Below are 72,089 nucleotides of genomic sequence, written 5' to 3'. Positions count from 1 at the left end.
CTGTGTTTTTTTCCATATTCAAGATATTAGTCTTTTGTATATTATATATAATGTACTTCCTTATTTTCTTTCAGTTTGTTATTTGCCTTTTAATTTTACTAGTAGTGTTATTTACTTACAGAAGTTTTAGATTTTAATTGTCAATTAATATATCTTTTTATATCTTCTGGATTTTCCATCTTGTTCTAGTAGGTCTTTCTCACCCCAAATTCATAAACATATTCTCAATAGTTTTTCCAATATTTTCCCAATATTATTGTAGTTTGGATTTTTCATGTTTAGCTTTTTACTCTACTGGGAATATATTTTTATATGGTGATGTAGAGGATCTAAGTTTATTTTTTTCAGAAGGATAGGTAATTGTCCCCAAATCATTATTTCCCCATTGATTTGAAATGCCCACATTTATTGTTGATAAACTCCTATGTGTGTCTGTGTGTGTGTGTGTGCATGTGTGTAAACCAGAATTATTTTTGTGACAAGTGAAAAAAAAAACTCAAACTGGTTTAAGAAAAGAAGGGAAATGTATCTGCTCATATAATCGAGATGTCACTATTGTTGGGAGAGACTTTGATTAAAATTAACTAGAGCAAAAAAGGATGGGGGTGGGGCTAATTTGGCTGAGACCTGAGTGGGAAGATGGAGGCAGCCATGGGAAGAAGTAAGGGGAAGAATATTCACCCAAAAAGAGGAAACACTTGTAAAACCCTAAGAGTATAACAAGCTTGGCATGTTCAAGACACAAGAAAGCCGTGGTGGCTGAAGCAGGGTGACTGAGGGCCAGAGTGGTGGGAAACAACTGGAGAGTCAGGGAAGAGTCAATCCTGTAGGTTGTCGATGCCACAACAAGGACGGGGATTCTATTCTACTCCATTCGAGGAAACCATCGGAGAGTTTTAAAAGAGAGCTTTAGGATTTGATTTATACTTGTAAAGAGATCACCCTGGTCACTATTTGGAAAATGAATTATAGGGGAGGGAAGAGGAAAAGGTGCAAGTGGAGAGGCCAGTTAGCAAGTGCTGCCATAGAGAGATAAATGATGTTGAATTGGTCCAGGGTTATACCAGAGGAAAATGGCCAGGTTTGGGGGTACAGTTTATTGAGATAAGGACTTGCTAAGGTACAAAATATAGTTCTGTTTTTTGTCATGGATCTGAGATGCCTATTTGGTATCTAAGTGCAAGTGTCAAGTAGATAGTTGGGTATGCAAATCTCGAGCTCAGGTTATGGGGATATGGATTTGGGAGTTAACAAGGTTTAAATGATATTTGTAGTCAATGAGCTAGAATATATAAAGAGCTCTGTAGGAATCTAGAGAAACAACACCAAAAACCTGATAGAAAAATGGCCAAAGGACACAGCAGTTCATTTAAAAAGGCATCAAAAGCTCTTTAAACAAATCAAAAGAAGCTCAACTTTACTCAACATAGAATTCTGAAACTATACTGAGATGCTGTTTCTTACTCATTGATTGACAAAAATTCAAAAGTTGGCAACCTACTAGATTAATAAAGCTGTGAGGAAAATAGGCACTCTAGTCCATTGCTGTTGGAAGTGCAAAATAGAACACATACTATGGAGAGAAAATTTGGCACTATTTAACAAACTTATATATTCATATATATTTACCCTTTGACCCAGTAATCTCTTTTCTAGGAAATTACCCAGAGGATACATCTGCAAAAAATGAAACAACAAGGGCATAGGGTTATTAATTGTGGCATTATTTTTAATAGCAAAATGTTACAAGTAACCTAGATGTCACATACATGGGAAACTTGTTGAATTAAAGATGGTATAGATACACATTGACTATTATATAGCCATAAATGAGAATGAAGAGGAGTTCTATGTACTAATATGAAGTGAATGTCACAATATATCTTTAAGAGCTCAGGCCGGGCGCGGTGGCTCACGCCTGCAATCCTAGCACTCTGGGAGGCCGAGGCGGGTGAATCGTTTGAGCTCAGGAGTTCGAGACCAGCCTGAGCAAGAGCAAGACCCTGTCTCTACTAAAAATAGAAAGAAAATTAGCTAGACAACTAAAAATATAGAAAAAAATTAGGCGGGCATGGTGGAGCATGCCTGTAGTCCCAGCTACTCGGGAGGCTGAGGCAGTAGGATCGCTTGAGCCCAGGAGTTTGAGGTTGCTGTGAGCTAGGCTGACACCACGGCACTCACTGTAGCCCGGGCAACAGAGCAAGACTCTGTCTCAAAAAAAAAAAAAAAAAAAAAGAGTTCAAAAAAATATGCTACATTTTGTTAAGAAAAAATAAGGAAATAAGACTGTATATTCTGCATTTCCTGATTTTTATAACAATTTTGAGATGTGATTCATTTAATAGAAAATTTAGTCTTTTAAATATACACTTCAATAGTGTATTCACAAAGATAAGCAACCATCCCCACAATTTGATAATATTTTCATTACCGCAAAAAGAAACCCTGTACCAGGGGTGGGGAATCTGCAGCCCTAAGGCCATATGTGGCCTTCTAGGTCCTTAAATGCATTCTTTTGACTGAATCCAAATTTTACAGAACAAATCCTTTTATTTTTATGAATACATTTTTGTTTGTCTTTTATATTTTATTTTATTTTTAAAATGAACATGTTTAAAATACCAGAGAATAAAATAAGTTTCAACAAAATAATCCTCCCAGGCCGGGCATGGTGGCTCACGCCTGTAATCCTAGCACTCTGGGAGGCCGAGGTGGGCGGATCGTTTGAGCTCAGGAGTTTGAGACCAGCCTGAGCAAGAGCGAGACCCCATCTCTACTAAAAATAGAAAGAAATTATATGGACAGCTAAAAATATATATAGAAAAAATTAGCCGGGCATGGCGGTGCATGCCTGTAGTCCCAGCTACTCGGGAGGCTGAGACAGGAGGATCGCTTGAGCTCAGGAGTTTGAGGTTGCTGTGAGCTAGGCTGACGCCACGGCACTCACTCTAGCCTGGGCAATAGAGTGAGACTCTGTCTCAAAAAAAAAAAATAAAATAATCCTCCCAGATTGACCAGCACAGTTAGAACATTAGTAAGCCGTAAGGCCTACATTATGGCTGCTACACTCATGATTTAGTTCTGACTTCCTCCGCCTAGCGGGCGCCATTACCACACAAGGCTGGTTGGCAACAGTCTATGGGGGTTGAATATGCCAGTCTGTTATCAGCTTTTGATAACGGTGCACTGTGCTTCTGCTTGAAGTGGAATTTGTGACTAGTTGCACATCTCAGCACTATTTTTTAATTCTGTCTGCTTAACAGCCCAGTGTGTCAAAGAAGACCAAAAGAACGCTGAAGGAAGAAAACAGATTTTTTTAATGAGGATTGGGAGTTGCAATATTATCTTGTTTCTGCTAAAGATAAAATGACTTGCTTGCTTTGTGATACTGCAATATCAACATTAAAGAAATTCAAAGCTCATCAGTATTATAACGCCCATAAGGACCACAAATATTTTAAATTAGAGGGAGAGATGCAAAAGGTTGTATTGTAGAAATTAAAAGATGAAAAGCAAAGGCAAAGACAATTCTTTTGAACAGCAATAAGACCTGGAAACAATGCCACTGAAGCAACTTATAAAGTAGCTTATATACTTGGGGAAAAAAGGGAAGCCATTCAGTGATGTAGAAATTGTGAAAGAATGCATTGTCGAAGTTGTAGGATGCTTAGACCCCCAATGACATTTCAAAGTACAAACAACTTCCTCTTGGCCGGGCGAGGTGGCTCACGCCTGTAATCCTAGCACTCTGGGAGGCGGAGGCGGGTGGATCGCTCGAGGTCAGGAGTTCGAGACCAGCCTGAGCAAGAGCGAGACCCCGTCTCTACTATAAATAGAAAGAAATTATCTGGCCAACTAAAATATATATGGAAAAAATTAGCCGGGCATGGTGGCACATGCCTGTAGTCCCAGCTACCTGGGAGGCTGAGGCAGTAGGATCGCTTCAGCCCAGGAGTTTGAAGTTGCTGTGAGCTAGACTGACGCCACGGCACTCACTCTAGCCTGGGCAACAGAGCGAGACTCTGTCTCAAAAAAAAAAAAAAAAAAAAAACTTCCTCTTTTAAGGAGAACCATAACTGATTGGCAGCATGAATTAGCCTTCAACTTAACAGAACAACTTCATGCAATACTTCAAAAGGAAAATACTTATTATTCAATCACTTTGGATGAATCAACTGATACTACTGACTCAGCACAGGTTTTATACTTCATTTAGGTCATAACAGAAGATTTTCTTTGCTACAAAGAGTTACTTGTTTGGGCACTTTTACAAACAGAACACAGGGAATAGATATCTTCAACAACTTTCAAGGTAAATGTCGTTAAGTTGGACTGAATTTGATAAATTTAGTGAGTGTATGAACACACGGTGCACCTTTCATGACAGGAAAACATGAAAGGTTTATTGCACAGATAAAAAAAAGTACTAAGAGATCCAGATGCTCTCATTTCTTTTCATTGTATCTTGCATCCGCAAAATCTCTGTGTTAAAGCTACTATTTTAAGTGACACTTTGCAACAATTTTAAGTATTGTTAACTATATTCATGCAAATGCAACACAGCATCATTAGTTTCATAACATGCTAAAGTTGAACAATGAGGTATTCAGTGTGGATTTGCTGTATCATTCTAAAGTGCATTGGTTATCAAGCAGGGACAGGTGTTAACCAAAATTTTATCTCTGCTACAACAGATAGTTAAATTTTATAAAGAACAGAATCAGCAATGTGAATTATTGAAAGACGATTTCTATAGGAATGCAGCATTTCTGTGTGATACCATGTCAAATCAAAATGACTTGAATATTTCTTTGCAAGGTAAAACTAAGTCTATATATCATATGTGGCAAAAAAGCCAAGCATTTCATAAAAAGCTATCTTTTTTCAAAACACTTCTTCAAAAGGAAATTTCCGATGAACATTTTCCCCAGTTAGCAAAGGTCTTTGATGAGCAGGATGATATATGCAAATCATTTGAAGAATATGCAGCTGTTATAGACCTATTAATTGGAGAATACAATGAAAGATTCACTGACTTTGAAAATCATGACATCACACTCAAATTAGCATTTCAGCATCACCTAGTTGTTACTACCAATGCCCCTAAAGAACTACAGATGGAATTGATTGAGCTCTCAATAGATGACATTTTAAAGTCATTGTTTGATGCTAAGAAAGATCCAATTGAAATATGGAATAATGCAGTAGAGTACCCATGCCTTTGGCAACATGCCCGAAAAATCCTTTTTTGCTTTTTCAATCACTTATTGCTGTGAATCTACATTCTCCTGCCTAACCCAAATCAAGGTGCCCTTAAGGTCACTAATGACTGATATCCATCTAGAGGATCAACTGAAACTATGGACCTCCATGCTGCAACCAAATATTCAAATGCTTTCCAACAAAAAGCAGACAAAACAAAGTCATTAAAACGTTAGTTCACTTTAAAATTAACAAACAGTTTTCATTTTTTGAAATTATTAAGTACATAGTAGCTAGATTTTTATGAAATAATGTACATTTTAAAGTATAGCTAATTGTAGTTTCTTTTCTTTCTTTTAAGAATTTATTTATTTATTTATTTTTTTGAGACAGATTCTCACTCTGTTGCCCGGGCTAGAGTGCCATGGCGTCAGCCTAGCTCACAGCAACCTCAAACTCCTGGGCTCAAGCAATCCTCCTGCCTCAGCCTCCCGAGTAGCTGGGACTACAGGAATGCACCACCATGCTTGGCTAATTTTATATATATATATGTAGTTGTCCAGCTAATTTCTTTTTATTTTTTAGTAGAGACAGAGTCTCGCTCTTGCTCAGGCTGGTCTCAAACTCCTGAGCTGAAACGATCCGCCTGCCTCGGCCTCCCAGAGAGCTAGGGTTACAGGTGTGAGCCACCACGCCTGGCCGTAATTGTAGTTTCTTGAATGTGGCCTTATTTGATTACAGCTAAATTAATGCAGCCTTCCAACATGGAAAGTTTCCCCACCCCTGCCCTGAACCCATTACAGTCACTCCCCAGCCCCCTTTCCTGCCAGCCACTGGCAACTAGCTACTAACCTGTTTCCCACGTGTGTGGAATTTCCTATTCTGGATATCCCATATAAATGGAGTCATACAGTATGTGGTCTTTTGTGTCTGGCTCCTTGCAGTAAGAATTATGTTTTCAAGATTTATCATGTCATAGCATGTATCAGTATTTTGCTTCCCTTTGTAACCAAATAATGTTCCATTCTGTGGACGTACCACCTTTTGTTATCCATTCATCAGTTCAGGGATATTTGGGTTATTTTCATATAACACTACTGTGAACATTCATATAGAAGTTTTTAATTGGACATATGCTTTCATTTTGCTCAGGTATATAACTAGGAGTAGAATTGTTGGGTCATATGGTAATTCCATGTTTAGCATTTTGAAGAACTGCCAAACTGTTTTCCAAAGTGCCTGTACCATTTGATAATTCTATCAGCAATGCATGAGGGTTCCAAATTCTCAACACTTTTGCCAACACCTGTTCTTTATTGTCTATATTTTTAATTTTAGCTATCCTGGCTGGGCGTAGTGGCTCACACTTGTGATCCTAGCACTCTGGGAGGCTGAGGTGGGAGGATCACTTGAGCTCAGGAGGTTGAGACCAGCCTGAACAAAAGCGAGATACGGTGTCTACTAAAAATAGAAAAATTAGCCAGGCGTGGTGGTGTACACCTGTAGTCCCAGCTACTCTGGAGGCTGAGGCAGGACAATCACTTGAGCCCAAGAGTTTGAGGTTGCAGTAAACTATGATGATGCCACTGCATTCTACCCTGGGTGACAGAACAAGACTCTGTCTCAAAATAAATAAATAAATAAATAATTTTAGCTATCCTAGTAAGTGTTAAATGGTAACTCATTGTGGTTTTGAATTGCATTTCCCTGATGGCTAATGATGTTGAACATCTTTTCATGTGCTTATTGGCCACATGTATCTTCCTTGGAGAAATGTTTCTTTAAATGCTTTGCCCATTTTTTTTTTTTTCAGGCAGGATCTCGCTCTGTTGCTCAGGCTAGAGTGCAGTGGCATCATCATAGCTGACTGCAACCTCAAACTACTGAGCTCAAGAGATTCTGCTGCCTCAGCTTCCCAAGTAGCTGGACTACAGGCTAATTTTTCTATTTGTAAAGGCAGGGTCTCATTATGTTGCTCAGGCTGGTCTCGAACTCCTGGCCTCAAGCAATCTTCTGCCTTGGCCTACCAAATTGCTAGGATTATAGGCACGAGTCACCACACCTGGCCTACAAATAGTTTTTCATAGATGTCCTTTATCACATTGAAAAAGTTCCTTTCTATTCCTACTTTGTCAAATGCTTTTATCATGAAACGGTGTTGGATTTTGTCAAATGCTTTTTCTATACCTATTGAGATAATTTTGTGGTTTTTGTTCTTTATCTTATTGATATGGTGTATCATACTAATTGATATTCAGGTGTTGAACCAACATTGCATCCCTGGGATAAATTTCACTTGGTCATACTCTATGATTTCATTTCACATGTTGATGAATTTGGTTTGCTAGTACTTTGTGAAGGATTTTTGCACCTGTATTCATAAGAAATGTTGGTCTGTAGTTTTTTTTCTTGTGACATCTTTTTTGGTTTTAGCATTAGGATATTACTAGCCTCATAGAGAATGAGCTGAGGAAATGTTCCCTCCCATTCCTTTTTTGGAAATTTGTGAGTATTGGTTTTAATTCTTTAAACATTTAGAATTTACCAGTGAAACTATTTGGTTCTGGGTTTTTCTTTGTGGGTTGTTTTTTGATTACTAGTTCAATCTCATTATTTATTTGTCTATTCATATTTTCTTTTTCTTTTCTTTTCTTTTCTTTTTTTCTTTCTTTTTTTTTTTTTTTTTTTTTTTGAGACAAGGTAGCTCTCTGTTGCCCAGGCTAGAGTGCAGTAGTGTCATCGTAGCTCATTGCAACCTCAAACTCTTGGGCTCAAACAATTCTTCCACCTCAGCCTCCCAAAGTGCTAGGATTATAGGCAAGAGCCACCGTGCCCAACTTCTATTTCCTTAATGAATCAGTTTCAGTAGTTTGTATTTTCCTAGGAATTTGTTCATCTAATTTATTGGTGCACAGTTGTTCATATCTTTTTTTTTCTTTTCTTTTTTTTTTTTTTAGAGACAGAGTCTCACTCTGTCACCCAGGCTGGAGTGCAGTGGCACGATCATAGCTCACTGCAGCCTCAGGTTGTGCTTAAGTCCTGTTTCCTAGGCTACACACTGAGGACTTCCAATTCCCTTTTGAATACTGTTTACATGGACTATCTTTTCCATCCTTTTAGTGTCTTTGAATTAAAGTGTAGCTCTTGAGACAACATACAGCTGATATTTTATCCACTGCCAATCTTTGCCTTTTGATTGGAGTATTTAGTCCATTTACCTTTAATGTAGTTACTGAAAAAGTAAAATAGAAAACTAATACACTCATAAATACAGCTTTACAATTATTGCTTTATATAGTTGTCTTTAAATCAGACAGGAGAGAAAAAGAAATATACACAAAATAAAATTTATACTGCCTTATGTTTACCTAGTAGTTACATTTATCATTGCTCTTTATTTCTTTGTGTGTATTTGAATTTCTCCTTTTTGTCCTTTCATTTCAGCCTGAAGAACTTACTTTAGTATTCTTTATAGGGCAAATCTGCTAGCAATCAATTCTCTTTGTTTATCTGGGAATTTCTTAATTTGTCCTTCACTTTTGAAAGATAATTATGCTGGATATACAATTCTTGGTTGACAGTCTTTATCCTTTGGCACTTTGAATGTCATCACACTGCCTTCTAGTTGCTTTGGTTTTTGATGAAAACTCAGCTATTATTAAAGATTACCTGTACATGATGAGTCGCTTTTCTCTTGCTGCTTTCAAGAATTGCTTTTTGGCCTTGGATTTTGACAGTTTGACTGGAATGCAACAAGGTGTTTATTACTTGAGTTTATCATACTTGGTATTTGTTTAGCTTCCTAGATATGCAAATTAATGTTTTTCATCAAATTTGGGAAGTTTTCTGCCATTATTTCTTTATATATTCTTTCTGTTTCTTTCTCGTCCTCCTCTTTTTCTAGGATTCCCATTATTCATATGTTGGTATGCTTGATAGTGTACCACAGGTCTCTTAGGCTTTGTTCATTTTTCTTTATTCTTTTTTCTTTATGTTTCTGAGATTGAATAATCTCAAATGACCTATCTTCAAGTTTGCTGATTCTTTACTCTGCCAATTCAAATCTTTTGCTCAGCCTCTCTAGTGAATTTCTCATTTCAGCTATTGTACTTTTCCATTCCTGAATTTCTATTATGTCCCTTTTTGTTATTTGCATCTTCTTATTCTCTATTTTGAGAAATATGTTCTCAAACTTTATTTTTTTTAAGGGGTAGGGACTTGTGAGGAGGGGTGTTCAGTTGCCTTGTTCGTTTTTGTTAAGACAGAGTCTCACTCTGTCACCCAGGGTAGAGTGCAGAGGCATCAACATAGCTAATTGCAACCTCCAACTCCTGAGCTCAAGCGATCCTTCTGCCTCAGCCTCCCATGTAGCTGAGACTACAGGCATGCGCCACAACACCCGGCTGTGTTTTTCTTTTTTTATTTCTTTTTGGTAGAGAGAGGGTCTCACTCTTGCTCAGGCTGGTCTGGAACTCCTGAGCTCAAGCGATCCTCCCACCTCGGCCTCTCAGAGTGCTAAGATAACAGGTGTGAGCCACCGAGCCTGGCCCAAACTTTAATGTAGTTCTTTAGACATGGCTCCTATTACTTCTTTGAATATATATATAATGGTTGATTTAAAATATTTAATAAGTCCAATGTCTGAACTTCCTCAGGGACAGCTTCTATTGACTACTGTGTTTCCTGTCTATGGGCCGTACTTTGATGTTTCTTTATGTAGCTCATATTTTTTCTTGAAAACTGAACATTTAAAATAATATCATGAGGCAACTCTGGAAATCAGATTCCTCTATCCTCAGGATTTGTTGTTGCTTCAGTTTATTGTTTCTGCTCTTGCTGTTTGTTTAATGACTCTCCTGAACCAATTCTATAAAGTTTGTATTTCTTGTCTGTGCAGCTACTGAAGTCTCTACTCAACTAGCTTAATGATTAACTAATAATTGAACAGAGCCTTGAACCAATAGGTTTCACAGCTTTTGCCAAGGGGCTCTGTGTGTGTGTTGGGTCACACTTTCAAATGCTCCAGCAATTTATAACACTGCCTTACTCTTCACTTCCTGTTTATGCAAACCCTCAAGGTAAGCCAGAGGTGAGAGATCGAGGCCTTCTTAGATCCTTCTTGACCATGTGCACAGCCCTGCACATGCACATGTCCTTTTAGAGTCCCAAGAATAAATCAGGGATTATCAAAGCCCTCTGTAGACATCGAATTCCCCAGCTTTTCCTTTTAAGCTCTTTGGTCCGCTTTATTTAGTCTCAACTAGTATTACTGCCTCAGGAAGCTGCAAAATTAAACAATTGCAGCTGATTTTTTTTTTTTTTCAACAAGTGCCCTGGGGATAGGATTATTTGCATAGAATGAGCTCTGAGTCAGTTCAAATAAAGACAAGCCTAGGAGTGGAGATTTTTCAGGGAGCTGCCAAACAGATCAAATAGTGATAATTCTCTGCATTGGGAGTTTGGGGGTAGGGAGGTTCAAACCCATTCTGTCCTTTCCAGTGGTTGCTAGACTGCTGGTTTTCACAGCTACTATAGTTTCAAGGCTAGCAAAGCTGGAGGGAGAGGAATGGGACTAGAGTAAGATACAATGGCACAAAGCTTTATGTTCTTACCTATATTCAGCTTTTTTTTTAAAATAAATCCTCCTCAGATTTTTGCAAGCCTTTGGTTAATTTTCAGAGTTCTGAAAAAGTTGATTTTGACTATTTTTGCCAATGTTCTTGTGGCTTTTATGGAGAAGGAGACTTTCAAAGATCTTTACCATTGTGGAAATGCTTCTATGTTCCTTCATGTCTCCAAAAAAAAAAAAGAAAGAAACACAGGATAAACTAGAGACTAATAAAAATCACTGATTAAGGAGTAATTAGGAAGTGATATAGGCAGCAATTCTCAAACTATTTTGTGTATATTATAGGGAGGAGCAAGTGAGAAAATACATTGATTTTGTTGAGAACCAGGATTCTCACTGTGGGAGAAGGAAGATTCAAATATACAAGGACAAAGGTGGAGTGGTGTTTGTTGGATTTGAATTGGTGGTATTGATATTAAGTTATGATTTTTAAAAAACATATATAATTTTCCAAGAGTTCATGATTTTTGCTCTGTCCAGTGAGAGGGCCTGAAAGTAATGATAACCTTGTAGTAATGACTACACCTAGCACCTACTTCTTTGTTTCTAAATATCACACCCCTTTAAAGGAAATGTGGAATATTTGGGAAAATGGATGATTCCAGGGCAGGGGCAGGGAATGTGAAAAGTGAGCCTGGGTCATAATTTTGTGCCAGAAAACAAAGAGGTGTTCAAAGACTAATGGGAATTGTCAAAAAGATACAGAAGATAGCTTGAAGAGGCTTCAGTGGCCAAGTTAGTGATGATTTGAGCATAAAAATGAATAATTATGGTAATGGGTTCTTATAGTAAATTGAATTTAAAATTACCAATAATCCATAGTAATACCAAAATGAAAAACAGAGAAATGAAAAGCTCCTCTTTTCAGAAGAGCACCAGCTGATAATCACAGAAGGAGTGACAGAATAAAAGAAAACAACCGTTCTACAACCTCTGGTGTCATATTTGGTTCAGGCAAAGATCGTCAATGGATGCTAAAGTATTGGAAAAATATTTTGGGGCGATAGAGTTTTCACAAGATCCCCAAGTATCACTCCACAGATTATTTACTAATTGCAAAGGGGAAATGTAGCTTTACAATGGAGAGATCCAGTAGTCTTTACTTAAGTAAGTGATCAGACTTGTGGACCTTCAAGAGGGACAACTGACAGTCAGGGCCTCCTGACGAGACGCACTAAAAAGCCACAGTATCATTTGTGTGGCTTTCTCAACAAAAAATATTGAACCTGAATGTAATCATGAATAAACAACCAGATAAATCTAGACTAGGGTTTCTCAACCTCAGGACTACTGACATTTGGGGCTGAATAATTCTCAGTTATGGGGACTGTCTTGTGCCTTATAGGATGTTTATCATCATCCCTGGCCTCTACCCACCAGATGCCAGTAGTACCTTCCCAGTTGTGACAACCAAAAATGTCTTCAGACTTTGCCAAACGTCCCCTAGGGGGCAAACATCACCCCACTTAAGAATCACTGATCTACAATGCATTCTACAAGAATGGGCTCTTCAAAAAAGTCAATTTTTGCTGAAGCAATGGGCCTTTGCTTAAAAAAAAAAAAAAAAAGTCAATTTTGTGACGGAAAAAAGAGGTGGGTGTGTGAGATGTGTGTTCTGCAATAAAAAAAAAAAAATAGAGCTATAATGACCAAATGTAATAGTCTTGATTGGATCTTGGATTTAAAAGAAAAACTTCTATAAAAGTCATATATTGGAGATTTGGAGAAATTTGAACATGAACTGCATATTAGATGATATCAATTTATTATTAATTTTCTTAGATGTATTAATAATAGTATAGTTATTTAGGAAAACCTTTACTCCAGTTTTGGAATGTACATGCTAAAGTATTTAAGGGAAAGTATCATGTTGATTGAAACCTGCTTTCAAATGTTTCAGCAAAAAGTAAAGTGTGAAGGGCAAGGGAGAGAGGCGAGAGGAAGAGGAAGACAGAGAGTGTGTACACAAATGCTGGCAAAATGTTAGCAACTGATGAATTTCGTTGAAGAGTATATAGATGTTCATCGTTACTATTCTTCTCATTTTTTGGTAAGCTTGAAATTTTTCAAAATTAGAAGTTGAGAGGAAATATGCAAATTCATGAAGAAAAACAAATTAACTAAAGGGGCTGGAAATCACTTAGGGAGCAAATGCATAGAGGAGAGAAGGCTATTAAGGACAGATTCCTGGGAAAGCCAAGTAGATTGAGAAGAAAGAGAAAAGCCAGAGGAGTATGAAGCCGTGGAAGCTCAAGAAGAGTGTGTTTCACAAAGGACAAAGTTTTCAACGGCCTCAGATGCTGCTAAGAAGTTCAGTAAGATGCCAACAGAAAAATTAAATAAGGAAACATTGACTTTGTCAAGATGCAGGTCATTAGTGACCTTGATTTAGTAAGGACAAGTGCCCAATTGAAGTGGCTTGAGGAAAAGTTGGAGACGAGGAAGGGTGAGTACAAGAACAGACCATTGTAATGGTGAGGTTTATTAGGAAAGAGAACAGAGTTATAGGAGGACGTGGGCTTGAAGCAAGTTTTTGTTTTGTTTATGTTTTTGGAGGTAAGTGATATTGACATGTTTCTAGACCAGTGAGATGATCCAGTAGAGTATGAAAGAGGGGAGATTGCAGGAGTGAAGTCTTTGAGTAAGCGAGAGGGGATGAGATAGAGAACAAGTGGAAGGGTTGCATTGGTGGGAGGGGGGATCAGTAGATCTCCCCTGATTTCATCTTTTTCTTCTAGGGTTCACTAACAAAGACACCATTGGGTTGAGGGGGAGATGTTGGAGATTTGAGGGGAGGGTAATATGAAATAGTATCTCAGAAAGTAGAAAATGAATTTATTAGGAAAGTGGATAAAAAGAGGATAGTCTGGCGGTGCTGTAAGCTCATTTGAGACTTGTAGCTATAAATTGGAAGTGAATTCAATCTGTGTGGTGAGGTTGTTTTGTCTTACAACATTCACTTGTTTGGGCACAGGTGCAGAGTAACAGGATAGTTGGTATTAACCAGGTGTAATGAATGCACTTTTATCATTTATACTGGCTGCTCAGACTCAGAACTCCTTTCTTATGTATCGGAACCCATTTTCCATATTTCCTATATTTGGAACTGCTTTCCCCATCCTAGCAGGCTCGGTGAATGGCACACCCCTCCTCCTAACATAGATGCTGATACCTACCAGATACCTACTTTCCCAGTCTGCAGCTAGGACTGAGCACATGACCTAGGTGCATCTAATCAGATGCACTATCCTGAATTTTGCATTTGGAGCCAAGGCATAAACAGAGGCAGTGGAGCATCCTCACTAACAGTGGTAGAGATGGTTGCAGCAATGGCAACATTGCCAGTGGTAGCCTCCAGTTCCCAGTGCCATCAGCAGCGTAAGTGTAGCACCTACCCCTCTGCAATGGCAGCAGAGGTATTCTCACCAGACCAGTTCTATGACATAATTTTGGTTGCAGTTCAAACCTGGTTCTCCAGGTCTCCCAGCAATTCTTTGGGCCAACCATTGTCTATGCAATGTAAATACTTCATTATAAAATAATACATTAATTTTCATAAAACCTCTGAGTTCACTGAATTAAGTGAACAAATTCAGTTTCCTACAGCAAGCATATTTTGTGGCCCAAATGAGCAAATACAATTCGTCATAATAAATATATTGTACAAGTTTTACAGTTATCCCAAACTTGTGGTTTAAGGTTACATTCCTGTGAGATTAAACAAAAACAAAAACCTCTTGTACTCTAACAGATAGTATCTCCTGGAACCTCTGTACTTCCTTCTCCTTGAATGCCAGTAAACACATTGAGAAGAATGGCCATAATGATGACAAGGAAGCAAACATGTATAGTTTAATCATAAATTAGATATTCGGTGACACCTGGCTAATTGCCAACAGTGCTAACCTTTTCTTCCTTCTCTTGCTAAGATAGGAATAACCAAAACAACATTTGGGTACTCAAATAATTTTGGCAAAAATATATTTCCTCTCCAGGCTTCTCATCAAATATTATTGTGACCAATAGTTTTTTAAAAAAAAAAAACAAACAAACCAAGGCTGGATTAAAGTTTTGAGTATTATCATTTGGAGTCTACACTCCTAGCAAGCGCATGTCTTGTTTCTTTTTCTTGTCTTGTTGCACCAGCACCTTCAGATCATTATTAAATAGTAGAAATGAGATGATTGTGGTTATCTTTTCAGTAATGCAATGGGGCTCTTCCTTCAGTGACAGGTGTAAATCCATTCTCCAGCACAGCTATGACTCTGGATGGACTATGGGAGAGGGTAAAATGGGTGGAATCTGACATGCAAACATTAGTTCAACATTTTATTTATCTTGGCTCATTCTTGTTCTCTTTGCCCTGGGTAATCCTATCATTGCTTCTCAGAACTCCAACATTAGTGTTTCTGTTAATCTCCATTTTAAATGAATAATTCAAGCCTCCAAGAGTTGACATCTGAAGTCACACAGCCAAATGGTGACTGTCAGGTCTGTACTGAGAATTTTGTGGCAGCAAGTCCAAACCTTTTTCAGGATATTCTCCATCTGTTGCATTCTATGAGTTTGTTTTTTGTTCTAATTTAAGTTCCTGGAAGGCAGTAATGAACTTTTTCTATGTTTATATAATGGAAATCACTTTGGCAATGAGGACAGACCTTCAATTAAATTTAATAATAAATTAGTAAGGAAAAGTTTTTAATTGAACTTTGAAAAAAACACTGAAGTTTTTTTTTGTTTGTTTTTTGTTTTTGGTACAGATAGGGTCTCATTCTGTTGACCAGGCTGAGTGCAGTGGCATGATCATAGCTCATTGCAACCATGAACGTGAGGCCTCAAGCAATCCTCCCACCTTGGCCTCCCAAAGTCCTGGGATTACACAGGCGTAAGCCACAGCTAAGTAAATTGCTTTTTAATTGAACATATATCATGGACATTTTCATCTGGGTCCTGATGAGTATCTCATTTTTGTAGTATTATGGTATTTTAGTGTATAAATGTACCATATTTTCTATTATTTGCCACCTTACTGATGAATACGTGAGTTGTTTCTAATTTAAGCCAATGCTGCTGTAATGAATAGTAGCTTCACTCACAGAGCTTTAGCCAGTAAATTTCAATAGACTAGATCCCTATCGGTTAGGTCACTTAAAAAGTGGGAGTGCATTTAAAAATTATTTTTGGCACAAATTGAAAAATTTTTCTCAAAAAATACTTTGCTAATTTACATTCCTACCAATAGTGTTTAAAGCACCCATTTCTCTACACCCTCAACAACACTGTATATTATCAGTCTTTTAAATTTTTGGCAATCTGATAGATGAAAAATCATGTGAAGTTTTTTTTTTTTTTTTTTTTTGTTGAGACAGAGTCTCACTTTGTTGCCCAGGCTAGAGTGAGTGCCGTGGCGTCAGCTTAGCTCACAGCAACCTCAGACTCCTCGGCTTAAGCGATCCTACTGCCTCAGCCTCCCGAGTAGCTGGGACTACAGGCATGCGCCACTATGCCCGGCTAATTTTTTTCTATATAGATTTTTAGTTGTCCATATAATGTCGTTCTATTTTTAGTAGAGACGGGGTCTCGCTCAGGCTGGTCTCGAACTCCTGACCTTGAGCGATCCACCCGCCTCGGCCTCCCAGAGTGCTAGGATTACAGGCGTGAGCCACTGAAGTTTTATTTTGACTTTCTCTGGTTACTGGTTTATTCTTAAGTTAAATGTCCATTTTAATTTCCATTCTTGAATTGCCTTTTCCAGTTTTTTTCAATGTCCTGGCCTCTGCTTTATTTTTACTTTTGTAACTGAAGTATATAGCGTCTTGGGCAGCTTTTAAAATAAAATTTATTTATTTATTCATTTTTTTGTTGTTGTTGTTGAGACAGAGTCTCACTCTGTTGCCCGGGCTAGAGTGCCGTGGCGTCAGCCTAGCTCACAGCAACCTCAAACTCTTGGGCTCAAGCAATCCTACTGCCTCAGCCTCCCGAGTAGCTGGGACTACAGGAATGCACCACCGTGCCCGGCTAATTTTTTCTATATATTTTTAGTTGTCCGGTTAATTTCTTTCTATTTTTTAGTAGAGATGTGGTCTCACTCTTGCTCAGGCTGGTCTCGAACTCCTGACCTTGAGCGATCCTCCCGCCTCAGCCTCCCAGAGTGCTAGGATTACAGGCATGAGCCACCGTGCCTGGCCTTAAAATAGAATTTATTTTTTAAAGCAGTTTTAGATTTACAGAAAAATTGCAAAGATAATGTGGAGTCCCATATACCCCCCACCCAGTTTCCCTAATAGTAACATCTTACCTTAGTATGATATATTTGTTACAACTAATGAACCATTGTTGGTGCATTATTGTTAACTAAAGTTCACATTTTATTTAGATTCCTTAGTTTTTACCTAATGTTCATTTTTCTTGTTCCAGGGTTCTATCCAGGATGCCACATTACATCTAGTCATGTGTCTTTAGTCTCCTCTTGACTGTAGTAGTTTCTCCAGCTCTCCCTGTTTTTGATGATCTCGATGTACTTTTGAGGAGTACCGGTCAAGCATTTTGTAGGATGCTCCACTACTGGAATTTGTCTGATGTTTCTCAAATGATAAGACTGGGGTTATGAGTTATTGGATGGGCAGAATGCTATTATCATCACATTGTACCAGGCGTACATACTATCAGCGTGACTTACGATTGGTGATGTTGACCTTCATCACCTGGCTGAGATAGAGTTTGTCAGGTTTCTCCACTGTAAAATTACTCCTTTCCCCCCATATCCATGTACTCTTTGGAAGAAAGTCAATATGTGCAACCCATACCTAAGGAGCAAAATGTTATGTTCTCCTTCCTTGAAGGCAGAGTATCCACATAAATTATTTGGAATTCTGCAAAGGAGATTTTTCTCTTTTTCCCCATTTGCCTATTCACCTATTTATTACACGGACTCATGGACTCATGGATATTTATTTATTTATTTTTGAGACAAGATCTTGCTCTGTTACCCAGCCTGGAGCACAGTGGCATCATCATTGTTCACTGCATCCTCAAACTCCTAGGCTCAATCAATCCTCCACCTCAGCCTCCTGAGTAGCTAGGACTACAGGTGCATGCCACCACACCCAGCTAATTAAAAAAATTTTTTTGTAAAGATGGGGTCTTGCTAAATTGTCCAGGCTAGTCTCAGACTCCTAGCCTCAAGTGATCCTCCTGCCTTTTTTTTTTTCTTTTTATCTTTTCATTCCTTATTCCTCCTGATAAGATCCTCCTGCCTTGATCTCCCAAAGTGCTGGGATTACAGGCATTAGACACCACACGCTGCTGATATTTATTTTATACCGTAGATTATAATACAGTATTACTTAATCTTTTTGCTCAAATGGTTCTAGCTTTGGAAATTGGGAGCTCTTTCAGAGTTCTTTCAATTGACTCCTGTGATTTGTTGAGATATCCTCATCAATGTGATCTTTTGACATATCCCCATCAAGATGGGTTTTTTTGTTTTGCTTTGTTTGTTGTCTGTTTTGGTTTCATTTTCTTGAATATGTCCTTACTTTCTGGCAATTCAAGATGCTGCAGTCTCACTTTGTATATTTCCTTTCCCAGTCCTATAATAATCCATTTCTCCAAGGATCTCTGGTTCCTTTAGTGTAAAATGGTTTTAGATACCAAGATACAGGTGCTAGGTGTGTTCATTGCTACTGGAGTGTCATTTCTTTTAGGCTCTCTCAGAGGACAGAGTAAAGAAATACATGTGTGTATACTAACCTGTGTATATACACATAGCTATAAATATTTCTACTATAAACACATATATCTATCTTAAGCTAAACCTAAGTTCATACTGATGTCTCCAACTCTAATCCATTGGCACATGAATAGTTCTAGACTCTTCCCCTTGATATTCTGTAAATCCCCACTTGAAGGGTGAGAAACCTGGTTCCCACCATTGGGCAGCTGTTTACTTAATTGTTCAATTCCAGTATACATGTATAGTGGTACCATAATTGTTAACCCATATCCATGTGAGAAATAACTTTATCAACTAGAAGTCAGTCTTACATAATTTCCTTTTTGTGTTTTGTCTTACAGACTCCACTCATTTCCAAAGTTACTTTGGTCAGCACTTTCTTCCCCCACCACCTTCAGTGGGGTTTTTTCATTTATTTATAATACAGGTAGATTCTCTCATCATAGTCCAAATTCCTTCCTGGGATTCCCTGACCTCCTAAATGATTTTTTAAAATTTTACATTAATTTGTGCTGTAAAGTTCTATGGGTTTTGACAAATGCATAATGTCACATATCCTCTATTACAGTATCATACACAATAGTTATACTGCCCTAAAATTCCCCTGTCTTTCACCTATTCATCTTTTGCTCACTCCCCTCAAACCCCTGGCGAACTGATCATTTCATTATCTCTTTAAGTTTTTCTTTTTCCAGAATGTGTCATAGTTGGAGTCATAGCTTTTTCAGACTGGCTTCTTTCACTTAGCAACATTCATTTAAGGTTCCTCCATGTCCTTTCATGGCTTGATAACTCATTTCCTTTTATCACTGAATAATATTTCATTTCATAGGGTTACCACAGTTTGTTTATCCACTCTGCCTGAGTTTTAAAAATTGGTTTGTCTTTTTATTTATTTATAGGAGCTCTTTATATATTATAGATAGTAATCCTTTGTCTATGTATTATAAGTATTTTCTCCTAGCCTTTGCCTATGTTTTAACTTTGTAATGTCTATATCTATATGAAAGTTTTTGGTTTTTAATATGTACAAAGTCAAGCCGGGTGCGGTGGCTCATGCCTATAATCCTAGCACTCTGGGAGGCCGAGGCGGGCAGATTGTTTGAGCTCAGGAGTTCGAGACCAGCCTGAGCAAGAGCAAGACCCCGTCTCTACTAAAAACAGAAAGAAATTATATGGACAGCTAAAAATATATATAGAAAAAATTAGGCGGGCATGGTGGTGCATGCCTGTAGTCCCAGCTACTCGGGAGGCTGAGGCAGAAGGATTGCTTGAGCCCAGGAGTTTGAGGTTGCTGTGAGCTAGGCTGACGCCATGGCACTCTAGCCTGGGCAACAGAGACTCTGTCTCAAAAAAAATAATACTATGTACAAAGTCAAATTGGTAAATATTTTCCCTATGGTTTCTACTTTTTATAAATTTATGTTGTATCCTGTCATTTAACTAAAGGATGAGTAGGAGTTAGCCAGATGAAGGCAGGGAAAACCATGCCACATGGAGAGACCAGAATGACAAGTCCATAGAGATGAGCAGGTGCAGGGTCGTTTTGCTAGGCTGGCTTCTATCCAAATGGCCTCATTTCTGCCCGAGGGCCACATGACTCTCCATGCTGGGCTCTGGGGCCCCTGCTATGTAACTGCCAGGTGGAGGAACAGAAGGAAACTGACCAATGTGAGCCTCAGATCTGTCCTTACTAGACAGGTTACCTTGGCCAACCCACCGAGCCCCAAGAATGTTTTTATTTCATGTATTCATTCATTCATTCAGTCATGTATCCATTCAATATTTAAAGAGTGATTACTACTTACCAGGCACTGTTTTAGGTATTGGGGATGCCATGATGAACGAGACAATGCTCTTGCTCTCATGGAACATAATATCTAGTGGAAAAGATGCAATATATAAGCAAATAAACACATAAAAAGACAATTTTACATAGTGATAACTACTAATTTTTGGGCTTTTATAACTTTATATGACTATCAGAGGTTAGTCCTCATCCACATTGACTGTAGATTTTTCAAAGTGGTAACAGGTACACAGGTAACCAAAAGCATAGAGCTTGTTTGGTGAATCTTCATCCTCATTACATTTTCTGGGCAACCACACATGGATATGGTATGAGACATTCATTATGCCTTTGACCCAGACAGCTTTGTTGAACCTGGTTTCAGTGCAGACATCTAGAGTCCCCGTCTCCTTCATGGCAAATTTCTGGATCTCTCTGAGCACTGGAGGGACAGCTTCTTGAAGCCCATTCCGTGGATGCACTTGTGAATGTTGGTGGTGTATTCTCAGGTTACCACCTCGTTGATGGCAGAACATTCCTTCTTCTCACCATCCTTCTTGGCGGGAGCCATTCTGCCAGGCCCAAGTTGGAAAAAAGATAACTACCATTTTTTTTTTTCTGTTCATTTTGGAGTGTCCTATCATTTTTTTAAAAAACAATTCGGTAATAGAGTGGGAATGTGTGGCATGGTGGGGCATGGTGAGAATGACACTTAGGTAGGGTGGGTGGGGACAGCTTCTCTGAGGAGGTGATATTTGAACTAAGGATGGGAGGATGAGAAGCAGCCAGCCACGTGGAAAGCAAGGGAACAGGGTTCCAGGTGGAGGAACCAGCAAGTGCGGAGCCCCTGAAAAGGAGAAAACCTCAGCATGGTGCAGGACCCGACAAAGGACCAGTGGGCTGGAGTTTTGTAAAGGAGCAGGGGAGCTATGGAACATGCGGTTGGAGAGGCTGGGTCATGTTCTAGGGTGGCCTTTCATGCCAGTTTAGACGTATTATCTGAATTCTGCCTGGTGTAAAATTTGTTTTGCCCCTTCAGCTTTCAAAAGTGTTTGGGTTTGGACAATAAATATAGTTGCTCTATTTGAGGGTCACAGAAAGGGATTTAAATTTTTCTCAATGCAGTGAGAGGCCATTAGGCCAGGAAATCAAGGAGCCCATATTCAGTGCTTCCTGTAGGCCACGTCAGAGCTTTCTCCACCTCTGAAATAAGAGATTGCAGCTACTGTGGGCCTTGGTTCTGTTTCCGGAGAGCCACAAAATGACCTAGTATCGTGTGATTTTGTATTAAATCTAAATAGGTTGACATACATCAAATATGGCTAATATATATTAATATCATGCAGATTGGCACCGGTGTCCTGGTGTGTAGATCAGTTCACCTTAGGTAGGGCGGGCGCACAAGGTGCCTCGATGGGAGAGGGGGAGGCCCCCCCTGCAGATGGGGAACAGGGGACGCTGCAACAACCAGGATCTTCGCTTTCACCGTATTGTGAGGTATCGCAGCTTAAACGGGCTCAGCTAAACAGATTTTCTGATTGTATAATCCAGTTATCACTAAACCAACCCTCAAAAACTGGATGTGTGTTTTACAAAGATATGCAGATTGAAGATAAACTAATAAAGCCAGGACAGGCCCCAAACAAGGAAATGGCAGGCTTGATGCTTCTCCTGTTCCTGGTAGAAGTCCTTTGTTACCCATGTTGTAAGGCAAAAGCAATGATCTAATGAGATCTGACAAAAATCTGGCAAATGAGCAGGAGGGAGTGAGAGAAATTATTAAAAGGAATGTTTTAAATACATATTTACACCCACTATTATTAACAATGCTTCTCACTCTGAGTGGGTAGTCTGTTTTGAGAAAAGTAATGATGGTAGTATGCATAATTATAAACAAATAATCAGAATCATTGGTAGTATGTGCTCAAAAATGTTTTGTTGTTGAAAAAAGTCAGGAGAGCATTCTAGTGACTGCAAATTTCTAAATGAGTCCAAGACTATCCTTAGCTCCCTAGCACAATGTCTTACCCACAGTAGGTGCTCAGTGAATATTTGTTCAGGGAGTTAGTGAATGAATGAAGGCATTCAAGATCAGGAGCCTGACAACTGGCCCACCCTTGCCTCACCTTGTCCCAGCCCTAACCCCACCTCACCCTAAGTGCCCAATAACCAGATTACTTAGAGCTCCCGAAGGTGTCTCCCACCCACCTGTCCCACCCTGGCATGCCTCTCTCCACTTACTCCTCCTATCCCTTTGGGACTTGAATCTGAATGGGATCTCTTCTAGCAAACCTTCTCTGACCCAACCTCCCCCAGATCTGGGCTGCAGACCTTCTTAGAGTCCTTTTATAGCATTTGTAATTTTTAGATTTGTTTTTTAGTCTCCACTCCTTGAAGGCAGAATGTAGATCTGCAACCAGGACTTCAATGAATATTTGCTGCATGAATGAATAAATGGATGAAAGAATGAAGCACTTGGTTTGGGCAGTGTATTCAAGCATCAATCAAAGGCTCATTATGGATTCCCCATTGGGTCCAATGAACCTTATAGGAAACCAGCACTTAGAATGTTGCTCTGCAAGGCTCTTAACTTTGCCTCTGGCCTTGGGTTTGGCCTCCATCTTTCTCTGGGCTTCACTGTCTCCTACCACATACTTCCTTCTCTCCCCTCCCCTCTCCTCCCTTCTCCTCTCCTCTTCTCCATAGCAAGTTTGTACCCTGAGGCTGCTCCAGGCAGCCAGGATCTGGATCTGCAGTTTGGTGAAGGCACAAGTACTGGTCTCTTGCCCTGACTGCACACAGGAAGCCAGCCAGCCAACCAGCCAGTCAGCCACAGCTATATTTAGATTTCTGTCACCTGATGGGGTCATCCATTAATCAGGGCACAGTGGCAGCTGCTGCACTTCGGGAGTAAACTGAGGTGGGACCAGGGGTAGTGAGGCAGTGGGTGGGAAAGCCAGGCATTGACTCTAGGCTCATTTGAGCAAGTCACAGGGTGGGCTGAAAATGCAGGGCTTACATTACACCCAGAGAGAGAGAGGGCAGACAGAAGGAAGAACATGACTTTAGAGAGAAACCAGTTTCTGGCTGGGACTGGGTAAAGGCAGCACCCCTGAGATCAGCAGGAAGAGCCCTTGGCCCCCCTGGGGCCCCTTGCTGCCCTGGAGGCCAGGCAGCTGCAGGGGCAGGATCTAGGGCCTCTTCTTGCTGAGTGAGCCAGGGCTGAAAGAGTGGTTCTTTGACAGGCAGTAACACTCAGCTTGCAGTCAGCAGAAAGAGCTCTCACAAGGTAGAAACCAGAAAGAAGCAGACATGGCAGGATTTTTTTTTCAAGGCCCCAACAGCCTTTCTTGCCCCAGATTTGGTTTATCAAATGACTGCCCTTGGAGCTGGGGGATGGGCCCTAAATGATCAGAGATCCAGTTGCATCTCTCCCCTTTCATCTCTAGAATCCATGCCCACTCCTCTGTGGACCATTGCAAGGATCTCCTGACCACAACGCCTTGCCTTGCCCTCCAGTCTATTCCAGATCCTGCTGACAGCGTTGGCTTCCCACGACCAAATCCTGTCTGAAACACCTGGGCACTTGCCCATCACCCCGGGATCATCTGCACCCCTGGGTCTGTCTTGCAAGTCCCCCACGTTCTGACACCCAGCCTCCTTCCCACCCCAGTTATTATTATTGTGTGAACTAAAAATAAAACTCTAAGCCCTCTGCTAACCGAATGGACCCCTCTTGGCCAAGGGGGCCCCAGAAACACCTGAAAACTGAGTTCCCAGCCATGCCCAGATGGGAGAGAGAAAGCAGAATTACATGCGTATGACTTCTCTTCATAAATATTCATGATGCCTCCTATAACTTGTTAAATATGTATATTTGGCCACCTTGCTCAGTATAAAATCCTGTTGTCCTTGTCTCTTCTTTGAAGCACGTGTACCTGGCTTCTAGCCATGGCTCAGCCTCTGACCTGTTGGAATGTCCCCCATCAGGTGGCTACTTTTGACGAGAAATAAAGCTCTCCTTTTTCCAAAGTATAAACCTCGTTAATTAAATTTTGTTCTAGTTAGCAATTGACATGAAATAAACTGCGCATATTTAAAGTGAACAATTTAAAAAGTTTTGGCATATGTATACCATAGAATCATCACCACAATCACAATAATGAACACATCCTTCACCCCAAAAGTTTCCTACTTCCCCATGGTAGTCCCACCTTCCCACTTCCCTCATTACCCTGTCCACCTCCTACAGCAACCACTCATCTGCTTTCTGTCACCACAGAGGAGTTTTAGTTTTGGAGTTTTATATATATTAATAAATGGAATCATAGAGTATGTACTCTTTTTTTGTCTGGCTTCTTTCACTCAAGCATAATTATTCTGAGATTCGTCTTCTGCTGGGTGTGTTAGGAGTTCATATCTTTTCATTGCTGAGTGGTATTCCATTGTATGAATATACTGCAATTTGTTTATCCATTTACCTGTTCAGGAACATTTAGAACGTCTCCGGTTTTTTACTCTTTCAAATAAGGCCGCTTATTTGTGTACATGTCTCCTTGTGGATACATATTTTCATTCCTTCTGGGCAAATAGCTAGGAGAGCAATGGCTGGTCAAATAGTAAGTGCACGTCTAACTTATTAAAATATTACCAAACCTTTTTTCTGAGTGGTTTCTTCATTTTACACTCCCACCAGCAGCGTGTGACAGTTCCTGTGCCTCCACATCCTTACCCAGGGGTGAATGGTTAGTCTGTCTCATCTTAGCCATTCTAATAGGTGTGCAGTTATCTCACTGAGCTGTTAGTTTGCATTTCCCTAATAACTAATAATGTTGAATATTTTTTCATGTGCTTATTTGTCATTTGTATATCTACTTTGGTGCAGTGTCTATTCAAATATTTTCCCCATTTTTTAAATTGGATTGTTTGTTTCCTTATCATTATGGTTTGAAAGTCCTTTGTATATTCTGTACACAAGTCTTTATCAGATGTGTGATTTGCAAATATTGTCTCCCAGTCTGTGGCTTCTCTTTTCATTCTCTTAACAGTGTCTTTTGAAGAGAAGTTTCTAATTTTAATGAAGCCCAATTTATTTTTTTATTTTATGAATAATGCTTTTGATGTAGTATCTGAGAAATCTTTGCTAAACCTAAGGTCATAAAGGTTTTCTCCTATATTTTCTTCTAGAAGTTTCACAGTTTTAAGTTTTACAATTTAGCATTTAGTTCTATGGTCCATTTTGAGTTTTTTTATTTGTTTGTTTCTCGCATATGTATGTCCTATGGTTTCAGCACTATTTGTTGAAAAGACTATTCTTTCTTTCTCACTGAATTGCCTTTGTATCGTTGTTGAAAATCAATTGGCCATATGTGTGTAGATCTGTTTCTGGACTTTCTATTCTGTTCCATTGACCTATTTAAATAATTGAAATCTTTAAATTCTTTCCCTAGTGAATTGCTTTTGCACGTTTGTTGAAAATCAGTTGACCATTTATGTGCAGTTCTCTCTCTTGACTCCGTTCTGTTCCATTGATCTATTCTTGTATTGTCTGCACCAATAACATATTACTTCTATTACTGTAGCTTTATAAGTCTTGAATCAAGCAGTGGCAAGTCCTCTAACTTGTTCTCTTCAATGTTATTTTGGCCATTCTAGCTCCTTTGCATCTCCATATAAATTTTAGAATCAACTAATTCTTATGAAACAAGCCCACCAGGAATTTGATTGGAACTATGTTGATTTTGTAGATAAACTTGAGAAGAATCAACATCTTACCAATATTGAGTCTTCTGATCCAAGAACATAATATAGCTCTCCATTTATTTAGGTTTTCTTTAATTTTCCTCAGCAATGTTTTACAGTCTTCAATGTACAGGTCTCACACATCTTTTGTCAGATGTCAAGAGAGCCCTAAGTGTTTAACAATTTTTGATGGTACTGTGAATGGTGTTTCTAAAAAAATTTTTTCAATATCTGATAGATCATCACTTATATACAGAAATACAATTTAGTTTTGTATTGTATCCTGCAACATTGTCAAACTCACTGATTAGTTCCAGTGTCTTTTTTGTACTCTCTAGAATTTTCCACATAGATGATCATTATCTTCTGTGAATATAGTTTTACTTTTTCTTTTCAATCTGGATTCCTTTGCTTTCTTTCCCTTACTTTATTGTGCTGTTTAGAACTTCCAGAACAATGTTGAACACAGTGGTGAAAGCAAATGTACTTGCCTTGACTCCCACCAGAGGGCTAAAGTACTTCAGCGTTAAGTCTGATGGTAGCTGTAGGTTTTCACAGATGCCCTTTTTCAAGTTAGGAAAGAGATTTTTAACATAATAAAAAATTTTTATATTTATCTGCATAATCACCATTTCAAGTCTCTTCATTACTTTGTGTAGATCCAGATTTCATCTGATACCATTTTTCTTCTAGCTGAAGGACTTCCTTTAACATTTCTTGGAGTTCAGGTCAGCTAATATGTTTTCTGACTGAAAATGTCTTAGTTTTCCTTTTTTCTTGCAAGATATTTTCATTGGGCATATAGAATTCTAGACTGAGAGTTCTTTTTTCTTTTAGTTCTTTTTTCCCCTGTCAATAGATTTAGGGGTACAAGTGGGTTTTGGTTACATGGATGAATTGTATAGTGGTGAAGTCTGGCCTTTTAGTGTAGTGTACATTGTATCCAACAGGTAATTTTTCACCCCTCACTCTCCTCCCACCTCTTTTCAGTACTTTTAAAATGTTTCTCGGCCAGGAGGCTGAGGTGGGTGGATCATTTGAGCTCAAGAGTTCAAGACCAGCCTGAGCAAGATAGAGATCCCCGTCCCTACTAAAAATAGAAAGAAATTAGCTGGACAACTAAAACATATGAAAAAATAATTAGCTAGGCATGGTGGCACATGCCTGTAGTCCCAGCTACTCAGGAGGCTGAGGCAGGAGGATCACTTGAGCCCAGGAGTTTGAGGTTGCTGTGAGCTAGGCTGATGCCATGGCACTCCAGCCCGGGGAACAGAGTGAGACTCCGTCTCAAAAAAAAAAAAAAAAAAAATGTTTCTCTACTATCTTCTGGATCACATAGATTCCAACAAGAAGATTTCTGTCATTTTTATATTTGGTTTTTCTCTGGCTCCCTTTAGATTTTCTTTTTATTGCTGGTTTTAAGTGGTCTGATTAAGATGTACTTTGTAGAGAGAATTTCTGGTCAGGATATCCTTTCCCCGTCTGGGCTCTCAGCTCCCCGGGCAGTATCTGCTGTCCGCTGCTCTTCCCCTGCACCGAGAGACCTGAAGCTCCCGCTGTTTCTGCGCCGCTCCTTGGGGAGCAGGATGGGTTGGGTTCTGCTGGGCTCCTTTGTAGGTCCAAGGGCTTCTTGTCTGGTTTAACAATTAGCCGGGTGGTGGTCGCCATCTGGTGGTAGAAGTGAGAATGTTTCCACATTTTCGGCAATTTATAATTTCCATTGAGAATCCCAGAAGAGGCTGGATGGAGGTAGATGCCGGGTTTAGCGGCGCCAGCCAGGCTGTTAACTTTTTGAGAATCGCTTCAGCGTCACTCAGCACTGGGAGTGTCCTGGCAGGGACCCATGCGTGTGTTCACAGGGATTCCAGGATGCCCCACCCAGCAGGGCAGAGTCCCCAGATTTCTCCTTCAGGGAATGCCTCGGGCTCCTCTGGGATAACCCTGTCCTTTCTGGCTCCGGTTCTGGAATACAGATCTCTCCCCGGCATGGGGAACATCAGAGGCTCTCAGGGGCTCAGCCTTAGTCAGGCTGCCTCAGTGGCCCACGTGCCCCTCCTCTGTGGCTTTGCCTTCATCTCAGAAACTGGCAACCCTCCTTCCCACGAAGGCTCATGTGTCTAAGCGACACACGTGGTTGGGATCTAAAGCCCATAGATCTCTCACATCGAAGAGTTTCTCTGCAAGATTCAGGAGGAAACCCAGGTTACCGGCAACAATTTAACAGTGGAACCTCTGGTATCTCCCAGAAATATGAGGGCCCTTTTTTCGGTCTACAAACAGCTCCCAATGCCTGTCCTCTCTCAGAAGTTCTATTGACCGGCTCTTCTTTCTCCAATTCCTTAATCTCAGCTCTCCCATCTCTTACGTAGAAAAACATTTGTGTTCCATGAGAAAGGTACGCATTGTTGAAACTAGAGGACATCCCTCTGGGTTATCTGATCCCAACTCTCTATAGGGTATAGATAACTGACAGCAATGCAAAAATAATTCTTATTTATAGATATGGACATTCTGTCCTTTCCTGTAGAAATTGATTTTCTTCCCCACCCTACCCTCTTTGTGAAAAAACCAGTTTTGCTTACAATAGCACACTCATTCTAATAATCCTCATCTATAAATGAAAATTATCTTTTTTTTTTTTTGAGACAGAGTCTCACTTTGTTGCCCGGGCTAGAGTGAGTGCCATGGCGTCAGCCTAGCTCACAGCAACCTCAAACTCCTGGGCTCAAGCGATCCTACTGCCTCAGCCTCCCAAGTAGCTGGGACTACAGGCACGTGCCACCATGCCCGGCTAATTTTTTCTATATATATTTTAGTTGTCCATATAATTTCTTTCTATTTTTAGTAGAGACGGGGGTCTCACTCTTGCTCAGGCTGGTCTCGAACTCCTGACCTTGAGCAATCCACCCGCCTCGGCCTCCCAGAGTGCTAGGATTACAGGCGTGAGCCACCGCACCCGGCCGAAAATTATCTTTTAACACTAAACTAGGTAGGCCCCTGCACCCAGAGAAGTCCAACTCTCCAGCATTTAGACCCAACAGAACTCATCAGCGTGGAACAACAGGGGCCACCTGGCTCCCCTTCAGTCGTCCTCTGGCCTGCGGTGGAGATGCCCACCTCTGTGCTCTGGTCCTGCAGGGAGCAGCACGTGTGGTGGGGGAACATGGCAGGAAGGACAAGCTGTGATTTTTCTCAGTGGGTTTTGGGGTGACGCTTGCTTTAAAGGTGTTGTTTTGTTTTGCTCAACAATAGTGCAAAGATAGTTTGGAGGCCTAACCGTGCATACATTTGCCAGTAGGTAAAATAGTTGGCTTTTTTTTTTTTTCCCCAAGACTAGTCAAGTACAGTAGTGAGAAGGAGGGAGAGAGTAGAACAAGGAGTTCAATCTATAACTGACTGTGAACAGTGAATTGAGATAACTCACTACCTTCCCACCAGCTGGCTTTTGAAGGTTTTGAAAATGTTTTAGCCTTTTTCAAGAAAGAACTGCTACCTGGGTGCAGGAGGGAGGGGTTGACGGGGAGTCATTGTTTAATGGGTACAGACTTTTCATTGGGGAAGATGAAAAAGTTCTGGAGATGGATGGTGGTGACCGTTGCACAACAATGTTGAGATAGGGAAGGAACAGGCAGGCCTGCTTGATAAAGAGTCCTAAGACCTAAACCAAGGTCTCTGATAAAACAGGAGGCAGTGGAGAAGCTGGCCAAAACCAGCTAAAACCAAGATGGCCACAAAAAAAATGACCTCAGGTTATCCCTACTGCTCATTATACCCTGCTTAAGAAAAATAGGAGGAAAGATTATAAGAGGCTGGGGAATGGGGTGGATTGAGGGGAAAAATGCAAGTTCCTTACCACATAACAGAAACACTGCACTAGCTTAGAGTGCTCAGCAAAATAAACTAGGCAGGCACCAAGATAACTACTGGGCCAGGGAAAAGTGCCCAGCACTTTCTTGCCTTGGAACAGCTGGCTCAAACTGGCCCTGACTGTTTTAGACCTGCTTTGATTGTTCTATAGTGCCCTTTAGCTAATTATAATACTAAAATCCCCTCCTAGGAAAAAATTATAATATAATTAACATAACATGGGTTGCATGACAGCACGTGACAATACTGCAACCAGGTGATTTGTTTCACTGTGAGCAAGCAAAGATACAATATAAAAACTTTGCTTCACTCATTAGAAAGAGCCATCTGTCTTATCCTGGCCAGGATAGGAACCGCTATTATAATAAATAGTGCTAATATAATAATGGTCACCCCTTAGAGAGATTTATTTATCATAAAGTCACCCTGTGAGGTGTGAATTCCGGATTTGGTGTGTTTTCGCCTGGTTCTTGGTTCCCAGTACTGTAGAATGGTTACTGGTACCGAGTCAATGGAACAAATGAGCAAGGGGAACAGATATAAGCAAGCTAAACAGCATTTATCGAGCACAGAACATCCTGGATAGGGGCCGGGTCTATCTCCACGAGTAGAGATGACCCTAGTTTGGAAAGGGATCTGGTTTCTTACTCTATTTTTTTAATAATATGCTAAATTGGGGGCAGATTATTCATGAAGTTTCAGGAAAGGGGTAGAGAGTTCTGGGAATTTCCATCCCTCCTCTCTTCTGGCCTTATAAGGTAGTTTCTGGGGTTGCCATGCCATTTGGAAACTGTCCTGGTGCAGGTGGATGTGATTTTACTATGCTAATAGGGGGTAGTTCACCTTAGGTCATTACCAGCTCACCTGTGCATATGCCCCAGGTTGGTTGTTTCTGAGGGTGGGCCATCTCTTAGGTTCATGGGTTTCATACCCTCCTCTAACCGGCAACAGTGTCTCTACCAAATCTCCCTCACCTTGCCTCCACACCTGTCTCCCCTTCCTCCTGGTCCCTATCTAACAACCCTAAAAAGTTTGTCTACCCAACTAGAAATCCTGGCCCAGACCACTAGAGATGCTTTAGACAAATCGAGACTCTCCGAGTTTCTTTAGCCCAGTGGTCCCCAACCTTTCTGGTACCAGGGACCGGTTTCATGGAAGACAATTTTTCTATGGGGGCGGGGGGAGCCAGAGCTCAGACGGTGATGCAAGGGATGGGGAGCAGCTGTAAATATAGATGAAGCTTCACTCACTCGTCCACTGCTCACCTCCTGCTGTGCCCTCCTTCCTAAGTTTCATGGAAGACAATTTTTGTCCGGATGGGGCAGTGACAGAGCTCTGCGGCCTGGTCCCTGACAGGTCCACTGCCCCGGGGCTGGAGACCACAGCTTTAGCCAATGTAGTAATAGATAACAGATTAACATTAGACTATCTGTTGGGTAAACAAAGAAGAGTATATGCTGTGAGTAATAAAACCTGCTATACTGTAAACACCTCAAGTCAAGAAGAGAAAGATATCAGCAAGATATACAAACAAGCCACCTGGCTACACAACATTCGAAACCCTAATACCAGACTATATGAAACTCCAGAAAAAGATTTCTACCAACAGTTACTTGGTTTCTACCCTTCCTAAGACCACTAATAGCCATCTTATTACTACTAATCTTTGGCCCTTACTTGTTTAACCTTCTTGTAAAGTTTGTGTCTTCTAGATTACAATTCCACGTAAAGATGATGCTGGCACAAGACTTCCAACCCTTCCCACCAGCCGATCCAGAGCATAAAAATGTCCTGCCCTTGGGCCCCTTAGATCAGGCATCCAGAGATTTTTACCCCTCCCATGGTAGGCAAGGTCAACGCCCTTGAAATCAGCCTAAAGAAGCTACAAAAGACACTTTGATCCTTTGACAGCTCCTTAAGATTAAGGAATATACAATCTCTGAGGGGGAATGAGATAGGGAATCGGCAGGCCCTGCTCAACAAAGAGTCATAAAACCCAAACGAAGCTCTCTGATAAAATAGGAGGCAGTGGAGAAGCAGGCCAAAACCAGCTGAAACCCAGATGGCCATAAAAAAATGACCTCAGGTTACCCGCCCTGCTCGTTATACCCTCTTATAGTGTATGAGCGTGCCAACAGAAACTCCCACCAGTGCCAGGACAGTTTACAAATGCCATGGCAACTTCCAGAAGTTACCCTATATGGTTCAGAAAGGGGAGGAACCCCCAGTTCTGGGAAGTCCCCACCCCTTTCCCAGAAATCTTATGCAGAATCCTCCCTCCACTTAACATAAAATTAAATAGAAGGTATAAAATAAGACTGCGGAAATTCACAAAGGGCTATTCTCTGTTACTCCGAGAGATAGCCACTGCTCTGTCTGTGGGGCAGTCTCCCTCTTTCTCTTTTCTTACTTCAGTGAACTTGCTTTTGCCTTACTCTGTCTGACAGCTTGCTCTTGAATTCTTTCCTGCAGGAAGCCAAGAACCCACTTGGCCTTCAGGCGGGACCCCAAAACTGGGGTCAATCAATGTGAATGGATTTAATGCCACTCAACTGTACACTTTAAAATGATTAAAATAGTAAGTCTTATGGTACATACATTTTACCACAATTTTTTTTTAAAGAAAAGAAAAAGATTTGCAAATTTGAATACTTTTCTGGGTGGGTTCCTGTGGGGAAGGCTGAAATTAGACAAGATTTCACAGGTTCTCAGAGGCTGAAGCTTTTTGTGTGCGTGTGATTTTTAAAAATAAACCTTCTTCCTCTCACCCCACCCCCTCAACTCTCAACCAAACAACAAACAGCAACTGTGACCCCACCACCGATAAGGCTCCACACACCAGAACGGAGCAGATAGAATGGATACCTGCTATGGTTCTGAAAGGATTGTTTTGGTAGCAAATGAAAACAGCCTGCCTTGAACTGACTTAGACATAAACAAAGAGGTATTAGGGCCGGGAGCGGTGGCTCACGCCTGTAATCCTAGCACTCTGGGAGGCCGAGGCGGGTGGATCGCTCGAGGTCAGGAGTTTGAGACCAGCCTGAGCAAGAGTGAGACCCCATCTCTTCTATAAATAGGAAGAAATTATCTGGCCAACTAAAATATATATAGAAAAAATTAGCTGGGCATGGTGGCACATGCCTGTAGTCCCAGCTACCTGGGAGGCTGAGGCAGTAGGATCACTTAAGCCCAGGAGTTTGAGGTTGCTGTGAGCTAGGCTGATGCCACGGCACTCACTCTAGCCTGGGCAACAAAGTGAGACTCTGTCTCAAAAAAAAAAAAAAAAGGGTATTAGGAGGATGCTGGAGGTGTTGGAGGGTGTATTCGTTTCCTGTTTCTGCTGTAGCAAAGCATCACACACTTGGTATTCTCTTACAGATCTGGAGGTGCTCACATCCAGCTGTCTGAAATGGGTTGGCAGCCAGTTCCTTCTGGAGGCTCTAGGGAAGAATTCATTTCCTTGCCTGTTTTGGCTCCTGGAGGCCGCCTGCATTCCTACGTAGCAGTGGGGAACAGCAAGTAGGAACATAGCAGCTCTGAGTGAAACCATGTGGTTGAAAAGGGGGACAGGAGCAGTGGGGGACGCTTTCCAAAAAGAAAGGGCTGCTATTCACCAAAGAAGGAGTGAAGCCTGGGAAGACAGAATAACAGGTGTCTGATCTAGCTGTGATAGAGGCAGACCAGGTACAATGTTCATGCCAAGAAGGGAGTTAACCCTTGTCCCCGGAGGCAGGGGAGTAGGGAAGATAGAGAAAAGGCCAGTTTTATCCACCCAGCAACTACGGATGTGCAATAAGTTACTCTAAAACTTGTTGACTTAAAATAACCATTGAGTTTGATGATGGTTTTGTGGGCCAGGAATTTAGGAATTTAGTCAGGCCATTCTCACTCAGCAGCTGCTCAGATGTCATCTGAAGGCCTGAAAGGACTGGGTGTCCAAGATGGTTCCCTGGCATGGCTGGATGCCCATGCAGGTTGTTGCCTGCAGCTCAGCTGGGGCTGCCAGCCCAGGGCCCTGTGTGCCTCTCTAGCGTGGCAGGGGTTCAGAGTAGCTGGAGTTCTTATGTGGTGGCTTGCTTCCCCCAGAGCAGGCATCTCTCGAGGAGCAGGTAGACGTTGTGTAACATTTTCTGACCTAGGCTCAGGAGTTAAGCAGCCTCACTTTTGCTACATTCTGTGGGTTATAAGTGAGTCACTAAGGTCAGCCCAGTTCCAAGTAGAGGACATACAGGTTCCCATGGCTCAGTGGGAGGGGTATGAAAGAATTTGTGGGCATGTTTTGAAACCGCTGCAAATGATGTCACGGGGAGGATTCCTGGAGGGGGGTTGATCAAGCTGTGTTAAATTGACAGGCTGCAATGACAACAGCAAAATTACATGCCATGAGATGTTCAATGACAACAAAAAAATTGCCAGGCCATAGAAATTTTCTAGGTATTACACAGATAAATAGTAAGAATGATTGTTGATTTGGTTCCCAGTCAGATTTAAATGGTGATGGGTCCAGTAAACTTATATTTGGGAAGGAGGAAGAGGAGAGAAGATTCAAGGTCAAGAATGGAAATAACTACTGTCTTCACATCCCTGTCCCAGTGGAGAATCCATTTCCTGGCCTTTACGGGCTCCTAGAGGCCACCTGTATTCCTTGGCTCACGCCCCCTTCTTCACAACTCTCCAGCTCTTGCTTCTGTCACCACGTCTCCTACTGTGGACTCTGACTCTCCTACAGCCCTCTCCGAAGGACCCTTGTGATTACACTGGGTCCACCTGGAGAATCCAAATCCATTCCAAAATCCTTAACCCATGTGCGAAGTCCCTTTTACCAACTAAGAGAACATCTTCATGGGTTCTGGGGACTAGAGGCCTTTTTGGAGAAGTGTGTGGGTAAGGAAAAGACTGGTGGTGGCTCCCCATAGCTTCTCATGGGAATCTCTACCGCCAGGAGTGGGGAAAAGTGGGTAGGGACCCCTTTCATACACAAGACACGGCTACCTCCTGCCCACCCGCCCCGAATCTCTACACATTCACCTTTTTACATCTGAGCTGGAATGACCACACCTCAATGACATGGGGGCAGGGAGGGGAAGAAGAGGACGGAAGAAGAAGAGAAACTCCTGCTCGGCTGTTGTTAGGGGACAAACAAAGCAACCACGGTTGGCTTAGTGATGACTTCCAGTTCCAACTGAATGCTCAGGCCTCCCACACCTCTCTCAGAACTCTTCAAAGGTTAGTTCTTGTTTTTGTGATTTACAAACATACTCAAACATCCTCAAACAATAAAAAGAAGACAATTTAAATCTCCAAAAACCCCACCAACTCACCATTAACGTACTGATGTACAACTTTCCTGACATAGATTTAAGTATACAAGATTATAAATTGTTATGCATGCTGTTTTATAATCTGCCTCGCTCAATAATATGCTGTGATCACTTTTCTGTGGCAACAAATGTAGGATTACATCTCCATTTTTATTGTATTGTATAGTACATTAGTACATATAGTACATCTCCATTAGTATTGTATAGAATAACATATTTAACTAGTATATAACTGATGACTAAGTTGAATCTAATTTTTCACTATTACGAACAATACTGCCCTGAACATCTTTGCCAATTGTCTACGTAACTTCTTAGGGTAAATTGCTAATCCTGGAGTTGCAGAGTCAAAGGTACACTCATTCTACCTTTGGACATTGTTATGGGTTAAACTGTGTCCCGAAATGGGTTATGTTGAAACCCTAACCCCTAGTACTTGTGAAAATGACCTTATATGGAAACCGAGTCATTGCAGATGATCAAATCAGGATGAAGTCATTAGGTGAGTTCTAATCCAACATAACTGGTGTCCTCATATAAAGGAGAAATTTGAACACAGACACAGACTTGCACAAAGAGAAGACAATGTGAAGACAGCCTGTGATGACAGATGCAAAGACTGTACTAACACAGCTGCAAACCAAGGAATGTCAAGGATTGCTGGCCATTTACCAGAAGCAAAGAAGGATTCTACCCAGAGTCTCAGAGAGAACGTAGTTTTCTTGACACATTCATTTTGGACTCCTACACTCTAGAATTGTGAGACAATTAATTTGTTTGTTTTAAGCCACCTAGTTGGTGGTATTTTGTTACAGCAGCCTTAGCAAACTAATACAGTTGCATGTGCCAAATTGCCCCCCAGAAAGACTATTATCAGTTTAAATTCTCACCATGGAAAACTGTATTTATGTATTTTTTATTGTTGGTGATGTGTAATAACTTTTCATATGTGCACCAATGATTTGTATTTATACTATGAATTGACTGTATATACCTTTTGCCTCTTTTTCTATTGGGATGTTCATTTTATTTCTCATTGTCTTGTAAGAGATGTTTTCAAATTAGGGACATTAACCCTTTCCCCTTTATGTACCAAATGTTTATCCCTATTTAGATATCTGTCTTTCACGCACGTATCTGGTTTCTCTTGTCCTTCAAAAACTTTTAACGTTTTTGAATCTATTAACGTTTTCTTTTATCATTTTCCCTTTCTTCAGTTATTTCTCATGACAGGAATTAATGGACACTGGGGAAGTGGAACAAAGGATAACAACCTTATTTTATACATGACTTGGATGCCTTAGTGAGCAGAAACAAAACAGCAGAAGCTGGGTGCCACCTGAAGGTTGACAAGGACGTTGAATCACGGAGTGAGGTGTGGACTGGAATCTCCTCCAGGTGTCCCCTAGTCTGACAGTCTCTGACTCTGTGGCTTTAATAGTCCTGTCCTTGGGAGGTCATGGCTGGACCAGAATCCTGAGAGGGAGAAAGCACCACAGATGACCACCAGAGGGCCTGCTACATTCTCCAACTCTCTCTGGTCCAGCTGCTAAGCTGGGGCCCTTAGGAAACTCTTTAGCTGCCCAGACTTGCAGGTGCCATTTCAGATGTGCAGAAAGAAGGCCAAACACAACCACCCCAACTTCCTGCCCTCCTCTTGTGGTGAAAAGATAAATGGTTGAGTCAGTGATAGAGTGTGGGCAGCAAGGAAGTGGGCAGGTTCAGATGCCCTGATGTGGGTTCCTAAGCTTTGCTCTCAGGCCTCTGTCTACCCAACACATTCACTCTTTTTTCTTTTTTCTTTTTCTTTTTTTTTTTTGAGACAGAGTCTCACTCTGTTGCCCGGGCTAGAGTGCCGTGGCATCAGCGTAGCTCACAGCAACCTCAAACTCCTGGGCTCAAGCAATCCTTCTGCCTCAGCCTCCTGAGTAGCTGGGACTACAGGCATGTGCCACTATGCCCGGCTAATTTTTCTATATATGTATTTTTAGCTGTCCATATAATTTCTTTCTATTTTGCTCTATCTTACTCAGGCTGGTCTCGAACTTCTGACCTCGAACGATCCTCCTGCCTCGGCCTCCCAGAGTGCTAGGATTACAGGCATGAGCCACCGTGCCCAGCCCACATTCACTCTTGATTAGTCACACAACCATCTGCTGCTCTCTGGCTTTGTCTGTCCACATTCTGTCCACTTGTTGAGCTCCTACACATCCTTCAAGTCCCAGTTCAAATGTCACCACTTGGATCCTCTCAGCACTCCCACTTCTGTGATTCCACAACACTGGCCTTCATCACTTTGCACAGTAATTACTTACGTGTCCTTCTGTGCTGTAGAACATAGGCTCCACCCATGACATGCTCAGTTCTGAGTCTCTACTTGTGAGCACAGGGCCTGGCACAAAGTGAAGGGCACTGAACCTTGAGTTCATCATATTATGTCTTCACCTTCCTCCGCCACCTTGAGGGACTTTCTTGAGGGCAGGTGCTGGGTATGATTCTTTTCTCTGATCCTTGCGTTGTCTAGCACAGGGCCTGGCAAAGTAGGCCCTCAAGTTTGGGAGAATGAGTTGCCTCCTTTTGTTTATACAACTCACTTCTCTCTGTGAATAATTCAGCTTCTTTTTTCAGTCAACAAGTATGTATCAGGCATTTTCTGTTGTGTTCAGGACTCTGCTGGGTGCCACAATTGGGGAGGTGTAATATTGAGAAATACATTATTTGGTTTTTGTCCCCATTTCCTGACATACAATTCCTAAGATCCTTAGCATTTTCAAAATGATGGGGGTTTTGTATGCTAATGAGTTGACTGATGGCTGGCAGCCCATAGATAGCTTCAGGATGGGAGCTGGTCACTGGGAAGACCCAGGCAGGATTAGAGGGTCAGAATTCTCAGACCCCCCCTCCCCCTTCCCCAAGCTCTAGGCAGAGGAGAGGGGCTGAAGGTTAAGTTGATCACTAATGGCCAACAGTTTAATCAATTATACCTATTAATAAAGCCTCCATAAAAACCCAAAAGGACAGAGTTCAGAGAATTTCCAAACAGCCAAACACATGGACGTTCTTGTAGGGTGGCACACACAAGGAAGGCATGGAAGCTCTGTGCCCCTTCACCCATACCTCACCCTATGCATCTCTTCAACTGTACCTTTGTAATACAATAAACTGGTAAATATAAGTAAGTGTTTTCTTGAGTTCTGTAACCTCTCTATGAAGTTAATCTAACCCAAGGAGGGGGTTGTGGGAACCCCAATTCATAGCTGGTTGGTTAGAAGCACAGGTAAAACTACCTGGAGCTTGTGATTGGCATTGGAAGTGGGGAGGCAGTCTTGTGGGACTGAGCTCTCAAGCTGTGTGATCTGACACTACCTCCAGGTAGACAGTATCAAAACTGAATTGGAGGACACCTAGCTGGTATTGACTGCAGAACTGCTTGCTTGCAGCTGGTGTTGACTGCAGACCTGCTTGCTTGCTTGTTAGTGGGAAGAAATTCCCACACATTTGGTCACAGAAGTCTTCTGTGTCAATTGTGCTGTGAAAGCAGGGGAAAAACAGTTTGTGTTTTGTCCACTCAGGAGGGTATTTGACAAGGTTTTCAGTCCCCCAAGTGTTTGCCAAATGGGGAGAGTAGACAATAACAGAAGAGAGGAAGAAGGAAGAAAGAGAAAGATGGCAGAAAAGGAGTTTTCTACTATCTAATCACCTCCATAGTGCCTTGGTTTTGATAATCATCTATGGACTAGAGTACTTGTGGGAGTCAAGGAGTCCAGAGGAGAGGTTCCAGTACATGACTGGAGCAAATAATCTGAAAATAGACACACTGAAGAGAGTAAAAAGATCAATTTCACTTTACCCACATCACCCCTCCCACAAGGTGGCACAGCTCAGTGCCAAGGAAGACCCCCTCAACCAAAAATTTCTCTCATAGGGGAATATAAGAGTATAGTGAGTGAGCACCTGACTTCGTCAGCTGTGCAACATGCTGCCCAAGGCTCCCATCCAGAATACTGAGGGGATGAGCATGACTAAGTATCTGGGAGAGTCTGGGAGCAAGGAAGCAAGGTAAGGGAATCACAGCAATCAGAGCTTGAAACCCAACAAAGGGCCATGTATCTTACTACCTTCTTCATGGACTCCATCATGAGGCCTACCCACAAGCTGCTTGAGGTGCCTCATCTGCAGACTCCTCAACTGGCCCATGGGCACCCCCAATGCTCTGTATTCTTCACCCCTAACCCCCTCATTGGCTCTCTATTTGTGCCCCCTAGATGTCAAGTGTGAGTCTTTGCATATGGTTTGTAAACACACACGGTCAGCCGGATTGACTTTGCAGGATTGGGAGAAGGCACATAAATGAGCAATTCAGGGCACTGTCCTAGGGAAAACAAATGGGAGACTGTCAGCACCTGGCCTGGCTTTGTAGTATCAATAGAAGGCATACTATCTTAAGAAATCCCCCCTATCCCAAGAGAGAAGAAGAAGGGTGGAATGGGTGCATCTATAGAAAGATCTGGAGGAGCCTCCGAATCTGTAGCCTGGCTGACTGGTGAAGGTATTTTTCTCCTAAAGGTAGTCAGTAAAGACTGGAGGAGGTGCCTGCTTCAAATACAAAGATAGCAATGTAAGACTTCAAGGAACATGAAAACCAAGGAAACATGATGCCAAGCAAAGGAACAGAATAATTTTATAGTATCTGACCCCAAAGAAGTGGAGATCTACAAATTGCCTGACAAAGAATTCAAATAATTGTTTTAAGGTAGCTCAGTGAACTACAAGAGAATACAACAATTCAACAAAAGTTGGAAAATAATACATCACCAAAAGAAGATGTTCAACAAAGAGATATAAATTATTTTTTAAATTCTGAAGCTGAAATACAATGAATGAAATGAAAATGCAATACAGAGCTTCAACAGCAGAACTAATCAAGCAGAAGAAAGAATTTGTGAACTCAAAGACAAGTCATTTGAAATTATCCAGTCAGAGGAGAAAAAAATGAATAAAAAGAAATTTTAAAAACTGATAGGATTTATGGGACACCATCAAGAGAAATAATATACAGATTAACGAAGTTCCAGAAAGAGAAGAAGGGAGAATGGCAAAGACGGTTTATTTAAAGAAATAATAGCTTAAAATTACCAAATATGGGAGTGATATGGCCATCCAGGTACATAAGTCTTAATATTCAACCCAAAGAGGACTTCACTGAGATATGTTATAATCAAACTGTCAAAAATCAAAGTCAAAGGGAGAATTTTGAAACCACTAAGAGAAAAGAGATTCATCACATACAAGGAAACCCTTATTAGACTACCAGTGGATTTCTCAGCAGAAACCTTGCAGGCCAGGAGAGAGTGAGAGGATATATTCAAAGTGCTGAAAGAAATAAACTGCCAACCAAGAAAACTTTACCCAGCAAAGCTGTCCTTCACAACTGAAGAGGCCAGGCAAGGTGGCTCGTGCCTATAATCTCAGCACTTTTGGAGCCTGAGGTGGGGGGATCGCTTGAGGCCAGTAATTTGAGACCAGCCTGGGCAACAGAGTGAGACCTCGTCTCTACAAAAAACTAAAAAATTAGCTAGGTGTGGTAGTGTGGGCATGTAGTCCCAGCTACTTGGGAGGCTGAGTCAGGAGGATCATTTGAGCCCAGGAGTTCAAGACTGCAATGAGCTATGATTATGCCACTGCAGCCCATCCTGGGTGATAGAGTGAGACTCTCTCTGGAAAAAAAAAAAAAAATGAAAGAGAAATAAAGACTTTCCCAGGCAAAAAAAAAATTAAGGAGTTCATTACCACTAGATCTGCCTTACGAGAAAGCTAAAAGGAGTCCTTCAAGCTGACATAAAAGTCTGGTAATTAGCAACATGAAAACCTAGGAAAGTATAAAACTCACTGGTAAAGGTAAGTACATAGCCAGATTTTAAATACTCTAATACGGTAATGATGGTGTGTAATTCACTTTTAACTCTGGTACAAAGGTTAAAAGACAAAGGTATTAAAAATAACTGTAGGTAATAATTTGTTCATGGATACACAATATAAAAAGAAGTAAATTGTGACATTAAAAACTTTAAATGGTGGGGGAAGTAAAAGTGTAAAGTTTTTATATGCAAGTGAAGTTATCAGCTTAAAATACACTGTATAACTGTAAGATGTTTTATGCAAGCTCTGTGGTAACCACTAAGCACAAATCTCTAGTAGATACACAACAAAGAAAGGAATGGAATCACACTACTATAGAAAATCATCAAATCATGAAGGGACACAGCAAGAGAGGAAGTAAGGAAAAAAGGACTAGAAAACAATGAACAAAATGGTAATAGTAAATCCTGACCTATTAATAACTACTTTATAGATAAATGGACTATAGGCACAGAGTGGCTCAATGGATAAAACAACACCTGACTGCAGCCACGTGTCACTTAACAACAGAGATACATCCTGAGAAATGCACTGTTAGGCGATTTTGTCATTGTATGAATATCATAGAGTGTACTGACACAAACCTACATGGTATGGCCCACTAGACACCTAGGCTATATGGTACAGCCTATTGCTCCTAGGCTACAAATCTATACAGCACGACACTGTAGGTAATTGTAACACAATGTAAAGTATTTGTATATCTAAACATAGAAAAGGTACAGTAAAAATACAGTATAAAAGTTTAAAAAATGGTACATTTATATAGGGCACTTACCATGAATGGAGCTTGCAGGACTGGAAGTTGCTGTGGGTGAGTCAGTGAGTAAGTGATGAATGAATGTGAAGGCCCCTAGGATATTACTGTACACTACCGTAGACTTTACAAACACTGTACTCTGAGGCTACCCTAAATTTATTTTAAAAATAAAGTGTGCTATGATGTTACAAGAGCTACATCTCTAGGTTATATATAGATATAGATATAGATACAGATATATGGATAGATAGATTAGAACATTATTGAGCCTTAAAAAAGAAGGAAATGCTGCCATTTATAACAACGTGGGTGAACCCGGAGGACACTATGCAAAGTGAAATAAGCCAGACAAAAAAGACAAATACTGCATGCATGATCTCACTGATAAATGAAATCTAAAAAAGTGAAACTCATAGAAATAAAAAATAGAATGGCGTTTACCAGGGGCTGGGGGTTGGGGGAGATGGGGAGATATTGGCCAAAGTGTACAAACTTTCAGTTGTAAGATGAGTGTGTTCTGAAGATCTATGTATACCACGGTGAATATAGTTAATGATATATACTTGAAATTTGCTGAGAGTAGATCTTAAATAGTCTCACCACAAAGAACAAAAAAGGTAACTATGTGAGGTGATGGATATGTTAATTAGCTTGATTGTAATAATCATTTCACAATGTATATATTTCTCAAATCTTCATGTTTTACACCCCTTAAATACATTTAATTTTTATTTGTTAATTATATTCCAATGAAATAAGACAGAAATTCCTTTCTTTGTTTTATTGAGGTACAGAGAATCCTGGGAGCACCTTAATGTTTAACAATTGAACTCTTTCATTTTATTATACAAACAAGGAAACTGAGGCTCAGAGAAGGGAAAGATTCCCAAAAGAAGTTGTTGGCAAACGGGGCCTGGAATTCTGATCTGCTGACACTCCAGGCCTGGACTTGCTGTGCAAAATGCATTGTTGGAAACAGGTCTGCAGAGTTCACTATATCACAGCTGGCCTGGGGATTCCAAAGGGTCAGCAAAATCACTTATTGAATGAATGAAACACAAACCAAGGAGTCACAGCTTTGTTAGCCTGGATAAGATCTACCACAGAAGCATTTGTTCACTTCTCAGAAGATAATTTTCAATTTACTTTTAGGAAGGTTTTTGTTGTTGTTGTTGTTGTTTGTTTGGTTTTTTTTTTTTGAGACAGAGTCTTGCTTTGTTGCCTGGGCTAGAGTGCCGTGGCATCAGCCTAGCTCACAGCAACCTCAAACTCCTGGGCTTAAGCGATCCTACTGCCTCAGCCTCCCGAGTAGCTGGGACTACAGGCAGGCACCACCATGCCCAGCTAATTTTTTCTATATATATTTTTAGTTGGCCAGATAATTTCTTTCTATTTTTTTAGTAAAGACGGGGTCTCGCTCTTGCTCAGGCTGGTTAGGAAGGTTTTTGAGCAGCTAAACTTTGGATGGGCCTAATGAGAAAGAGCACAGGCTTTGCAAATGGAAAGACCTGGGTTTAAAGTCCTCTCCTTGGCTTTGCCAACTTGATCCAGTGATGTAAACTCTCTGAGCTTTGATGTTCTCATCTATAAAATGGAGATGATAATCTTTGAGGCAAGTGAAGATGAGGTGAAATAAGGAATATAAAACACTGGTTCCACACCCTAGTCCCAAATAGATGCTCAGTAATGGGAGTTATCAATTCAGCGGCGTGCTGCAGGTGGCCAGCACAGGCCCATGGAAGCCAAGTGACTGTGCACATCTCCTCCCAGTTCCAAGTCCAGTGATGCTCTTGTTCGTAGCTTAAAATGGGTCGTGGGGGGAATATTTACACCATGAAAATTAGCAAACCCTACAAATCAGGACTCTTCTCAGTCATATTCAAACATTTACCAGACATTCTAGGTTATCATTGTTATTACTAAGAGCAATAACAACTCCTTCACTCCAGTTAGACATGATGCACGTCAGTTTGCCTATTTTTACTGATGACACTTGCTCATTTCAATCAGAACCAGCCAATTCAACAAAATGGTTAATTGGTTTACCCTCACCCCCATTTTCAGAAGCTGTGAGCCCTGCTGGGAATTCTGTCTCACAGCGTTGCAGGGAGGGACCCAATTCCGTCAAGATGGCCCACTGGACATGTTTTTTGACATAGCCTCTCACACACTCATAGAAACAGGAAGACCTTACCTTGCTTGCTCCAAGCAGAAGCTGGGTCAGCAGTTCCAGGGTTCCCAGGGGTTTTCAAGAGCCCCTGTCATTGTGAGATGGTGTGTTTGTCACACATGAGCTGGTTTCTTACCCAGATCTGTCTCTGTGTGGGAGTCGCAGTCATGTGGCTCTTCCTGAGCTCCAGGCTGCCACGTCTAGGGAAGCTCAGGGCAGATTCATCTGTGCGGACACCTCTCCCACCCACACTTCCACCTCCACCCTGGAACCTGACCCCCTCCCAGATGCTCTCCCACACCGTGCTGGTTCTCTGGTGTGCCCTATGGGAACGACAAGGGGCGGTGAGAAGATTCCGGTTTCTTCAAAGCCTGGGGTAGTCAGTTTCCCTGGAAAAGGGAGTGGTTGCCTGGTGACAGCGCCTGGATCTCTCCCCTATGGGCTGACCAGAAAGGGGAAGTGGTCAGGCTGGTGCTCACTGTCTCTGGGGTGGGTGAGGGCTTGTACGTGCGAGGAACGCCTCTCACCAGTTGCGCCTGAGCTGTGACTTTCAGGCCACCACTGTCTCCTCAGCCACTCGCATCTGGATACCTTCGTGGTTCAGGTAAGCGCTTTGACTTTCCCAGGCACAATTTCCTGTTTCCTCCACAACAGGCAGCTGCCAGTGTTGGCCTCGGGGCACGTGTCCTTGTGAGCCGCCGCCTGGGCACTGGGCCAGGAGATTGTAGTCTGGAGCTCCGGTACCATCACTGGGTGGGGTTGGAGAAACACTGGCCTTGAAGACTGTGCTTGCTGGTCACTGGCTGGGTGACCTGAGGCGACATTTCACCTGTCTGGGGCTCCGTTTCCTCACGTGTAAGTCTACCTCTCAGGCTGAACTGAGAGAGCGACAGGGAGTGAGAGGTGTAAACTGCAGAGGGGTTATTCTCCCCCTGTGGATCCTGATAGTGCATTTGGGGACTTGGTACGTGAGAGGACCCTCATGGTGCCGTGCTGGAGGTTGGGGTGGGGAGCGAGGCATGGACTATGAACGTTAGGCTACAACTTGGAGCTCTTGGATGAAAGACCTCGAGCACCACTAGTCTTGGCATCTTTTCACTGTACCTCTGGCATTCAGGAATTTATAAGTCACCTTCCCTTCTGGAAGCCTCAGGTCAAGGTACGTTGAGCTGACATGAGATCTCGGTTGAGCCATCTGCTCCTGCCCTCCGGAAAATTATTTCTCGAGGAGACCTGGGTTCGGCTTTGCCATATCCACTTCCATTGCCTTATGAACTCACTTGTCCCTAAGGCCACTCCCTTTCCTGGCCCCTTTGCACACATGTACCCCTGAAGGCACATCAAAAGTGGGCACTGCTGAGCCTGGACAACACAAGGCTTGGGAGCTTCTTTTTAAGTTTTTAGGATCTTTTTTCCCCTTCTCAAAATGTAACTGCTGAGAAACAGGGAAAACAATGACTTCAAGTTCCATCACCTCGTAACAATCACTGTAGAGTTTGGTGTATTGCCTTCCAGTCCTTCTTCCTCTGGGTATGGATAATTTTGAGTTTTATGTATGGCTTGTTTTGATGGAAACACATTCAAGAAACAGAAATACAGACAATACTGTTGTGATCGCAGCAGAGGCACGCCCAGTCCCGTCCACTGAGAGAACAACAAAAAGTAAGCAACAGCAAGAGGCAATTTGATTGGACCTAGAAAGGATTTCTGGGCGCTAGAAATTTGGGATAAACTTATTAGGAAGCTGAACAATCTCCAACTCTGGAGGATTCTGCTAAAGGCCAATACACCACACGGAACATCTCTGAAACATTAGAAAGTTGGCCTATTTGTAGCAGGAACAAGAAGTTCTTTTAAAGTGTGATATCTACATTTTGAAAATGTGCTTATTTTATGCTTAACAGAAAGGCTGGGTGGTAGAGAAACAAAGAATCTACTCTTACACACTAAAAAATCAAAATCATTTTTCCACATTTTCTTCCAGTTGTCTCCAGCCACATAATCAGGTAACGTTATGTGAACATGTGGCTACAGCACAATTTTGTATTCTGCTTTTTTCATTTTGTATGATCTCCCAATAATTCTCTCATGACAATTTCTTCCTAATTATCACTCCATTGCTGCATCCTATCCCGTCAAGTAATTCTGTAATTTACTTCTCCAGTCCCCCACTGTTTGAGATCTACGTAGCTCCCTGTTTATTTATACCGAGGTAAACATATGTATGCATTTAGCTTTTACTTTCTTTGGATTACTGATTAGCCTAGACTTCTAGAAATGATGTTATTGAATCAAAGGACATGACCATTTTTGGAAAGTATTACCATTTGCTTTCAAAAATTTTTTTTAAATCAATGTATACTGCCACTGGCTATGCAGGACAATCAGTTTCGCCACAACTTTGACAGAATAGGACTTTATCATTATTTTTCATTTTTTTGCTAGCAAATAGGTATAGTTTCTAACTATGGACAAATGAATATGCCAGGCAAGCAATAAACTATGATGGCTGAGCAAATATGAACAGACTTTACTCCTATAATGAAATAAATCAGACTCAAGGTTCGTCCGAGCGGTATGATGGTATGGTCAACTATCACACTGAAAAAAGCATGTGCAGTCAGCATGACTCAGCTCAGCCAAAGACCTGTACAGTTTGCCCTCTCCTCCTTAGTTGTCTAGGATTTATATTCAGAATCAACATCTTTTTTATCAAACAGTATGTAGGAAATCAGCATTACAGTGCAATAGAAAATTCAGAAATATAGAATAAAGATATTACCAAAAGATACTCCATTCAAATGAGTTACTATAAACCTGTTGCTATCATCCTACATGAATAAGCTACTATTATATTCTGTCCCTTACTTCAGTATAGAAGAATATGATTAATTTCCTAATCATAAAAAGAATATGGGCTGGGTGTGGTGGCTCAGGCCTGTAATCCTAGCTCTTTGGGAGGCTGAGGTGGGAGGATCACTTGAGGATAGGAGTTTGAGAGCAACCTGAGCAACACAGCAAGACTCTGTCTCTACAAAAAAATTTAAAAAATTATCCAGGCTTGGTGGTGTGCACCTACAACCCCAGCTACTCAGAGGCTGAGGCAGGCAGATCCCTTGAGCCCAGGAGTTTGAGGTTGCAGTGAGCTGTGATGATGCCACTGCACTCTAGCTTGGGCAACAGAGTGAGACTCTGTCTCGCTCTCTCTCTCTTTCTCTCTCTCTCTCACACACACACAAGAATATGATTAATTGTATGTTATTTTAAAAACCCAAATGCATAAATAAAATATTGTCCACAAAGTGGCACAAATATGCAAATACATTTACATATTTTCTTTAGCAACAGGTGCAATGTGGATGTGATTTATATTTAAACAATAGCACATACATGTCAACTTACTAAAAAATTACTGGCTCAAAATACTGTTTGCCTTAATGTATATATACATCACAGTTACCCCATAATAAATTTAGTTGACAAAGAAACTAAACTAATTATAATATATAATTAAAAATGAAGAATCACAGCAGCTGGCCACCACGACTCCCTCAAGACCACCTCCATAAAGACATTTCCCTGAATTGCAGGAATTCCACTCCTCTAAGGGGTGTGTGACATCAATGATGTCACCAGGAGTTGTGCGGTGGCCAGACTTTCTGGCAGAGTATTATTTGGAGTCCTCAGCAAACTCCAGGAGCCTGCTACTTTTAGTTTAAAAACATCAAATTTTAGGCCGGGCGCGGTGGCTCACGCCTGTAATCCTAGCACTCTGGGAGGCCGAGGCGGGTGGATTGCTCAAGGTCAGGAGTTCGAGATCAGCCTGAGCGAGACCCCGTCTCTACTAAAAATGGAAAGACATTATATGGACAACTAAAAATCTATATAGAAAAAATTAGCCGGGCATAGTGGCGCATGCCTGTAGTCCCAGCTACTCGGGAGGCTGAGGCAGTAAGATCGCTTAAGCCCAGGAGTCTGAGGTTGCTGTGAGCTAAGCTGACGCCACGGCACTCACTCTAGCCTGGGTAACAAAGTGAGACTCTGTCTCAACAACAAAAAAAAAAATAATAAAAAAAAAAATAATAAAAACATCAAATTTTAATAGTAATTCATAATTTAAGAAATTACTGGTAAATGGTCCCTTATTTTTACATAAAAACGAAAGTTTATATAATTGCATGTCATGTGACAGGAGAATTGAAGAAAGGATTGATTTTTTCGGATGTGTTCCAGGCCCATCCAGAGGGCCCTGTGGCTGTGGAGTGGGGAGGAAAAGATGGGGGCTGGGGGGAAGAGATGTGCTTTGACATCCCTCCATCATCTCCCTGTCCCTCCTCCAAGCTGTCAGAATAGAAGAATGCATAGTTTTTCATGCAGAGAGTTGACATTTTCTCACTCTTATTTCAAGTGTGAATTCGTGAATTATGTGTCTATGGAAAGTTGTGCAATTTTTATTGATTTGTACCTAACACCTAAATAAAAACAAAATGCTTGCTATGCAAATACAGCCTCAAGACAACCAGATTGCTGCCCCCAAGCACCTCCTGTAGACAAACTGTGGAGCTGCCACTGCTCTGAGGCCCACTGGTGGGTCAGTCCCATAGCCCAAGCATCACTGTTCTAAGTCGAAAGAGTGAGCCCGGGCCAGGAGGCAGGGAGGGCACAGGGAGTGCCTGGAGCTGCAGGTTGTCTGTGTGGCGGAGGTGCACAAGGGGGGGAGTATTGGGAGCTGAGGCTGTGGGTGGGCAGGGTGCCTTGGGCATGCTGAGCATTGCTGAGCTCACACTTCACTCTGCTTCAATCATAGGAACTATGGAGAGGCTTAAAGCAGGGAAGGGTCAGGGTTGTACTTATATTTGGCAGCCAGGGCTGGGCCAGATAGGCAACCCCAGCCAGAGAAAGTACAAGGGTCCAGGTACAGAGATAATGAGAACCTGGACTAAAGCAGGGGAGGTGGGGATAGAGGGAAGGGGAGTGGATCTGAAAGCCGATGTGCAGGTGAAATTTAGTGGCTGACTGAAAGAGGTGGCGGGGGTTGGGGGGATGGGAGGGAGAGTGACAGGCAAGGTCTCCAGCTTTTCATAGTAGTGGGAAGATATGACCGGGCTCCTTTCAATCACCCTGCCCTGCTCTTCTCCATGAACACATGGGTTTCCAGTTGCCATGGGCCTACCCACATGGCCATTTCTGGTGCTGACACCAGTGCAGTCAGGTGGGAGCATGGCCTTCTGAGCATGAGCAGTGACAGTCTGGGGACTAGGGATGAATCAGGGCAAGAATTCTGCATGCCGACAAGCCTAAGATCAGCTCAGACCCTCATTCCACACCTTTCCAAAGTCCAAAACCCTTCCCAGGACTTCTGTGGATCCCCTACCAGGCCACCTCTTTCCCTACGGTCAGTCCTGGCTCGCAGCCTCTGCTCCTGCTGCACTGACCCAGGGTGAAACGCTGCTGCTTCCTTGGACCCCCACGCCACCAAAACAAATCTGCTCACAAAGCATGGGCAGATGCAGCATACTTTACTAAAGATTGAGCAGGGGGCCCCCAGAGAGTTTTATAACGCGTCAATGCAAACAACTGCGAACTGAAGGTAATACTGCCCTGTTAGGAAAATGTCTTTGCCACCCCGACCCTGAACACTTTCCTTCAGTTGCTTCTCCCACCTTTGTATCATCCTGCTGGCTCCACTTCTTTGATCCTTCCAGCCCTTCTTCTCCTAACCTTCTCCCACAGAACTCCAAATTCTCCCTCCTCTGTGACCCAGAGGAATTCAACACTCCCCAGTTCCTACTAGCAAACCTCATTCCCAGCCAGCTTTGCAGACCCAGAGATGCTCTGCAGGACACAGGCCCTTCTGCTCTTGACAGCAGCTGCCCTCCTTGGAAGGCACTTGCAGTTGTAAATAGCACTTTTTTGGTTTGCTCTTAATAATGCCCCATGCTTGGTGATCCTCAGAGCTCTCTTGCACACATCATCTCTTGGAAGCTTTTCAGAAGCCTCTAAGGAGGCAGGTGAGATGTTACGGGTCTTGTTTGGGTGCAAAAGCTAGTGCCCAGCAAAGTGGGGACGAGAAACCTGTTCCCTTGATGCTCAGCCCAGGGCCCTTCAGGGCTTCATTATGTGAATATGAGTGTACCTTTCACATTGTAAACTGTACTTCTTACTGAGGATCTTGGTTTTAAAAAATGGCAAATACTGAATAAACCCCCAGTCTCAGGAATTACTGGTGCAGGATTATGTGATTTCTGTCCCTGATTCCCTAGAAATGCCTTCTGGAGAAGTGAGAGTGGGGCTGAGGTGGTTATTGCCTTCAGCTGCTCCCCCACCCACCTGCTCCCTTCCCTGTGGAATGTCTTGCTCAATCCTTTCCCCTGAAACCACTTAGAATTGCAACAGGCTCACAGATGTTCCCTGAAAATGTCTTGGGCAACTAGAGGAATGGGGAGAAATGAGAGGGAAGCTGGAATCCCCCCTCCCTACACTTGGCCTCCACTTCCCAGCCAGTCTCCCGACCTCAGTGGGCAATGGCAGACGGAGGGCAGGGACTCTGCCCACGGTCACATGTCCAGGTGAGGTGGCTTTGGAGTTAGACTGCACAGTGTAGGAATTTCAGAGCCTGGATCCAAGCTGTTTACTCCCCTGCATCGTTAGGGGGGAGTCCACCCAGAGCAGGGGAAAGAGGCTGGGGCAGCATTTGTTCATTCAGGTATTCACAGATATGCATGTAGTGTCTACTGTGTCCCAGCTGGTGTTCTAAGCACTGGAAACATAGTGGTAAAGACAGGTGCACTGGCTCATGCCTGTAATCCCAGCACTTTGGGAGGCTGAGGCAGGAGGGTCACTTGAGGCCAGGAGTTCAAGACCAGCCTGAGCAACACAGCGTGACCCCCCCATCTCTACAAAAACTTAAAAAAAAAAAAAAAAAAAGGAGATTAAAACAAACAAAAAAAAGGGAGACACATTTTCTCAGGACCTCTTGAGACCATGTGCTCTGGGCCTGTCACACACATTTGACCGAGAATAAACCTCTTCAAATTATTTTACAGAGTTTTTTTCGGTTAACATAAAAAATCACAACATTTCATGTAAGAGTTTAAAAACAACGTAGAGCGAAAATGTCAGATGTGAAAAATATGATTATTTACCGTCAAAAGGTACTAAGGTCTTTTTCTTGTTCAGAAGGATTAACTTTAGACTGTGTAAGTAAAGTGTGTGTGTCAGAAATGTACAGGCAACCACTAAAACAAACAAACAAACAAATGATTGAGAGAGAGAGAAAGAGAGAGGGGCAAGGCCTGGGCTCTCATGGTGCTGACACGCCAGTGCGGGACACAGACAATGAACAAATGAACAAAGAGAACAAATATACCAAGAGACAGTTGTCACTGTAACAGGCTCAGTTGGAAGGAAATGCCTTTCACATATTGATCACAAATAACACAGACATTTGCAGGGTTAGTGTTGTCCCTTCATGTAGCTGAGGCGCTTCCCTCAGGAGGGGCAGGTGAGGAGGAAGGCAGATGGCAGGAGGAAAGCCTCCCTGAGCCAAATCATGAAGAAAGTGCCGGGAGAGTGGGGGCAGGGCTGGAAGGTGGAGGAGGAGTTTGTGTGTCTGGCTGTCCTCCAGCTGTCTGCCCCCAACCCCCAGGGCGCCAACTTGGCCCCCTGCTTTAGAGAAAAAGGAAGCTTTTGGAAATGCACTTTCAGCATCCTGTGCCCAAACCCACAGCCTTTTCTCTGGCTCCATTCAGCTTCTCTGTCTGTCTGTCTGTCTCCTTGGTCCCTTTGTTTTGTTTTTTTGTTTTCTTTCCTTTTATCTGAAGTCTTTTGTTCACATCCTTGGTCCCTTTAGAAAGCTCATTCTTCTATCTGGGCCTGGGAGGGGTATCTTCTTGCTTTCTGGGATATTCTTTTCTCCTGTTCCTGTCCTGCTTCTCTGGTTGTCCTTTCTCAACCTCCCTTGCAAGTTCCTCTTCCTCTTTCCTTCCAGTGTGATGCATGGCTTCCCCGGGATCCCATCTCTCCCTCTGGTTTTCTCAGAGTGAATGAGATTCAGTCTTTCCTGAGGGCAGGATGTTTGAGGAGAAAGGGGAGGGAGAGTACAGGAGCACAGAGCTCCTGAGCAGGGAGCACCCTCCAGGTAGGGAGAGGACACCAAGTAGGGAGGACCGATACCTACACTACAGGGTCTTTTTGGTCCTGCAGAAACTTCATCCCTGCGTCCACATTGTGTTCAGCTGTAACTATCCTCCAAAGACTTGAGACAAAGATTCTGAGATGTCCTTGCTCCTGCCCATGCCCAGTGTCTAGCACACCCAGCCAAGCCACTTTAAATGTAGGGGATGTGGGGGAGGAGGGAGCACGGAGCCTTTCTCTGGAGATTGTGGCTCATCAATGGTGGAATTCCAGGTAGCCCTGTACTGACAAGCAGACAGGAAAGGTATTTGGGTTCAAGGAGTCTTTTTCAGTGTCTGTCCCTCCGCCTAGCTCCCGCTGGTGCTATGACTGTTACAGGGCATAAGCATCCAGTCTCATCACCTGGAGGCTGGACTCAGTGTCCCCACGGAGGCCTGAGAACCACCTCAAGTGCTTCTTCAAAATGCTGATTCCTGAGTCCTACACCAGACCTACATATCAGAATTGGGAGTCGAGGAGGGACATAAAACCCTGTATTAAAATGCATTTCAATCCATTTCCCAGGCAATTCAAATACAACATTTGAGAAGCCCTGGCTTGGTGGTCACAAGTTAAGGCCCCAGAGTCAGACAGACCTGGGTTTGGCTGTGATTTTCCACTTACTAGCTCTGCAACTGTAGGCAAATTATTGAGCCTCTGTTTTCTCATCTGTAAAACGGCATAATAATAATTATTACCTACCTCTTTAGAGCTTTCATGAAGATTAAATAAGCTGGGGTGTGTAAAGTGGTTAGAACTGGTGGTAAGCCAGCATGAAATGCCTGCCAGTTTTCAAAGTGCACTTCCATGCTGAGGTTTTCATTATGTGGAAGACGTCACAGCTAATGACTAAGGTCTTGCCAATATTGGAAGTTCTTGAACCATGGTTCTGCTTTCAGTTCTGTTTTAAAAAGAAAGAATTTATCAGCTTGGTGTCAACACAGAGTAAAGAGAGCACAAACTCATCAGACTGGACTGAGCTGGACTCTCAGGTTAGTCAATTACTAACTGTGTAGCCTTTAGCAAATTTCTTAACCTCTCTGACTTCTATTTCCATATCTGTAAAACGGGAGTAACAATAGCTGGACCCCTTGAAAATTTATAATGAGGACTAAGTGATAAATGTACGTCAGTGGTTTTCAACCTTGGCCTCATATTAGAATCATCTGAAGAGCTTTATAATAAAAGCAAACAAACAAAGCCAGGTGCAGTGGTGCATGCTGGTAGTCCCAGCTACTTAGGCATCTGAGGTGGGAGGATCGCTTGAGCCCAGGAGTTTGGGGCCACCCTGGGCAACATAGCAAGATCCCGTCTCTAGAAAAAATTTAAAAATTAGCAGGGCATGGTGGTGCACACCTGTAGTCCTAGCCATTTGGGAGGCTGAGGCAGGAGCATCGCTTGAGCCAAGGAGTTCGCCGTTGCAGTGAGCTGTGATGATCACACCAGTGCACTCCAGCCTGGTCAACAGAGTGAGACCCTGTCTCTTAAAAAAAAAAAAAAAAAAAGAGTAAGGAAATGGATTCTCCCATATAAGCCTCCAGAAGGGACACAGCCTTGCCAGCACTCTGATTTTAGCCCAGCCAGACTTTCCTTGGACTTCTGAACCCAGAGCTGTAAGATAATAAATTTGAGTTATTTCACGCCACTAAGTATGTGGTGATTTGTTAGAGCAGCCCTAGGAAATGAGTTACTTTAGATTATTAAGCAGACTCATTTCAATTTTTAAAATTCAGTCATACTCATTTTGCAACTTAACTCAAAGCTCTGCCCTTTGCCCCAAGGAGGGGTGTGGGAAGAGGGGTGGAGGCTGCCCAGATCTCTCAACAACCCCTTCCCTGCTTACTTCCCTGGGGTTGGACTGAGGAGGAAAGAGAGGGACAAACAATTTTCCATGGGAAGTCTCCCTTCAGTGGGCCATTACTGTGGGTCTAATTTGCATGGTGGGGTGGGGGCTCCCAACCGGCCCACCTATGAGGGACTCAACCCCTGGTCCTCGAGGGCTCTCTGTGGTGCCTTGAGAGATGCAGCTGCATCTTTGGGCTGCTTCTCAGCATCCTCTCAGGCAAGCACTTCTTTGCCATCCTTCAGTAGCTCTCAGCACTCCTGCACCCACAATCTTCCTGACCCTCTGTGGCCTCAATTCCAGGCCTGCCGGCAAGGGTCGAATCCAGCTTCCATGCCTTCCTAAGGGAAGGGCCAAACTTGACCGTGCAGCCATGGCACATCTCCCACTGGCTGTTCTCCTTGCCATCCCTCCGTGAGGCTCCTCTCCTCTCTCTGGAAGCACCTTGGACATTAAACTAGACTGTTGGCCTAGAGGACATCTCACTGGAAGTGGGGCGTGATTCTCTTGGGCCCCCTCTCTCAGCTGTATGCTCCCCAAAAAGACAAATTCTTCTCAATTCTGTTGAAAAGGCATCTCTCAGCAGTCTTGGAGCAGGGGCTGACCCAGTGCTATTTCTCTGGTCTTAGAACGTGGGGAACTTGGGACTCTTATTCTCAACGGTGGGCCGTGATCATTCACTCTGGGGGATCTCCTGTGGCCCCTCACACCACCGCATCACTGCCATAGCAGTGCTCCGTCTAAAGCAAGTTATCCTGAACCCGGTTTGGCCTTTCCTTGATGACTCGGGGGCTTCATCACCAACGTCAACAGAGGAAGGCCCTGTGACATAGAGAGAAAGCATCTGTGCCCTCCATCCTTCCTGGGTGACCGTGGCAGGTCACTGACCTCAGCCCTGGCTCCCTATCTGGGGAGCAGGGTGGTGGCTGAGGGTGAAATGAGGGGAGAGATGGGAAAGCACACGACAGACTAAGACTGCATTGAACACGCTCCAAACATCCAATGCCAAATCAAATCCATTTCGTTTATAAGAATAAAACTGAAAAAAAAAATACTTATCACTCTGAGAGGTTCTGAAAATGACCCATAGTTTCACTTTCTGACAACATCATTCCACTTCCTCTTTCTTTCCCAGGAAGCTGACGAGAATGAAATTTCTTTGGCCTTGAAACCTAAGGAGTAGTTTTTCTTGGAAACTACAAGACATGGTCAACTGATTCTTTTCAATTTTATCAAAGTAAATGCACACAGTTCAAAAATCAAGTAATGCAGAGGGTTTTTAATGAAAAGCGACAGCCTTTGTCTTCTCACCCTGTTCTTCCACCCAGGCATGCTTCTCAGATACAACAGCTTTTTGTTGTTGTTGTTGTGTTGTTTTTTTTTTTTTTGAGACAGAGTGTCACTGTGTTGCCCTGGGTAGAGAGCAGTGGTGTCATCACAGCTCACTGCAACCTCAAATTCCTGGGCTCAAGACATCCTCCTGCCTCAGCCTCCTGAGTAGCTGGGATTTCAGGCGTACACCACGACGCCCTGCTAATTTTTCTATTTTTAGTAGTGATGGGGTCTCGCTCTTGCTCAGACCTTCTTGCTCAGGTTGGTCTCAAACTCCTGACCTCAAGTGATCCTCCTGCCTAAGCCTCCCAGAGTTAGATACAACAGCTGTGAAGCCACATGTCCTGCTATTTACTTCTGTAGCTCTAAAGGGTATGTTGATGTTGTTTTGGGGAGAAATTCTTGAAGAGTAAAACAAGAAGATAAAGAGAAAGTAGGAGAGGAGAGATATACAAACAGAAAACCAGGAGTCAACATTTGAATAAAGGGAAAAAGAATTGAGAAAGTGAAGGCAAGGAAATTCTATCTGTCTATGTATCTATATATCTATGTATCTATCTATCCATCCTTCCACCCATCTGGTTCCTCAAGGCTAAAGAAGGCAAGATTCTAATTTTATGTTTGTTGAACAAGGATTCTGCCTTCTGACATGTGCCCCTTCCTAAGTCCAGTGTTCTTTCGACCTCACTGGGCCCTGCAAAACTAATGTCACAGCCCCTCCTGAGGGCCAATGTCCAGTCTCCACTTCGTTTCTTTCCCCCTTGCTTCTTCTTCCTCTGTTGCTCTCCTTTGCGCACCCTGAAAAGATGATCTTCCACAGATCTCTGGGTTTTGTTTATGGGTGCCTAGGGGGTCAGTGATTCCAGGGAGCTGGCACTTTGCTCCCTTAAGAGTAAATGCCCAGTACATCATAGATAAATCATAAAAGCATCATGTTGAGCAAAAAAGTAAGCTGCAGAATGATGTGTCTAGAAGAGCACTAGTTACACATTATTGGTTTTGCCACATATAACTTTATCGATAGCCAAAGAACATTATATTTGATCAAGCCAAAACTTCAGCAAAGAAATGAAACTGAAACTGAAAATCCAAGTCATAATAACTTAATTAATGAAGACATTATGTCAGTAATGCAAACACATTTTAACATTTTCAGCCAAGTTAGAAGGTCTTTTTAGTAACAATGGCTTTAGCAGCAGCCTGATTCTACTGCCTGCCTAGGACTGTTTTTTTTTTTTTTTTATTTCAACATATTATGGGGGTACAAAAGTTTAGGTTACATATATTGCCCTTGCCCCCCCTCCCCCCCGAAATCAGAGCATCAGGCGTGTCCTCCCCTAGACAGCGCGCATCGCACTCATTGTGTATGTATACACTCATCCCCTCCCCCCCCACATCTGCCCAAAACCCGATTAATGTTATTCCTACATGTGCTCTTAGGTGATGATCAGTGAAACCAATTTGATGGTGAGTACATGTGGTGCTTATTTTTCCATTCTTGGGATACTTTACTTAGTAGAATGGGTTCCAGCTCTATCCAGGAAACTAGGACCCTTTTTAAATCATTAATATTACTCAAAAGCATGAATCTGAAGTGACACTGCTTGAACATGTATGGGTGAGTTTCCATTGGCTAAACAGTGACAAAAGAAGTTGATTCTCATGTAACCAGGATTCTAGAACCTCTCCCAAAGATCTCTCAAGGATCATTTTACTTTAATATCCAAATAAAATGTCCAGGTGTCCATTCCATGAATGAAGGGAGCCCAGCCCCTCCCCAAGATCTCCCTGAATTCCTGGGGGCTACTCAGTTAATTAGTCCACCCTGCAGCCTGCACTCCACTGTCACTCAGAACCTGGTAGCTGCTGTTCTTGCTACTTGCCCACATGTCACCCCGGGCTTGGAAAACCACTGCACACATGTCATTCCCTGCAGGCTCTGCTCATGCAAGCCTTTGTGTTGTACAGTTTTATCGAAGGTTTGGTGCTAACAGGAAGTTACAACACAGCATGGCAGCAGTTTAAGACTGAATATTAGGGCCGGGTGCGGTGGCTCACGCCTGTAATCCTAGCACTCTGGGAGGCCGAGGTGGGCGGATCATTTGAGCTCAGGAGTTCAAGACCAGCCTGAGCAAGAGAGAGACCCCATCTCTACTAAAAATAGAAAGAAATTATATAGACAGCTAAAATATATATATAATAAAAATTAGCCGGGCATGGTGGCACATGCCTGTAGTCCCAGCTACTTGGGAGGCTGAGACAGGGGGATCCCTTGAGCTCAGGAGTTTGAGGTTCTGTGAGCTAGGCTGACGCCACGGCACTCACTCTAGCCTGGGCAACAGAGTGAGACTCTGTCTCAAAAAAAAAAAGACTGCATATTAGATACCACTGCCCTGTAACTGCGTGTGGGGACTTTCTAACCATGCTCTGATTCACTGCCCTCTTCTTGACCTCCCCTTCTGCTACTAACCTTTTCTAAGACTCTCCTTTCTAGTCTGCCAGACTCGGGCCCCCAAATTCCCGTTACTTTTCTCTTTCTCGTGCAGGCTAGCTCAGCTTGCTCCATCTTCAGCTTCACCCTTCTTACCCTTCCTCCCTCAAAGAGACTCATCAAGGTATTTTTTTAACCCCTAAAAAAAAGCTCTCAAAATTCTCTCTCCCCTATTATGAATTAAGTTTGTCTTGCCCTTATGCTATAAAAAACACTGCAGTCAACTACTGGGGTTTTGGGGATTTTTTTCTTTTGTTTTGTTTTGTCTTTTTGAGACAGGGTTTTGCTCTGTTGCCCAGGCTAGAGTGCAGTGGTGCGATCACAGCTCACTGTAAGCTTGAATTCCTGGGCTTAAGCCATCCTCCCAGCTCCGCCTCCCAAGTAGCTGGGACTACAGGTGCACAACCACCACACTTGGCTAATTTTTAAATTTTTTGTAGAGATGAGGTCTTCCTATGTTGCCCAGGCTTGTCTTGAATTCCTGGCCTCAAGCGATCCTCCTGCTTCAGTCTCCCAAAGTGCTGGATTACAGCCATGAGCCACTGCACCCAGCCCAATTACTGTTTTAAATGGCACTTTCCCCTCCTGCTGCATGTTCAGCAATGTAAGAAAAAGCGATGATTGTGTCTACCATTTCTAGAGAACGTAGTAGGTATATATCTCTAATCCTCACAAACCTTTATGGAGTAGTAGACAGTATCATGCCTGTATTATAGACAGGGACACTGAGGCTCAGAGAAGGTTAAGTGACTTGCCTGTAGTCCCCCAGCTGCTAATCAGTAGGGTTTGACTATGGACCTGTGCCTGGCTGACTCCTAAGCAGATGTCTGCGTCTCTACACAACATGGTAGATAACTGCCCCCTCCACACGACGCCACCCATCCATGCCTCTTTTTTCTATCTCCATTCTTCTTAGGATTCCCCTGCAATGAGTTGGTGGGAGACCAATTTCTGGATCATCTTAGCTGTGGCCATGATCATTGTCTCCATGGGCCTGGGCCTCATCCTGTTCTGTGTCTGTAGGTGGCATCTTAGACAAGGTAATAGTCACCATCTCACCTGCGTTGGCGGGACAGGGGACGAGGTGGTTATCAGTACTGCAGAGCTTCTTTGGGGCAAGAAGCTTAGTTCTGGGCCTGTATGGGCTGAGTTTGGATTGAACATGCATTCCGGGTTTGAGTCCTAGCCCCGCTGTTAATTTATGTCCATAGGCCTCAGTTTTCCCATCTGCACAGTGAAAAGAGGGAGGTTAACTAATCTCTAAGAACCCTTCCAGCCCTAAGGGTGTGGGTGAAAGTAGAATCTGCGTCAAGGCACAATATGCTCAAGTGCTTTCTCTTTGCTATGTGGCTGTTGATCTTAGCATCTTATCACTGGGGCTTGCAAGAGAACACACCGTGTGTGTTCTGTGAAAAGTCAACAGCTGTCTTGAGGAGTGAAATGCGGACCCAACCCATGACCAGTGTGTTTGGCCACCATGATTGCCTTTCTCTAAGATCACACTCTGAATTTTCTGGTATTATCCCCACCTAGACCAGAAACTTCTTGGCATCCTCAGACATAAAAAAGCAGCCACCTGGGGATTAACACTAACTTTAGATTATCTACAAGTAGATTTTCCACATTGTTGTTCATCTCCAGAAACATGAAATCTTTGATCCAATGGAGTGTTTGGTGTGCTGTCTTGAGATTTCACCCCTTTAAATAATGACCTAAGCCAGGAGTGTATCTGGGGATGGTGAATATACTGAGAGGTACAGCCACCTGCCCCTGGGGCACCTAAGGCGGGCCTCTCTCAATGACCAAGGCATTGTCTTCCCCATTGCCTCTGAACGCAGCCCCAAAATCCTGCTTAACCCAATGCTGAAAGGTCAGGGCTACACAAGAAGTGAAATCTTTTTGGCATTCTTCTCAATCTCTCTTTAGAGATAAGAAAATTAAGGTTCAGTGGGAGACAGGATCTTAACTGAGGTGCCCTAAGAGTTGGTAGCAGAGTTGGGACCAGAACTCAGGTCTGCTGGGCTCCCAGTTCAATGCTCTCTTCTCTCTACCCCTTAATCATAATTAATTTTTTAATACAAAAAGTATCCTGGGTCCCCTACACTCTTCAATCCATTTGCCTTCTTAAAACTTTTCATTCTCAGATGTGGAAAAAAATAGGACCCTGAACAAAATTTTATCTACTCTCCTTTATCTTGAACCATTCCTATTAACAAGCAAGTTATAATTAATAATAACTTGTATGTCCAGCACATTACAGTTTACAGACTACTTTTCCCATTCTTTTTTTTTTTTTAATATTTTTTTTTGCTAATCTTCTCTGTATCGTTCCAATTTTAGTATATGTGCTGCCGAAGCGAGCACTCCCATTCTTGATCTGATTTCCTCACAATCACACTTTTGGCTATTCATTTGACTGACATTTCTGAGTGCCAACTAAGTGCCAGGCATTGTATTAGGCAATGAGGAAATAAACACGGCCCAAATGGTTGCTGCCCTCCCCGGGTCAACACACAGGCTCTGTGGTCAGCAGATCTGGGTTCAAAGTTCACCTCTATAACTTAGTTCTATGTTCCTACGTCTGTTTCCTCTACGTGGTTCTTCTTTCAAATGTCCTGGACCTGCCTGCTCTCTGAGAACTTCTAAACTCCAAAATCACAACTTTGCTAATTCTTTCTAAATGAATGTGCTTTTTCCCCCCTCTAGGCAAAAAATGGGAAATCGCCAAGCCCTTGAAACAGAACAAAACAGATGAAGAAAAGATGTATGAGTAAGTGGGGGGAAATCCTTCTGCTTTTTACCTTTGAGAACCACCTGTTCACTTCCCCTCTTGCCTCCACTACTGTACTGCCCAGTTTTCCTGTGGAGCTGGAAAAATGCCCTGCCTGTCAACTCTCCCCCCGTAAGGGCAGAGGCCTCGGGACATCCTGGGAGCAGGGCACCATCTGGTGCTCTCTGCTCTCCAAGACATCGCTTGTCTAGTCCATTCCAACGAAGGTCACAGGTTGGGGTCTATGTTCTGGGCCTACCACCCAGGCCATACTTCTTTTCTTTAGATGGATTCCAGGCATTGCCCTCTGAAACCTATTGTGCTGAACAAAACCATGCCATGCACTTTACTTTTGTATTTTGTGATATATTGGGTCTTTATGATTACTCTCTGTGCTGGAGATCCCCAAGACCACCCTTAGGCTTGAGAATTCACTGGAAAGACTAACAGGACCTAGAAAAGCTATTATACTCATGGTTACAGTTTGTTACAGCAAAAGGATGCAGATTAAAATCAGTAAAGGAAAAAGATGCATGGGGTGAAGTCTGGGCGAAACCAGGCTCAAGCTTCCTTCCAGGTGTCCTCTCCCAGGGGGTCTCACAAATATCCTTAATTCTTCTCCCAGCAGTGATGAGTGACAATGTGTGTGAAGCACTGTCGACCAGAGAAGCTCACAGAGGCTTGGTGTCCAGGGATTTCATTTTATTGGGGGTTAGACATGTAGGCATGGAACACCTGCATTTAGCTATTCAGCCTCCAGACCCCCTGGGGGTATCAAATTGATACGGTATGCTCCAGGGTTCCAGGGGTTCACCATGAATCACATTATTAGCGTAAACTCTCTGGTGTGGCCCAAAGCCCCAGGTATATAAAGTTACTCTTTTTTTTTTTTTTTTTTTTGTTGAGACAGAGTCTCACTTTGTTGCCCAGGCTAGAGTGAGTGCCGTGGCATCAGCTTAGCTCACAGCAACCTCAGACTCCTCAGCTTAAGCGATCCTACTGCCTCAGCCTCCCGAGTAGCTGGGACTACAGGCATGCGCCACTATGCCCGGCTAATTTTTTCTATATAGATTTTTAGTTGTCCATATAATGTCTTTCTATTTTTAGTAGAGACGGGGTCTCGCTCAGGCTGGTCTCGAACTCCTGACCTTGAGCAATCCACCCGCCTCGGCCTCCCAGAGTGCTAGGATTACAGGCGTGAGCCACCGCGCCCGGCCTAAAGTTACTCTTAAGAAGCAGGATATTCCGAGTTTAGAGATTATCTCCCAGGAGCCAGACAAGAGCCAATCCTTTCTTTGAAATATATGCACTATCTAAAACAAAACTATGCTTTTCTAAAATGGCTTTTGTTGCAGCTTCAGCGGCCCAGCAAATAAGATCTCCTCCCCACCAACTATGATCCCCTAGAGGAGTAAGACAGATGTATAAGGCAGCCAGGTGACCAAAATATTGCCTTCATTAAGAATAAAAGTGGCATTGCAGAATGTGGCTCTTCTCTGTGGGCAAGTGAGCTCCCTAATTATGAACTGGGCAAACGGCAGGAAAACTTCAGGTCTCCCCAGCAGGGCAGGCCCCTTCCTCTGAATGGCGAAGACAAGAGAAGGGTTTGTGATTTCTGCAGTGAGGCTGCTCTGGAGGAGAAAGTGAGAGGAGCTGGACTTATGCCAAATTTAGCAGTCAGATGAATTGCCTTCCTCCCCCAGGAAGAGCTTTGGAGAGGTGGAGTGAGCCACTGATGGAGCTCTTGCCACACGTCCCCTTGTGCACTCACCCCAACAGCCTAAAGGTGTTTTTGCACTCCCAGCGGGACTTGACTATAGGAGTCAAGTCAGTACACCTAGGGGAATGGAGGTATAGGTAAGGGAAGCTTTCTTGGAGGTTACCTTTTTGTAAAACTTCTTACTGAAGTATAATATGAATACAGAAAAGTACACAGTAAGTGTACAACTTGATGAATTTCCAAAAACTGAACAGACCCAGGTAGCTGGCACCCAGATTAAGAAACAGGATGTTACCAACACTTCAGTGCTTACCTTAGATTGCCTTTCAGCCATTACACCCCAAAGGTAACCACTATTTGTAATAGTGTAAGTTAGTTTTTTCTTGTTTTTAAGCTTTATGTGAATAGAATCATACAGTGTATAGTGCGTATCATTTGGTGTTTGGCTTCTTTTGATCAACACTATTTTTGTGAGATTCACTGTGTGTAGCTGTAGATTATTCATTCTCATTGCTATAGTATAGAGTGGGAGTATATCATGACTGATTCATCCATTCTACTGCTGATGGGCATTTCAGTAGTGGGATGGTTAATTTTTTATGTGTCTCTATTTCTCTGGAGAACCTAGACTAACACAGGTAGTGTCCAGTCTGGGGCTGTTATGAATAGTGCTGCTCTGAACATTCTAGTGCATGTGTTTTGGTGAACATACACAAGCATTTCAGTAAGGTATAGACCCAGTAGTGGGATTGCTGTCTCAGGGTGTGTGTACATTCAGCTTTAGGAGTATATCTGTTTTGCAAGTAAAGTACATCTGGTACCTACCTGCATCTCCTAATCCAGCTCAGGTGAACACAGGAAGATGTGATCCATGCACTGGGTTATAGCACTTCAACCCTCTTTCCTCAATCGCAGTCATTCCCTGGGCTAGAGGAAATGGTTTCTTTAGGTGCCAGTTACAAATGGGAGGGAGGACCTAGAAAGAGAAGGAAATACTTCCAATTTGTACAGACAAGATTTGAATGTCCAACCCATTCACTTTCCTTAACTTTTTCTTTTAAATCTTGGGCAGGCTTGGTCCAAATCAAACACTGACTCCCTCTCTTTCTTTCTCTCCAGGAATGTTCATAACGAATCACCAGTTCGATTACCCCCTCTGCCACCCAGGGATTTTCTTTCTTCAGAAGTGTCCTGTAAGTATATTTTGCTGGTAACAGTTTCATTTAGGGTAGGATAACACATTTATCTAGGTGTTTTAGTCAACTCAGGCTGCCGTAACAAAAATACCATAAACTGGGTGACTTAAACAATAGAAATGTATTTTCTCATGGTCCTGGAGGCTGGATGCTCAAGATCAGGGTGCTGGATGATTTGGTCTTCCTGGCTTGCAGACAGCTGCCTTCTTGCTGTACCCTTATGTGACCCCTCCTCCATGAGATCGAGCTGGGGAAGAGAGTGGGAAAGCCAGCTTTGTGGTGTTTCTTCTTACAAGGACACTAATCCCATTGGATCAGGGGCCCACCCTTATGACCAAATATAGCCACACAGGGGGTTAGGGCTTCTGCATATGAATCTGGGGGAGACACACTCAGTCTGTCACACTAAGATTTGTAGATGCAGCATCCTGTTTAAAAGAGAAGAATAAGTTTTAAAAAGGCAGAATAAGTACCAATGTTAAGCAAAAGGGAACTTGGGGTGTCACTGGGCCTCTCAGTTATTATCAGAAAAACTTGGCCTGGTTCCTTTGACTGGAATGTTCTTCCTTAAGCTCTTTGCATGGCTGGCTTTACCTCATCCTTCAGGTGTCAGCTCAAAAGTCACCACCTCAAAGAGGCCTTCCTGGACCACCTTATCTAAAGTAGCCCTGCTGATTTCCTTTGTGAAATTTATGGCAGTGATCTAAAATTGTCTTGTTTAGTTATTATGCATTTGTTTAGTATCTAACTCCTCCACTGGAATATAAACTCCAGGAAAACAGGAACCTTTCTTTTCTTGTTCACCACTATTTATCTGCCACCTGGAACAGTGACTGGAGCTTAGTAGGTACTTAAGAAAAATGTTTTAATTGAATGGATAAATAATATTGGCTGACATTTATTGAGCATGCACTGTGTTTCAGGCCCCCTGCTAGGCACTTTACAGGCATGATCTCATCTAATCCTCACAACAACTCTAGGAGGCAGGTACATTTTGAGTCCCCTTTGACAGATGAGGACAATAAGGCACAGAGAAGTTAAGTGACTTAACCATGGTCACACAGCTAGTGACTGCTGAAGCCTGAACACAAACTTGGATCTGTTTAACTGCAGAGTTCTTCAGGAAATGAAATGGACGCAGTATTTCACGTTCTCTTGGGAAAAGATGAGATTGTGGTAGAGGCAGTTCCAGTCTCCATCAAAGGGGAAGCTGAGCTGTTTCATCATCTTTCCTTTTGCTATGGACCCATTCTGCACTAATTTCACCTTTTGAAAACACCATTGTCCCCTTCCTTCTTAGTAGAGAGATCTGTGTGCATGAGGAATTATGGAGAGTCCTGGAAAACAGTGTAAGTCATTGGGAGGGATGCACCAAAAAGGAAATATGGTTAGTATCACTTCCTTGTGAGAATTAGGATCTGTAGACACAATAGTACTCATCTGGCTACTGACTCTGGTCTGTTCCTTTTCTAAGTTTGCTTCATGGTTCCCACGCAGCACAGTCTTAGGCAGAGAGACAGGGGAGTCAAGACGTCTGACTAATATTTGCCATTACTCACTTGGGTGGTCCTGAGACTGTGTCATGACTGTGTCTAAGTTTCATCTGTAAAATGGGGATCTGGCCCACTGGGAAGTGTGAAGATCACTGAAATACATGAAAATCATGCTGAGTAACTTGGTCCAAAATTTGTGAACACACAATAGCTTTGCATCAAAGGACCTTTTTACTCTCTCTCTTTCTTTCTTTCTTCTTCCTCTTTTTTTTTTTTTTTTAAGACAGAGTCTCACTCTGTCACCCAGACTGGAGCTCACTGCAACCTCCAACTCCTGGGCTCAAGCAATCCTCCAGCCTCAGTCTCCCAAGTAGCTAGGACTATAGGCATGCAATACCACGCCCAGCTAATTTTTAAATTTTTTTTAGAGATAGGGTCTCACCGTGTTGCCGAGGCTGGTCTCAAACTCATGGCCTCAAGCAATCCTCCCACCTCAGCCTCCCAAAGTGATGACAGATGTGAGCCACCGTGCCTGGCCTCTAAGCATCTTTTTGTGTCTTCCAGCCCCACAGGAAACCCAAAGTCAGCCACCGGTTACCTACTCATTGGTAAGTAAAGTTAAAAATAAGCAGACTGTTTCCATCCCGAGCTACATTGAGCCTGAAGAAGACTACGACGATGTTGAGATGCCTGCAAATACTGAAAACCATCATTTTGAAACAACCATTTCTTCTTTTTGGCAAGCTGAAGATGGTTCACACAGCTTATTTTAAAACAATCGGAATGGTTGGACTTCAATAGGTCTCCAGGTCCCAAAAGCCAGTGGTAATTTATGAAGCTCTATAAGGTAAAGCACTGCCTGAACATTATTTGAAGATACCTTCGCGATCAGATGCAGCCAGAGGAAAGATGCAGATGCTCGGCCGTGAGGACTAAGAGGGGTCAGCCCCCGTGCTTCTGTTGAGGAAGTGTCCGTGGGGGGGGACCGTTGGGCTGCACAGCTCCCACCTTCGAGAAATGACTTATGTTTGGGAACTCTTTCCCTTTCGTTCCCTTGTTTTGCATGGTTCTAAGTGATCATAAATCTTGGTGTTTGATTGCACAGAGTCTCCCAGGCTTCCATCCCCAGCCAAGCCCTCGCCAAGCACGCTGGTCTTCCCTCCCCCAACCCACCTCCTGCACCAGGAGGCTCTGGGTGGCAGTTACAGCTGAGTGCTCTTGTGTGCAAATCCCCACACCACACCTTGTGAGTTTGAACAGGGAGTACTTTTTGTTCTTGCAAACCCTCCCCACCTACACACACCCCAAACCCCAGTACCTTTATATGATGTAGGCCAAACCAACCGTAGAGATTCAAGCTCTGACCTAGGTTTTTTCCTGTGCTTACAGGTTGCACTTTAATAATCAATAAAGGACAAAAGTTACCTTCTGATTTACACCCAGAGGTGTCATTTTGCAATAGGTGTGTTGGGAGTGCTACAGGAAAAGTAGGTTCCCCCAGGAAAATCAAAGGGAATAGGAAAGAAAGGGGCCATTTAGCGTAATATTCAAGATGTGAGGCCGGGCGCAGTGGCTCACGCCTGTAATCCTAGCACTCTGGGAGGCCGAGGTGGGAAGATCGCTCGAGGTCAGGAGTTCGAGACCAGCCTGAGCAAGAGTGAGACCCCGTCTCTACTAAAAATAGAAAGAAATTATATGAATGACTAACAATATATATAGAAAAAAATAGCTAGGCATGGTGGCACATGCCCGTAATCCCAGCTACTCAGGAGGCTGAGGCAGTAGGATTAGTTGAGCCCAGGAGTTTGAGGTTCTGTGAGCTAGGCTGACGCCACGGCACTCTAGCCTAGGCAACAGATATAGAAATAATATATATAAATAAATAAATGAAAAATAAACACCCACAAGTGATCTCACCCAGGCTCATAGGCTTGAGATAGGGAACAGGCTGGCCTTCCTCAGTAAGAAGTCATGAGACCTGAATCAAGGTCTCTGATAAAACAGGAGGTGGTGGAGAAGTGGACCAAAACCAGCTAGAACCAAGATGGCCATGAAAAACAACCTCATGTTACCCTCACTGCTCATTATACCCTGCTTATAATGTATGAGCAACCTAAGGGAAACTCCCACGGGTGCCCTGACAGTGTACAATTGCCATGGCAACTCCCAGAAGTGACCCTATATGGTTTAAAAAGAGAAAAAAACTCACTTCCAGGAGCTACTCATCTCTTTCCCAGAAATCTTACGAATAATCCTTCCACTAAACGTAAACTTATATAGAAGGTATAAAATTAAATAGAAGGTATAAAATAAGACTGCGGAAACTCACACAGGGCTACTCTCTGTTGCTCTGAGAGATAGCTGCTGCTCTGTCTATGGGGCAGCCTCCCTCTTTCTCTTTTCTTATTTCAATAAACTTGCTTTTGCCATACCCTGTCAGCTTGCTCTTGAGTTCTTTCCTGCTCAAAGCCAAGAATCCACTTGGCCTTCAGGCCAGACCCCAGTTTTGGGGTCCACTTTCCTGTGTCAGGCTCAGTGGCTCCCTCTATTCTGATGACTTCCAGAATGCAGGCTCCAGCAGAGCTCTCTCTGCCCACTTCCAGACAGGATGGCCTCCAGGACATCTCCACGTGACTGTCCCACAGACCCCTGAAGTTCAACATATGCCAAAAGGAACTGATTATCTCTCCCCAATTTCAAACTTCTTAACCCTTACTGTCTTCTTAGTTGCTGAAGTCAGAAACCAGCACCCTCCTCTCGGCCCTTTATTTCTAACGTTCCCCGACTCCTGTTCATTGTGCCTCGCAAGTAGCTCTCCAGTCACTCTGTATTTCTCCATCACCGTTCTGAGGTCAGGCCATTGCCAGCACTTTCCAGGAGAACATCTAAATCGTCTGCCTCTGGCATCTCACTCTCCAATTCACTTTCTACATGGCAGCCAGTGATTTTCTAAAGTGAACATCTTGACACTTTATTCCCTTGCTTAAATCTCTTCTTTGCCCACTAACCTCAAAAAAAAGTCCAAACTCCTTCACATGGCTTATAAGTTTTGTCAGGCTCTGGTCACTGGTTATCTTTTACCAATCCCTTCTCCCCCCGCCCCCTTGCAATCTCCACTCTGCCCAAATTTTTTGCTCTGGCCATTTGAAATGACCTTCGCCATGGCCTCTCTCTTGCTCCTGTGCACAATGCTGTCCTCTTTGTATAGAACATTCTTCCCCACCTTCGGATCCTTCATCTTGGGTATCCTTTCCTCACTACCACAAACTTGGGTCAGTGCCCTCCTGGGTGCTCTCCTCTCATAGCATAAGCACACTGTAATTATCTACCTATCTGTCTTTCTCCCCCACTAGACCAAAAGCAACATGAGGGCAGGGACTGTGTCTTTCTTTCCTCTGTTGTTTTCCCTGTTCCTGGTGCAGTGCCCGGGCACATTGTAGATGCTCAGCAAATATGCTGAATGATCAATTGAGTTAAATGAATGAACGAACCCCTCTGGGCTCTCACAGTTCCCTGTACTTGGTCCTATGGAAACATTTCTCTCTTTACATTATAATTGCCTGGTTACTTTCTATCCTCCTTTCTAATCTGGGGGCTTATTTGGGGTGGAAATTGTCTGGCTCATTGCTACAGTCCCAGGGTCCAGCACAAAACCTGGCACATAGTAGGCACTTAATAAATATGTATTGAAGGTTGAACATCAGTGGAAAATCTGCCAATCAGTTTGACCAAAAAACAAAAACAAAAATAAAAACAAGTTTTCTCTGGGCATATATGATTTGGTTGAGATATTTTTACTGCAAACATGTAATAAAACCAAGTTTTCTAACAAGAAAATTGTTACTGGTTTGGATGATAGAATCAAATATATCAAGATTTCAAAGGACTTTTTTGTATATTCTAGCCCCACAGGAAACTCCAAGTCAGCCACCAGATAGATACATACTCATTGATAAAGTTAGAAATAAGAGGACAGTTTCCATCCTGAGCTATATTGAGCCTTAAGATGACTATGATGATGTTGAAATCACTGAAAATATGGAAAACCATCATTTTACAACAAATCCAGTCCTGCCACCTTTGCAGTTTTGAGGAATGATGCTTTGCTCATGCCACAAATCAGTGGATTATAGTTTTCTTTATAATAAGTACTGTCTGATCTTCTTTGAGATACAAACAAGATTGTTTTCAGGAAATGTACCAGTATTACCAGTAACAAATTTTACAAATGAAGTGTACCAGTTAGGATGCTTTAGGCTACAAGGAACAGACTATCCAACTAAAGATAAGTTACACAATGAGGAGTTTAATACCTCATAAAACAAGAAGTCCAGAGGTAAGCACTCCAGAATTCAGTAGCTCCATGACTTAAGAATGTGGACTGACTTTGATTCTCTTAGCTTTATCCTCATGGAGGCAAAATAGCTGGCATAGCTCCAAGCATGCCATCCTTACATGATAACATTCAAAGTTAGGAAGAAAAGGGGCATTTCCTCCCATGTATCTCTTTTATTACGGAGGAAAATTTTCCCAGAAGCCCCAGCCACTTTCCCTAATGTCTCATTGGCCTGAATTGGTTCATATGTTCAGTGTCTTAGTCTGTCTGGGCTACTATAACAAAATATTTTAGGCTTGGTATTTTATAAACAATAGAAATTTATCGCTCACAGTTCTGAAGGCTAGGGAGTCTAAGAGCAAGACACCAGCAGATTGGTATCTAGTGGGAGCTTGCTCCTTTCTTCAAAGATAGTGGCTTCTCACTGTGTCCCCACATAGTGGAAGGGGAAGGCACCCTCTCGGGCCTCTTTCAGGAGGGCACTAACCCCAGTCACAAGGGCTCGACCCTTGTGATCTATTCACTCCCAAGGTCCCACCTTTTAGTACCATCACTGTGGGGATCAGATTTCAACATACGAATTTGGGGCAGTGGGGCGGATACTAACATTGAGACTATAGCACCCAGCTATAGGAGAGGCTGGAAAGTGAAAATTGGGTATTTTCAGCATTTCTGGCTAGAGGTGGGCTCTGCCATCCAGGGAAAAGATGGGAATCACTGTTGGATAGGCAACATGCCATCTTTCTGGGTTGATTCACTTTTACAAATATACTATTCATTATTTGTTCACCTTTCAGTTACAATCTCAGAGGTGTTACAGGGTTCAGGTTTAGGTGTGGTATCCAGATTCTACCATTTACCCTTCTTCGCTTACAGGGTTCTGACTAATAAAAATAGTTAAAGAATTGCCAGTCAGATGAGGATAACAACAATAATAACAATAGCAACAGTAATAGGAACCGACACTGACTGAGTACTTCCTCTGGGACAGTGTTCTCTGGGCCTCCCTGTACAATGTAACCATAGCAGTGAATGGCAGGACTGGTGGGGTGTAGACAGAAAACAGCTTTGTTCTCTCTCCCTCTGCCCTCCACCCTCTCTTCCCCACTGTTCCGTGAAACACACTCTGATAGGCTAGTTCTTCCCTGTTCTCTTGGATAAAATCTCAGGCAGATGCCAATGGCTTTTCTGGTTACTTTTAGGTCATAAAAAGCCCTGCAGGTGTGGGTTACACAGGTGTATGCATCTGTTAAAACTCAGTGGATATACACTTAAGATTTCTGCATTTCAACTTATGTAAACTTTACCTCAAAAGAAAGAACATGTAAACAAGTACTGAAGTCTGGTTCATGATATGCATACCGAAGTATTTTGGGGGAAATGTACTTACTGATGGCTCCAGTTTACCCTGAAATGCAGCCAAAGATAAGATAGCTCTAGAGCCTGCACCTTCAGGCCTGAGACAAAAATGGAGCTTCCTTGTTATCGTCCTGTCTTAGTCTGCTTTCCGTTGCTATAAATGAATACCAGTGACCGGGGAAATTGAGCAGTAGCTACACATGGGCCGATGAGAAGTGTTGGGGCCTGTTCTCCTTTCTGAGGCAAAATAACTCCATCCGTATTCTCAGCGAATGTCTTAGACTCAACTCAGTCAAGTTAGTCCCTCCTCTCTCCCCATCATGGGGAGAGAAGGGAATTCTTCTTTCTCCTCTACAGAAATTGAGGGAAAGAGGATAAGACTCCCTCCTGAATAAGGGATGACCTTTCCTGACCTTGCTCTGTGGACCTCTTCCTAGGGCTGCCAAGAGACAGCGGCCGGAGCAGTGTCCGGGGGGTCAGTCCAGCTCTGCCTCCACAGTGGATGGTGGTTCTTCACCTCCCCAGTATATATTCCACTCTTTCCAGCAAAAGCACCAGATTTTCCCATGGAATCTACTTCTTTCTCTGCTCTCAGTCTGTGCAATTTGTGTGGAGCCTCAGCTTCAACCCAGAGGTTGAGCATGTGACCCAGACTGGCTAACAGAGATTCCCGTTCCCTTGGCCACAGTGATTGGTTGGTAGAGGCTTTGGGTATAGAACAGGTGCTCTTCCCCAGAGGATTTGCAGCTGAGGGGATATAAATTCTCAAGCTGGACCCTGTCACAGAGAACACTGAGCTAAGACAGTCCAGATGCCAATAGCATTGTTTGAGCCCCTGTATCCGGCCACGCTAGAAATAGGCGTAACTTCTGGATTTTTTGTTACATAAGCCAATATTCTTTAGATGATTTCAACTCTGTCCCTTAAGTCCCACCTCCACTGCCTATTCTTGATCTTGTCATCTTTTGTGCAACCTAATGCAAAACCCTATTTTCTGGTCTCTCCTCCTCCAATCCATTTCCCACTTGCTGTCAGAGTGAATTTTCTAAGACACAAATCTGATTGGTTGTGGCCCTGCTTAAAATCCTTCAATGGCTCCCTTGTACCTGCAAAGATAAAATCCAAACTCAGCACACCACACAAGGCCCTCCTAACCCTACTGGCCTAGTTTTAGCATCTCTTCTTCTCTGACAACACACTGACGGTGGGGAACCACTTGCAGCTCCCCCAAAGCATCAAA

General features: G+C 42.7%; 1 protein-coding gene and 2 pseudogenes across 1 annotated transcript; 1 reads left to right on the top strand and 2 right to left on the bottom strand.

The window, feature by feature from the left end:
* Positions 1-20,548: 20,548 nt before the first annotated feature.
* Positions 20,549-20,926, bottom strand: LOC138392329 (large ribosomal subunit protein eL31-like; annotated as a pseudogene).
* A 23,765-nt stretch (positions 20,927-44,691) lies between these two features.
* Positions 44,692-67,314, top strand: SCIMP (SLP adaptor and CSK interacting membrane protein). Its single transcript, XM_069483420.1, has 5 exons — positions 44,692-44,738; positions 58,892-59,015; positions 60,682-60,745; positions 63,585-63,658; positions 65,719-67,314. Exons 2-5 carry the CDS (start codon positions 58,904-58,906, stop codon positions 65,925-65,927), a joined length of 459 nt encoding a protein of 152 aa, XP_069339521.1. The 5' UTR covers positions 44,692-44,738; positions 58,892-58,903; the 3' UTR covers positions 65,928-67,314.
* On the bottom strand, positions 60,284-60,339 carry LOC138392736 (U6 spliceosomal RNA; annotated as a pseudogene).
* Positions 67,315-72,089: the final 4,775 nt, after the last annotated feature.

The sequence above is a fragment of the Eulemur rufifrons genome, chromosome 9 (assembly GCF_041146395.1).
Source record: "Eulemur rufifrons isolate Redbay chromosome 9, OSU_ERuf_1, whole genome shotgun sequence".
In the NCBI taxonomy this organism is placed as follows: domain Eukaryota; kingdom Metazoa; phylum Chordata; class Mammalia; order Primates; family Lemuridae; genus Eulemur; species Eulemur rufifrons.
The sequence above is the reverse complement of the archived record's forward strand: the minus strand, read 5'-3'. Positions and strand labels throughout refer to the sequence as shown.

Excerpts from the sequence above, each read along its gene's own strand:
- SCIMP (XM_069483420.1), top strand. The coding sequence starts at position 58,904 with ATGAGTTGGTGGGAGACCAATTTCTGGATCATCTTAGCTGTGGCCATG. Across the intron at positions 60,746-63,584 it reads GATGAAGAAAAGATGTATGA|GAATGTTCATAACGAATCAC; the intron begins GTAAGTGGGGGG and ends CTTTCTCTCCAG. Across the intron at positions 63,659-65,718 it reads TCTTTCTTCAGAAGTGTCCT|CCCCACAGGAAACCCAAAGT; the intron begins GTAAGTATATTT and ends TGTGTCTTCCAG.